Source organism: Phyllobates terribilis, unplaced genomic scaffold (genome assembly GCF_046119375.1).
Source record: "Phyllobates terribilis strain yellow unplaced genomic scaffold, ASM4611937v1 Scaffold_5__5_contigs__length_657084704, whole genome shotgun sequence".
NCBI classification, from domain to species: domain Eukaryota; kingdom Metazoa; phylum Chordata; class Amphibia; order Anura; family Dendrobatidae; genus Phyllobates; species Phyllobates terribilis.
In genome coordinates this window covers 248139124-248211212 of record NW_027362765.1, presented here as the reverse complement: position 1 = coordinate 248211212, position 72089 = coordinate 248139124, and the positions used below count along the sequence as shown (strand labels likewise).

At 43.2% G+C, this 72089-nt stretch overlaps 1 protein-coding gene across 1 annotated transcript; it reads left to right on the top strand.

Moving 5' to 3' along the window:
- Positions 1 to 14411: 14411 nt before the first annotated feature.
- LOC141271095 (uncharacterized) lies at positions 14412 to 45629 on the top strand. Its single transcript, XM_073681198.1, has 4 exons — positions 14412 to 14573; positions 35057 to 35392; positions 41200 to 41354; positions 43268 to 45629. Exons 1-4 carry the CDS (start codon positions 14486 to 14488, stop codon positions 43370 to 43372), a joined length of 684 nt encoding a protein of 227 aa, XP_073537299.1. The 5' UTR covers positions 14412 to 14485; the 3' UTR covers positions 43373 to 45629.
- Positions 45630 to 72089: the final 26460 nt, after the last annotated feature.

Sequence of the window (72089 nt, the reverse complement as noted above, 5' to 3'; positions counted from 1 at the left end):
GTCAGTCATAAAAACCAGATATAAATCTGGTATCTCTGTAATCACACCGACCGAAAGAATAAAGTAATCTCATCACTTATACCGCACGAGGAGCGGCGTAAAAAATAAATAAAACCAATTCTTCACCTGCTACTGATTTGTTTATTATGTCTCCGAAAGATTGCAGTAAGGCTCTGCTCACATTTATCCTGCGCTCTGCGCTGAGCACTTACACCAGAGTTTCCGTGTAAATCTCTGAAATACGTGATTCAGCCAGAACCCATGACAGAAGATTCCCTGTAATGAGGCAGATATAGGCCACTGTGGATGCCGTCTAGCCTGGGATTCCACTGTGTCATTTGTTTTAGGCGTGCATAAAAGTGCGGTTGGCCACAGTTTTGTGCACTTCTGAAAAAAAGGACACCGCTAAACAGAGGCCAGACAGAGTCCAGAGTAACTCTGCTGCCTCATTACAGTGAATGGATCCCGCAGGGGTTTCATCTGAATTATATCACTTGGAAATTTAGATAAAAACCCCGATGTAAGTGCTCAGCCTAGAGCGCCGGATAAATGTTACATAAAATGTTCCCAATAAAAGCTTCAACTCAGTCCTCAAAAAAAGCTAGTCCCCACTCAAGTCCGTCATCTGTTAAAAATATAAGGGACTTCCAGGTTACTGGTAGCAGAAAGGCTCTGGAAAAGCGAAATGGCCCTTGCCCACCAAAAGAAATTCAGAAAATGTTGTGCTCCCAAATCCAAATGCCTATTCTACAATAATTTGTTCTCCAATTGTCAAATAGCACTCCGTCCCCCCCAGATCTCGCCATATGGCTGAGCGGTACGATACAGCCACATATGCGGTATTGACACTTTTAGAAGAAATTGTGTGACACATTTCGGCACCATTTTTACCCATTGCCCTGTGTGAAAATGTAAAATCTGAGGGTAAAACATTTTTTTGTGGTAAAAATATAATTATGCTTTTTTCACTGTCCAATGGTATAAATTTAAAAATTAAAAAATACTCACTACTTCCCTAGATGAATTCCTTGAGAGGTGTAGTTTACAAAATGGGGTCACTTGTGGGGGTTTCTGCTGTTTCGGCATGTCAGCGACTCTTCAAATGTGACATGGTGTCTGCCACCGATCCCAGCCAACATAGCGCTCCTTTCTCTTCCGAACCCTGCCGTACACCAAAGCAGTGGTTTTCCCCCACATATGGGGTATCGGCGTACTCAGGAGACATTGCACAACAAATTTCATGGTGCAATTTATCCTATTACCCTTATGATAATGCAAAATTAAGGGATGAAAAACGGTTTTGTGGGAAAAATGTGAAAATTTTATTTTTACAGCTCAATATTATAATCTTCTGTGAAGCACCTTGGGGTTCAAAGTGCTCACCACACATCTAGATAAGTTCTCTAAGGGGTCTAGTTTCCAAAATGTTGTCACTTGTGGGGGGTTTCCACTGTTTAGGCACATCAGGGGCTCCCCAAATGCAACATGGCGTCCGCTAATTATTCAAACAAATTTTACATTCAAAAAGTCAAATGGCGCTCCTTCCCTTTGAAACCCTGCCGTGCGCCCAAACAGTGGTTTGCCTCCACATATGGGGTATCAGCATGTTCAGGAGAAATTGCACAGCAAATTTCATGGTGCAATTTTTCCTATTACCCTTATGATAATGCAAAATTTAGGGATGAAAAACGTTTTTGTGGGAAAAATGTGAAAATTTTATTTTTACAGCTCAATATTATAAACTTCTGTGAAGCACCTGGGGGTTCAAGGTGCTCACCACACATCTAGATAAGTTCCCTAAGGGGTCTAGTTTCCAAAATGGTGTCACTTGTGGGGGGTTTCCACTGTTTAGGCACTTCAGGAGCTCTCCAAACGCAACATGGCGTCCGCTAATTATTCAGACAAATTTTACATTCAAAAAGTCAAATGGCGCTCCTTCCCTTTCAAACCCTGCCGTGCGCCCAAACAGTGGTTTGCCTCCACATATGGGGTATCAGCGTGTTCAGGAGAAATTGCACAACAAACTTCATGGTGCAATTTTTCCTATTACCCTTATGATAATGCAAAATTAAGGAATGAAAAACGTTTTTGTAGGAAAAATGTGAAAATTTTATTTTTACAGCTCAATATTATAAACTTCTGTGAAGCACCTGGGGGTTCAAGGTGCTCACCACACATCTATATAAGTTCCCTAAGGGGTCTAGTTTCCAAAATGGTGTCACTTGTGGGGAGTTTCCACTGTTTAGGCACTTCAGGAGCTCTCCAAACGCAACATGGCATCCGCTAATTATTCAGACAAATTTTACATTCAAAAAGTCAAATGGCGCTCCTTCCCTTTCAAACCCTGCCGTGCGCCCAAACAGTGGTTTGCCTCCACATATGGGGTATCAGCGTGTTCAGGAGAAATTGCACAACAAATTTCATGGTGCAATTTTTCCTATTACCCTTATGATAATGCAATATTAAAGGATAATAAACGTTTTTGTGGGAAAAATGTGAAAATTTTATTTTTACAGCTCAATATTATAAACTTCTGTGAAGCACCTGGGAGTTCAAGGTGCTCACCACACATCTAGATAAGTTCCCTAAGGGGTCTAGTTTCCAAAATGGTGTCACTTGTGGGGGGTTTCCACTGTTTAGGCACTTCAGAAGTTCTCCAAACGCAACATGGCGTCCGCTAATTATTCAGACAAATTTTACATTCAAAAAGTCAAATGGCGCTCCTTCCCTTTCAAACCCTGCCGTGCGCCCAAACAGTGGTTTGCCTCCACATATGGGGTATCAGCGTGTTCAGGAGAAATTGCACAACAAATTTCATGGTGCAATTTTTCCTATTACCCTTATGATAATGCAAAATTAAGGAATGAAAAACGTTTTTGTAGGAAAAATGTGAAAATTTTATTTTTACAGCTCAATATTATAAACTTCTGTGAAGCACCTGGGGGTTCAAGGTGCTCACCACACATCTATATAAGTTCCCTAAGGGGTCTAGTTTCCAAAATGGTGTCACTTGTGGGGGGTTTCCACTGTTTAGGCACTTCAGGAGCTCTCCAAACGCAACATGGCATCCGCTAATTATTCAGACAAATTTTACATTCAAAAAGTCAAATGGCGCTCCTTCCCTTTCAAACCCTGCCGTGCGCCCAAACAGTGGTTTGCCTCCACATATGGGGTATCAGCGTGTTCAGGAGAAATTGCACAACAAATTTCATGGTGCAATTTTTCCTATTACCCTTATGATAATGCAATATTAAAGGATAATAAACGTTTTTGTGGGAAAAATGTGAAAATTTTATTTTTACAGCTCAATATTATAAACTTCTGTGAAGCACCTGGGGGTTCAAGGTGCTCACCACACATCTAGATAAGTTCCCTAAGGGGTCTAGTTTCCAAAATGGTGTCACTTGTGGGGGGTTTCCACTGTTTAGGCACTTCAGGAGCTCTCCAAACGCAACATGGCGTCCGCTAATTATTCAGACAAATTTTACATTCAAAAAGTCAAATGGCGCTCCTTCCCTTTCAAACCCTGCCGTGCACCCAAACAGTGGTTTGCCTCCACATATGGGGTATCAGCGTGTTCAGGAGAAATTGCACAACAAACTTCATGGTGCAATTTTTCCTATTACCCTTATGATAATGAAAAATTAAGGGATGAAAAACGTTTTTGTGGGAAAAATGTGAAAATTTTATTTTTACAGCTCAATATTATAAACTTCTGTGAAGCACTTGGGGGTTCAAGGTGCTCACCACACATCTACATAAGTTCCCTAAGGGGTCTAGTTTCCAAAATGGTGTCACTTGTGGGGGGTTTCCACTGTTTAGGCACATCAGGAGCTCTCCAAACGCAACATGGCGTCTGCTAATTATTCAGACAAATTTTATATTCAAAAAGTCTAATGGCGCTCCTTCCCTTCCGAACCCTGCAGTGCGCCCAAACAGTGGTTTTCCCTCACATATGGGGTATCAGCACGCTCAAGAGAAATTGCACAAAAAAATTTGGGGTCCATTTTTTCCTGTTACCCCTGTGAAAATAGAAAAAATTGGGTCTAAAGTAACATTTTTGTGAAAAAAGTTAAATGTTAATTTTTTTCTTCCTCATTCCAAAAATTCCTGTGAAGCACCTGAAGGGTTAATAAAGTTCTTGAATGTGGTTTTGAGCACCTTGAGGGGTGCAGTTTTTAGAATGGTGTCACTTTTTGGTATTTTCTGTCATAAAGACCCCTCAAAGTGACTTCAAATATGATGTGGTCCCTAAAAAAATGTTTTGTAAATTTTGTTGGAAAAATGAGAAATCGCTGGTCAACTTTTAACCCTTATAGCTCTCTAACAAAAAAAAATTTTGGTTCCAAAATTGTGCTGATGTAAAGTAGACATGTGGGAAATGTTATTTATTAACTATTTTGTGTGACATATCTCTCTGATTTAAGGGCATGAAAATTCAAAGTTAGAAAATTGCAAAATTTTCAAAATTTTCGCCAAATTTCTGATTTTTTCACAAATAAACGCAAGTTATATCGAAGAAATTTTACCACTATCATGAAGTGAGATGCTCGGCTGAGCTCATGCTCGCTCATCACTAATTTTGACCAATGCTTGGATGTGTCTTTGTCAGTGGTACAGGTGCATGTCAGAAGCCTGGCTAGCTCAGTCGTTGGAGAATGAGACTGTTAATCTCTGGGCTGTGGGTTTGAATCCCACATTTGGTGGTTTTCTTCTTCTACTGATTGGGCTAACCTCGGTCAAACCAGACAACTCTTTGTGAAATGCCAACTTCCTCTCCAAAACACGAGAAACTGCACAACCCCGGAGGTTAGAGGGCAGGGAAGGGCCAAAAGGATGGAGAGCGAAAGAAAAGCAGCAAGAGCCCAAAGTTTTAGCAAGTGCCTACAAAGTCAATAAGGAAAGGAGATGCACTGCAATGGTCAGCAATAAAGAACTACACTGCATTGGCCAGTAGTCAAACCCAGGTCAACCTCGTGACAGGCAAGTATTCTACCACAGAACCACCAATGCTAAAAGACGGTTGGATGTGTCCTTGCTGTCAATGGTGCCTGCCAGACCCAGGATTTGACGTGCACCTTTGCCCGATCTAACCACGCGCAGTTCTGCATTGCAGGTGCATATCTGAAGCCCGGCTAGTTCGGTTAGTAGAGCATGAAAATGTTAATCTCGGGGTTGTGGGTTTGAGCCCCATGTTGGGCAGCTGCTTGTTGCCTCCTTTTGCTGCTTGTGCTAACCCCCGTCAACCCAGACAACCTATTGTAAAATACCCCCTTCTGCTCCAAAACACGAGAAACTGCATAGCCCTGGAGGATGAAGGGCAGGGAAGGCTCAAAAGGATGGGGAACAAAAGAAAAGCAGCAAGAGCTCAAAGTTTTAGCAAGTGTCTCTAAAGTCAATGAGGAAAGGAGACACACTGCAATGGTTAGCAACCAAGGAAAATAGCTTTACTGCATTAGCGGGAATCAAACCCAGGCCTTACGCATGGCAGGCAAGAATTCAACCACTGAAACACCAATGTCTGGATGTGTACTTTCTGTTGGTGGTGCCTGATGGACCCAGGATGTGACAGGCACCTTTGCGCAATCTGACCACTAGCAGCTCCACAGGGGGTTGGTCGGAATCCTGGCTGGCTCAGTCAGTAGAGAATGAGACTCTTGATCTCAGGGTTGTAGGTTTGAGCTTCACATTGGGTGACTGCTTATTCTCCCCTTTTATTGCTTGGGCTAACACCTGTCAACCCAGGCAATCCTTTGTGAAATGCACGAGAAACTGCGTAGGATAAAGGGCAGGGAAGGACCAAAAGAAAAGCAGCAAGAGACCAACATTTTAGCAAGGTCAATGAGGAAAGGAGATGCACTGCAATGGTCAGCAAACAAGGAAAAGAGTTGTGCAGCATTGGCCAGGTATTGAACACGGGCCACCTGCGTCATAGGCAAGATTTCTACCACTGAATCATTATTGCTATGACCTGTTTTTCTCATCTGTTTATCCTGCTGGACTCGAGACCTGATGTGCACCTTACCCCTTTCTGAATGCACACCGCTGTCAATTAAAAACTGCAGCATTTATATACAGGTGCATCTCACTAAATTAGAATATCATCTAAAGGTTAATTTATTTCAGTTTTTATTGATTTTTTGTGGGATCTTGTGGGTCGATCTGATTAATTGAAATCGGGAGAGTCCTTTCTGATATATGTTATGTAATAAGTTTCATGTTGACTTTTGATACCGTTGTTGTAGTGGAAGTGATCTATTTTAATATCTCAATAATTAAAAGTTATATTTTAAGAGTTCCCTAAAGCTTTTTGTATCATACTTCTAAGGTTATACTGTACAGTGGTGGCCAAAAGTATTGGCACCCCTGCAATTCTGTCAGATAATACTCAGTTTCTTCCTGAAAATGATTGCAATCACACATCTTTGGTATTATTATCTTCATTTAATTTGCTCGCAAGAAAAAAACACAAAAGAGAATGAAGCAAAAATCAAATCATTGATCATTTCACACAAAACTCCAAAAATGGGCTGGACAAAAGTATTGGCACCCTCAGCCTAATACTTGGTTGCACAACCTTTAGCCAAAATAACTGTGAACAACCGCTTCCGGTAACCATCAATGAGTTTCTTACAATGCTCTGCTGGAATTGTAGACCATTCTTCTTTGGCAAACTGATCCAGGTCCCTGATATTTGAAGGGTGCCTTCTCAAAACTGCCATTTTGAGATCTCTCCACAGGTGTTCTATGGGATTCAGGTCTGGACTCATTGCTGGCCACCTTAGAAGTCTCCAGTGCTTTCTCTCAAACCATTTTATAGTGCTTTTGGAAGTGTGTTTTGGGTCATTGTCCTGCTGGAAGACCCATGACCTCTGAGGGAGACCCAGCTTTCTCACACTGGGCCCTACATTATGCTGCAAAATTTGTTGGTAGTCTTCAGACTTCATAATGCCATGCACACGGTCAAGCAGTCCAGTGCAAGAGGCAGCAAAGCAACCCCAAAACATCAGGGAACCTCCGCCATGTTTGACTGTAGGGACCGTGTTCTTTTCTTTGAATGCCTCTTTTTTTTTCCTGTACACTCTATGTTGATGCTTTTTCCCAAAAAGCTCTACTTTTGTCTCATCTGACCAGAGAACATTCTTCCAAAACGTTTTAGGCTTTCTCAGGTAAGTTTTGGCAAACTCCAGCCTGGCTTTTTTATGTCTCGAGGTAAGAAGTGGGGTCTTCCTGGTTATCCTACCATACAGTCCCTTTTCATTCAGACGCCGACGGATAGTGCAGGTTGACACTGTTGTACCCTCGGACTGCAGGGCAGCTTGAACTTGTTTGGATGTTAGTCGAGGTTCTTTATCCACCATCCGCACAATCTTGCGTTGAAATCTCTCGTCAATTTTTCTTTTCCGTCCACATCTAGGGAGGTTAGCCACAGTGCCATGGGCTTTAAACTTCTTGATGACACTGAGCACGGAAGACACAGGAACATTCAGGTCTTTGGAGATGGACTTGTAGCCTTGAGATTGCTCATGCTTCCTCACAATTTGGTTTCTCAAGTCCTCAGACAGTTCTTTGGTCTTCTTTCTTTTCTCCATGCTCAATGTGGTACACACAAGGACACAGGACAGAGGTTGAGTCAACTTTAATCCATGTTAACTGGCTGCAAGTGTGATTTAGTTATTGCCAACACCTGTTAGGTGCCACAGGTAAGTTACAGGTGCTGTTAATTACACGAATTAGAGAAGCATCACATGATTTTTCAAACAGTGCCAATACTTTTGTCCACCCCCTTTTTTAGGTTTGGTGTGGAATTGTATCCAATTTGGCTTTAGGACAATTCTTGTTGTGTTTTTTCATTGAAGACAAATTAAATGAAGATAATAATACCAAAGAATTTGTGATTGCAATCATTTTCAGGAAGAAACTGAGTATTATCTGACAGAATTGCAGAGGTGCCAATACTTTTGGCCACCACTGTATATCCGATATTTATACGAACTGTGGTGATTTTCAGTATGTTAAAAAGTGGTAGATGGTTGCAAAAATGTTAAAGATAGAAACATCTATTTCATATATTTTACACAATCATATGCATTTAGAATTTAGCAAATGTGAATTTTAAGTGCCTACTTTTCATTTTGAGCAGAACTGTAATTGTGTTACCATAAAGGCGTACAAGCCCTCAACTGTATTTTTATATGCCGGCAATTTTATATGGAGTGATCCTGAAGTTGTTTCTGTTGGATGCCATTCATGTCATGTTTCTAGATATTCTTCCTATGAAGATTGCTACTATGGGAGAATATACAGGTGCATCTCACTAAATTAGAATATCATCAAAAAGTTAATTTATTTCAGTTCTTCAATACAAGAAGTGAAACTAATATATTATATAGAGTCATTACAGAGTGATCTATTTCAATTGTTTATTTCTGTTAATGTTGATGATTATGGCTTACAGCTAGTGATGAGCGAGTGTATTCGTTACTATTCGCTATTCGCACGGATAGTACGGTATTCGGGTTTCTCGTTATATTGCGAGTATTTGTGTACTCTCCTCGCTATATTTGGATGTCCCGCCCTGCAGTTTTGGCGCCTTCTTTGCAGCCACTAAACATGCTGGGCTTCTAAACCAATCACAGTAATGCCGCAGACATCTTGGTTGTGGCATTACTGTGATTGGCTGCCCGCCCAGCGTCATAGGGTCTATTTAAGCCCTGCCACCGCCATTTTGTGCACATTGCGTCTGGAGCCTGCATTCTATCAGCATAGGGAGAGATCGCTGAGCTGCTAGGTAGAGTGTTTAGGCCTCTTGATAAAACAAAAGCCCTTTTAGGGGCTACCTGCAGTGTATACTAGTTCAGTGCTTAAAGCAGCCGCTCATTAGCTCCATAATACCACCAAAAAATAGCTCTTTTCAGAGCTGAAGGCACACAACAAAGTCAGGGTACAGGGAGGGACAGATTGTGTATTAGGTAGGGAGAGGCTCCAGCGTCCATCTTAAGACAGCTCTTGTCAGAGGCAAAGCAATATTTTTCCAGCACACACAGAAGTAGCATTTTGTGCTGCCTTTTTTTTTAGCACCGGTCTATTTTCCCCGCTGTTTTAGGGGTCAGAGCCTGGCTTCTGCTGTCCACATTAGTCCACTTAAAAAGGCGTTTGGTGCCCTACGCAAAGCAGTAGTCCAAACATTTCCTACTGCCCGCTACCAAGCATGCACCAGCCCATTTTAACCACTATTTTGGGGTGTCAGCCTGCCTTCTGTCCATATTAGTCCACTTAAAAAAATCATTGAGTGCCCTGCACAAAGCAGTAGTACACACATTTCCTACTGCCTGTTACAAAGCACCTATCAGGCCATTTTAACCACTATTTTGGGGTGTCAGCCTGCCTTCTGTCCATATTAGTCCACTTAAAACATCATTGAGTGCCCTACACAAAGCAGTAGTCCACATATTTCCTACTGCCTGCTACAAAGCACGCCCCAGGCCATTTTAACCAATATTTTGGAAGCCACCATCCCAAGGGCCACCACTCACAAATAGTAGTTAGGCTGGAGTAGAAATACTGTCTTGGTTTGTCCACTGCACAATCTGCATAGGGTTTGTAAAAATTAGCCCTATGGGCTGAGTCATGGTTGACGCAGGAAGCCACCATCCCAATGGCCTCCAATCACAAATAGTAGTTAGGCTGGAGTAGGAATACTGTCCTGGTTTGTTCACTGCACAATCTGCATAGGGTTTGTAAAAATTAGCCCTGTGGGCTGAGTCATGGTTGACGAAGGAAGGAAACGAGTTCTTATGGGAAGGGGGTGACATTAACAGCAGTAGCATGAATCTGCATTTTTGGTCAATTTAGGTTGGCTTGCTGTCATCTGGAGGGATTACAAACTGTGGAGATATCCAGTCCTTGTTGAATTTAATCAGAGTAAATCTGTCTGCATTTTCCGTGGAGAAGCGTGTGCGCCTATCAGTGATGATTGTCCCAGTGGAACTGAAAACATGCTCTGACACCACACCAGCAGCCAGGCAGCTCAGCACCTCCAAGGCATATAAGGAGAGGTCGGGCCAAGTGTTCAGCTTAGACACCCAATACTTAAAGGGTACTGAAGCGTCAGAAAGGACGCATGTATGGTCACTTAAGTACCCCTAGACCATGTTCTGCAAGTTATCCCTCCTTGGCATTGTTACAGGCACAGATAGCCTTTACTGTTGTGCTGGTTTATTGAAAATTGCCCAATTTGTGCACATTTTCCCCACACCTCTGTTGGAGCTGGTGTTCTTGTCTCTCCCCATAATCAGTTGGTGTTGAAAACAGCCAGTACCTCTTCCACCAGCATTGTCTGAGGGTGATGTTTTCAGCAACTGATCTACAATGGCCCTCTTGAACAATTCAATTGTAAAACTCTTTGTTGACTCCAAAAGGGGAGAAGGAAATTTCTCCTTGTACCGTGGATCGAGAAAGTTGGCCAACCAGTATAGGTCGGTCTTGTCATCTGCACCTTAAAAACATCTCCAGAATCTGACCTTTTCTCACCTTTGAAACTGCTAAAACTCTTACTCTCGGTCTTATTCACTCTCGTCTGGCTTACTGCAACTCTCTTATAATTGGCCTCCCTCTTACCAAACTTTCTTCACTTCAATCCATCCTGAATGCGGCAACCAGGGTCGTATTTCTGTCCAGCCGCTTCACCGTTGCCTCCATCTTGTGCCAGTCATTACACTGATTACCCATTTGCTACAATATAAACTCATCACTCTCACTCACAAAGCTCTCCACAGTTCTGCACCGCCTTATATCTCCTCTCTCATCTCTGTCTATCGCCCTACACGTACCCTCCGTTCTACAAATGACCTAAAACTAACATCCCCCATAATCGAACCTTGCACCTCCGTCTCCCAGACTTCTCTCATGCTGCACCAGTTCTCTGGAATGCTTCAACCCAGACGATCCGACTAATGCCTAGTTCCCACATCTTCAAGCGCGCTTTAAAAACCCATCTCTTTAAACAAGCCTACCATCTCAACTACTCAGTAAACTAACTTTCCCCTGTTCCCGCCTTCCAAATATTATTCTGAATCTGCACCCTACTATTCATCTGTCTCCACACCCTCCATGCACACGATAACTACACTCGGCACTTGATTATTGCACTTAAACATACTGGCTGATGACCGGATCATGCAGTCTTATATGAAAATCTCTACTTATTATAATTGTCTGACCTGAAATAACAAGCACTTTTCACCTATTGTGTCTACCCATTTCCTTATTGAATGTAAGCTTGCGAGCAGGGACCTCACTCTTAATGTAACTGTTTAAACTGTCTTACCTTGTATTGAATTTATTGTATGTACATGTCTCCGCTTAATTGTAAAGTGCTGCGGAATATGTTACCACTATATAAATAAAAATTATTATTATTATTACTGTTGGATAAAATGTGCATCACGCGAGGGTCTTGCCACAGACACTTATACATGAATGGTGCCATGTGGGCCAAGCTACAAAAAGGCAAATGTTCTGTGTCCACAACAGTAGAAACAGTACCCATCCTTTCCTCACGCTGACTCGCCTCCTCCTCTTCCACCTCCTCTTCTCCAGCCCATCCAGTCTGGATAGACATGAAGCTTGGGTTGGGTGCCCCCTCTGTAGCATTACGAGTCCCCTCGGTAGCACAGAAAAACAAATCCTCTCCCTCCTCATCTTCCTCCTCATCACCCAATGTTGCCTCAGAATATTGGCTTTGCTGGGTAGTATTGGGAAATCTGGCTCCATACCGACATGCTGGGCACCTAAAGCTTCCTCTTTGAGATTATGCAGTTATTGTTTCAAGAGACACAGCAGCGGGATGGTTACGCTGATAATAGCCTGCTCCTACCAAACTAATATTTGTCATTGGAGGCCTTTGTCACAGGTTGTGCCACATTGTGACTGAGATAGGGGATACATATTTAATAGAAATTTACACTGACTGTTGATGACCGACTGATGGCCCTCTGAAAACTTGAATTGAGGGCCACAACTACTACAGTACTCCATCGTAGATAATGTTTGTGAAGGGAGGCCCTTGTCATGGAATCTTCCTGCACCTATGACACAGCCCCCAGCTGTGTCTTCTCTTGATATAATCTGGGGAATATTGACAATCAAAATCTCTAAGCCATTTGGAAAAGCTTCTTCAACCCATCCTGGAGGGGGGGGGGCACCATATATCCTTTGTCCATTGACTTGCACAAGTGATATATTTGAGCTCATCATCCAGTTGACTAGTGCAGCTTTATTTTTCCGGTTCACAGAGTTCAGCCATACCTGAGGATCGTAGGCCGCACTCACTGCTACCTTCTAGTACTCCATATCTCTTGGCCATTTTCTATGTGGTCTCTGCCCTTAAATTAGTTAAATAATACTGAGGGCCCTGCAATATGAATAAGTGAAGGCACTCTCAAATGTACACATGAGGGACCTCCAAAAATTCTAGAGTAGGGCACTTCAAAATGTATGTTACAGGGCCACACGAGAGCTCTCACAAAACTCAGCTTTCCTGCCTACTACAGGCCCTCTGAACATTTGAATTTAGGGCCGCAGTATCACATGGTGGTGGAGGAGGAGGAGGAGGGGGTCAAGCCCAACGTTACAATGGGCACATTGTAACTGCTATGGAATATGTATTCCACTGAGTGTCAATGATGGAGGGACCACCCAAATGTCTAAGTAACAGCTGTCCCTCCAAAACACATGTTACAGAGCCACCTGAGGCCTCTCAGGTCAAAGATCAACATACCTACTAGTACGTTCTAGCTGTGCTTGTAAAGTGCTAGGGAATAGCGAACGAAAAATGATGTATGACAGAGGGGCCACCCAATTGTAAAAGGCGAAAAAAAGGCACAACAGTATGTGTGAACAAATGCTAAAAGGGATATTTTTTGGTTTCTCTGGTTTATTTAGCCTTATAAACAAGTGATTATGCAGGAAAAACTGTTTCTTAACCTTTTTGGCCTGTTAAATGCAATTTAGGTTAGGTTTGGTAGTTGTTCTTGTGTGTCTGTAAAAGTGGTGAAATACTGCGACAAGCTTATTCCCAGAAACCATATGTGAGTCAGAAATGCATGCAGGCACATTCTCCAGGCTCTTCCCATTCTGTTTCATCACTTTCCCATCCATTTCAGCCTTTTCCTCAGGCCCCCAGACTGCTTATAGGGTCCAGCAGAAAAGTACTCGCATTTCCCATTGACTTATATTGTACTCGCTATTCGGAATGAATACGTGATTATTACAAAGTACTCGTTACAAATATAGCGATTACGAATATTACGGTAATCGCTCATCACTACTTACAGCCAATGAAAACAAAAAAGTTATTATCTCAGTAAATTAGAATACTTTATAACAACAGCTTGAAAAATGATTTAAAATCCGAAATGTTGGCCTACTGAAATGTATGTCCAGCGAATGAACTCAATACTTGGTCGGGGCTCCTTTTGCACCAATTACTGCATCAGTGGGGCGTGGCATGGAGGCAATTAGCCTGTGGCGCTGCTGAGGTGTTATGGAAGTCCAGGTTGCTTTGATAGCAGCCTTCAGCTCGTTTGCATTGTTGGGTCTGGTGTCTCTCATCTTCCTCTTGACAATACTCCATAGCTTCTCTATGGGGTTAAGGTCAGGCAAGTTTGCTGACCAATCAAGCACAGTGATACTGTTGTTTTTAAACCAGGTATTGGTTCTTTTGGCAGTGTGGACAGGTGCCAAGTCCAGCTAGAGAATTAAATTTCCATCTCTGAAAAGCTTGTCGGCAGAGGGAAACATGAAATGCTCTAAAATTTCCTGGTGGACGGCTGCGCTGACTTTGGTCTTTATAAAACACAGTCGACCTACATCAGCAGAGGACTTCCCAAACCATCACTGATTATGGAAACTTCACACTAGACCTTAAGCAGCTTGGATTGTGTGCCTCTTCCTCCAGACTCTGGGACCTTGATTTCCAAATGAAATGCAAAATTTACTTTGCATTTACTTAATGTGTGTCCTTCTGGACATCTGTCAAGTCAGAAACAGACTAAGGGACCTTTTTAAAGCTTAGGAAGCCTTTGCAGGTGTTTTTTGTTAATTGTTCTAATTTACTACGATAATGATGTTTGTGTTTTCATTGGCTGTAAGCCATAATCATCAACATTAACAGAAATAAACACTTGAAATAGATCACTCTGTTTGTAATGACTCTATATAATATATGAGTTTCACTTTTTGTATTAAAGAACTGAAATAAATTAACTTTTTGATGATATTCTAATTTAGTGAGATGCACCTGAATATATAAAAGCATTCCAAAATAAATTGAGACATGTTAGGTTTGAAAAAGGGGGCTTGGTCACAAACACCAAAAGTCTCTGCATCATTAAAGGGTTAGATGAGGAGGAGCATGAGACTTATTTGTTAAGGTTGCTCGCTTTGAGTTTACCACACAAAATTGAGAAACACACACAGCAATATGAGAGCTGCACACTTTGAAGCCATTAGGCTGATAATCTTTCTTTCTCTCCTGTGTCGTGGTTTCGCTTTTGACAAATGCACTATAGGTACAGTATCATTTATTACATTTTCTAATACTTTCAAGCTTATTTTATTTTAATCCTTTCATTTATCAGTATCAGAGCAGTTCTTGTTTGTTGGAGAATATGTTGAGATGTTAAGGTAAGACCTTAAGCTACCTACAGATATGCATTTATATTAAAGTAGCTAAATGTTCCCATAATGTTCTTAGTATCAAGCATCTTATGTTTTGTCTGTGGAGAAAAAAAACACAATTTAAATTGGTAAGAAGTAGCATCAAACTGCAAACTGATCATAGATACTAAAGACTCTCTCCCAATAGGAAGTGCATTTTATTCTTTTTGGCACTAAGGAATTTATAAAAACCACTTAGTGAGTATACATAGTACCCACAATATGTACATTTCCCATGTCTTTCGTCATCTTTAGTGTTATAGATGTAATAATTATTTTTGAAGACCATGCAATAGATTATTATTAATCATCTGTATGTTCATAGCCAACTGAAATAGTTTAACTGATAAGCAGATTTGGACTGCATGGAACCAATGACACTGTGCTCTGCAATATGTATTCTGCATGATCTGCTGCCCAGCACCTGAAACAAATCCCCTCTGCAAAGAGAGCCTGGGAGCAGTTTTGACGGTAGATAGTAGAGAAGCGACATTTGAGTTGTAATATTCCATTCTACAGGTTGAAAGAACGGAAAAAAGTGACATTTGATATGTGGTATCATGCGTGATGTGATGTTTATCATCCTCGTAGTAAGGAACATCCTACATAACATGCTTTCTCCATGCTTGCTAGCTCCACAACCCACAAGACATTACGCTTCACGTGCCTCTTCTCTGCATGCTATCTTCCTGAAGTATGTAACATCATGCATCGCATGCCACTTTTCTGCTTGCTATCCTCACTGGTGGTGCCTGGTTGCACATTGGGTAGTCAGCCAAAATAGCTGTTGACCGCCAGCTGTCTAAGGTGTGTGGGTGCTTTAGAGAGGCATTTCAGCCACAGACAGTGCATCAGCTGAAATTTAAATGATTTGCATACAACTTTTAAAGATTCAAAAAGCCATTTAAAGCTGTATCATGCTATAACAAATCACTAGTGATGAGCGAGTGTGCTTGTCACTGCACGGTACTCGCCCGAGCATCTCACTGCCTGAGATGCTCGGCGAGTATTTCGGGGATGCTTGGGTGGGAGCTCGAGTCCCTGCCCTGCATGTTTAGCGCTCTTTAGAGAGCCAATGAACAGGCAGTGATTGCCTGTCACTCACAGTAATGCTGTAGTCATCTTGGTTGTGGCATTACAGTGATTGGCTGGCCGAATAGCATCATCGGGTCTATATAAGACCTGGTCACCCTGTGCTCGTCATTGTCTATCCTGGAAACAGACAGAGTAGGGAGAGCTGCTGCTGTGTGAGGAACAGAATTGGGGGTGTAATACGTAGATATAGGTATTTCACAGCAAGATACATATCCATCTGAACTAACAGTCCTTCTAAGGACTAAACCAGCTGCATGTAACATCCCTGGCGGCGTGCTTGCATAGTGCACCACTATGCAAGACCGCAATCTTACCTGTCAGTCCAGCCTGCAAATCTTGCTCCAGTTCATGCTGTGTGCATGTCTCTTGACCGACTGCATAGGGCGGCGGCCCGGTTACTTCCTGATTCTTATAGCTGCTGTGGGCGCACCCCTAATGCGTCTCCAGCCTATTGCTGTGAGTCACTGGATATTTAAACCCCCTCCACCCAGAAGGAGGTGCCTGAGCAACACCTTCACTCAGTTTGTCTTTGCAACTGAATTGCCAGGTCCTGTCCTGTATCTTGTCTGTTTCCGCCACTCTGGGGGCTGCATACCCAGACATGTTATCTCTGACTTCTAGTCTGTCTCCACCTCTCTGGGGGCTGTATACCCAGGCTCGTTCTTGTATCTCGTTGCAGTAGCAGTTCCTGTCTGAACTGTATCCTAGCCTGTTACCTGTTTGTCTCTATGTCCGTACCTTCCCTTTTCCTGCAGTATCTGAACCTGCACCTAACTCCAACTCATTGTCTCTGTACTTCTGTTTGTGAGTTTTGTGTCCACTCGCTACTTCATAGTAAGTACCTTGTGTGTATCTGGTTCTGCTTGTCCCTTTTCCCTTCCTCCATATCTACCTCCTGTGTTCTAGCCATCTTCCTGCATTTTCTAGTCTGTTCCATGTGAACAGAGCCCTGTCCTCTCAGCCTGCACCTTCAGCCCTGTTCTGCTCTGCCTTGTCCACCGCACCTGCGGTTTCGCTCCGCTCTGCTTGCTCACCGCGTCAGCGGTTTCCCTCTGCTCTGTCTTGCCCACCACTCCGGCGGTTCCTCTCTGCTCTGCCTTGTCCACTGCACCTGCGGTTTCGCTCCGCTCTGCTTGCTCACCACATCAGTGGTTTCCCTCTGCTCTGTCTTGCCCACCGCTCCGGCGGTTCCTCTCTGCTCTGCCTTGTCCACCACACCTGCGGTTTCACTCCGCTCTGCTTGCTCACCGCGTCAGCGGTTTCCCTCTGCTCTGTCTTGCTCACTGCACCAGCAGTTCCTCTCGGCTCTACCTTGTTCACCGCTCCGGCGGTTTCGCTCTGCTCTGCCTTGTCCGCCGCACCTGTGGTTTTGCTCTGCTCTGCTTGCTCACCGCTCCGGCGGTTCTGCTCTGCTCTGCCTTGTCCTCTGCTCCGGCGGTTTCGCTTTACTCTGCTTGTCTACCACATCTGCAGCTTTGTTCCTGTCTCCCAGTCTGTACTGGACCCTATCCAGCCTACGCTCCAACCTGCTAGTACCTCCCTGTCTGCTCCCCAGCCGTGCTTGCCAGTATCTCCCTGTCTGCACTCCAGCCATGCTTGCCAGTACCCACCTGTCTGCATACCAGCCGTGCTCGCCAGTGCCCACCTGTCTGCATACCAGCCGTGTTTGCCAGTGCCCACCTGTCTACATACCAGCCGTGCTTGCCAGTACCCACCTGTCTACATACCAGCCGTGCTTACCAGTATCCACCTGTCTGCATACCAGCCGTGCCTGCTGTAACGGGTCCGGGAGGCGGAACCTCTGAGCTACTATACAAGGGGGCGGCCCTTGTAAGGGAGCGGGTGGCAGTCTCTGGGTGAACGGACAGGGAGTTACGGCAAGTGATCAGGGCAGTCTCAGGGTAAGGGGTAGGTACGACCTGTGATGGCAGAGCCTCCGGGTAGGCTAGCAGGCAGATGGTAGATGTGTGCTCCCAGGTGAGCAAGCGAGAGTCTCTGGAATAGCAGGTGGTCACGGCACGTGACGGCGGAACCTCCGGGCTGGCAGGCAGGTAGGTAACGGAGAAGCGCTCCCAGGTGAGCGGGCAAGAGTCTCTGGAATAGCTGGTGGTCACCGCACGTGACAACGGGACCTCCGGGCTGGCAAGCAGGCAGGTAACGGAGATGCGCTCCCAGGTGAGCGGGCAAGAGTCTCTGAGATAGCTGGTGGTCACAGCACGTGACAACGGAGCCTCCGGGCTGGCAAGCAGGCAGATAACGGAGAAGCGCTCCCAGGTGAGCGGGCAAGCTGGTCCATAGACAGACTGACCGGAGTAGTAAGGCAGACCGTCGGACCTCAGGCAAGCAGGCAGGTAGCTGATATGCGCTCCCAGGTGAGCGGGCAGGCTGGTCCTTTAGACAGACTGACAGGAGTAGTAAGGCAGACCGTCGGACCTCAGGCTGGCAGACAGGTAACAAGTATTCAGGCAGGAATCAGGCAGGTAACTAGCAGGAAACTGGCAGGAAACTGGCAGGTAACTGGCAGGTAACTGGCAACGGGACCTGAGGGCTGAAGCACAGGTGAGACACAGGTGCAAACAACATTGCTCGGGCACCTCCATTTTGGAGGAGGTGCCTTATATATGATGAAGTCCTCCGGCCATTGGCCGGGGACTCCTTAGGACGGCGCGCGCGGCCCCTTTAAGAGGAGGGGAGCGCGCGCGCGCCCTAAGCACAGGGGCCGGGAAGGAGCGCGCGCTGAGAGCAGAGCGGGAGGAGGACGCCGGGAAGGAGCGCGCGCTGACAGCAGAGCGGGGAGAGGACGCCGGGCACGGAGCAGAGCGGTGAGGGGAGCAGCGTCCCTGCCTAGCAGAGGGCAGGGACGCCAGCGCTACAGTACCCCCCCCTTTAGGCCCCCCCTTTTTTAGGCCAGACAGAAATTTAGCTAGGATGAGAGGGGCATGGATGTTCTCCCGGGGCTCCCACGTTCTCTCCTCAGGACCAAACCCCTTCCAATCTACCAGAAAAAAGGTCTTTCCTCTTACCCTTTTGGTGGCAAGAATGTTCTCTACCTCAAACTCGTCCTCAGCAGAAACCGGAGCAGGAGGCGTACCTGTAGACTTGGAAAAAGAGTTAAGCACCACAGGTTTGAGGAGAGACACATGGAAGGAGTTAGGGATCCGTAAGTTGGCCGGGAGTTTCAATTTATAGGCCACCGGGTTGATCTGACTGATGACCTCCAGTGGGCCGATGAACCGAGGCCCTAACTTATAGGAAGGGATCTTGAGCCGGACATATTTGGACGAGAGCCAGACTTTATCCCCAGGGCGGAATTGAGGAGGGTCCAGACGTTTTTTGTCAGCGTGTCTTTTCATACGCTCGGATGACAGAAGGAGTGCGGACCGGGTACTCTCCCATATGGAGGAAAATTTGTTAACAAGAGATTCCGCAGCCGGATTGTCCGCCGAGGTGGAGACGGGAAACGGGATCCGAGGATGCTGACCGTAGACTACAAAAAACGGGGATTTGGAGGAAGACTCGCTCTCGTGATTGTTGTACGAGAATTCGGCCCATGGCAGGAGATCCACCCAGTCAGAATGGTGGACATTAACGAAGTGCCGAAGGTAACTGGTCAGGTTCTGATTGATCCGCTCCACTTGACCATTAGACTGTGGGTGGTAAGCGGAGGAGAAGTCCAGGGTGACGTCCAGCAATTTACAAGTGGCTCTCCAGAAACGGGAAGTGAACTGTACCCCACGATCCGACACGATGTGACGGGGCAGGCCATGAAGACGGAAGATGTGGCGGATAAAGTCTTCAGCCAGCTCGGGTGCAGACGGAAGACCTGGCAGTGGAATGAAGTGAGCCATCTTGGAGAAGCGGTCAGCGACCACCCAAATGACCGTACAACCGGCAGAGACGGGTAGATCAGTAATGAAGTCCATCGCTATATGCTGCCAGGGGGCAGCAGGTACTGGCAGAGGTAGGAGGCGGCCGGCCGGCAGGTGTCTCGGAACTTTGTTGCGGGCGCAGGACACACAGGCAGAAACAAAGTCTATTACATCCTTGTGCAGGTTAGGCCACCAGTAGTGCCGGGTAATAAGCTGGAGGGTCTTTTTCTGACCGGCGTGGCCAGCTAGTTTAGAAGAATGACCCCAGTGTAGGATCTTCTCCCGATCAGGTACTGGTACGAACGTCTTACCAGGAGGAAGACGATTTAGACTCACGGGAGCCACCTGCATTACTCTGGCGGGATCAATGATATGTTTCGGATCCTCCTCGAGATCAGACACCAGAAAGGACCGAGACAAGGCGTCCGCCTTGACGTTTTTGTCAGCCGGGCGAAAATGAAGGACAAAATCAAAACGAGCAAAAAACAAGGACCACCGGGCTTGGCGCGGGTTAAGTCTCTGGGCATGCTGGAGGTAAGCCAAGTTCTTGTGGTCAGTGTAAATTATTACCGGGTGAAGAGCCCCCTCGAGCAGGTAACGCCACTCCTCCAATGCCAGTTTGATGGCCAATAACTCTCGGTCTCCTATGGAATAGTTGCGCTCAGAGGAGGAGAAGAGTTTAGAGAAGAAGCCACAAGTTACCATCCTCCCGGAAGATGATTTTTGAGTAAGTACCGCTCCGGCTCCAGAGGAGGAGGCGTCAACTTCCAGGAAGAACTGTTTGTTGCCATCTGGGCGATGCAGCACCGGGGCGGAAGAGAAGGCCTGTTTAAGGGAAAGAAAGGCCTCCTCTGCTTTGGGTGGCCACTCTTTGGGATTAGTACCTTTACGGGTGAGCGCAGAAATTGGGGCCGTCCGGGAAGAGAAGTGTGGTATGAAGAGGCGGTAGTAGTTGGCGAAGCCCAGGAATCGCTGGATGGCCTTCAACCCCTCCGGTCGGGGCCATTTCTCGATGGCAGACAGTTTCTCAGGATCCATTTGTAGGCCGGTCTGAGAGATAATGTAGCCCAGAAACGGAAGCGAGGTCTGCTCAAAGAGGCACTTCTCAAATTTAGCGTAGAGATGGTTCTGCCTTAGCCTGAGCAGGACCTGACGAACGTCCCTCCGGTGAGTCTAGAGATCCGGAGAGAAGACCAAGATGTCGTCCAGGTACACCACTACGCAGGAGTAGAGAAGGTCCCGGAAGATGTCATTGACCAACTCTTGAAAGACGGCAGGAGCGTTACAGAGACCAAAGGGCATTACCAGGTATTCATAGTGGCCGTCCCGGGTGTTGAATGCCGTCTTCCATTCATCCCCCTGACGAATACGAACCAGGTTGTACGCCCCACGAAGGTCCAGTTTGGTGAAGATCCTAGCCCCCCTCAGGCGATCAAATAATTCTGGAATGAGCGGAAGGGGGTACTTATTCTTCACCGTGATCAGGTTTAGGCCTCTATAGTCTATACAGGGACGGAGAGAGCCGTCCTTCTTTTTGACGAAAAAGAAGCCTGCTCCCGCCGGGGAGGTAGATTTCCGGATGAATCCTCTGGCCAGATTCTCCTCAATATATTCGGACATTGACCGGGTCTCAGCAGCGGATAAAGGATAGATACGCCCACGGGGAGGAGTAGTACCGGGTAGCAGATCGATGGGACAGTCGTATGGTCTATGTGGTGGTAATGTCTCTGCCTCCTTTTTATTAAAGACATCTGCATAAGACCAATAAGGAATCGGAAGTCCAGGTAAATTAGCTGGGGTAGGAGAGGGACGGACGGGATGGACGGGAACCAGGCAGGTTTTATGACAGTCTTGTCCCCAGCGAAGGACCTCTCCGGTTTGCCAGTCTAGCACGGGTGCATGTCTCTGGAGCCAGGGCAGACCTAGCAAGAGGGCGTGAGAGAGTCCAGGCAGAACATGAAAGGAGATACTTTCAGAATGCAGCATTCCCACCTGCAGGGTAATGGATTCGGTGATGAGTTGAATGGGGCGAGGTAAGAGGCCCCCATCCACGGCAGCGACAGACAAGGGTACAGCCAGAGGTTTGGTGGGGATGCGGTATTTCTCAACCAGGGACTGTGAAATAAGGTTCCCGGCTGCTCCAGAGTCAAGTTGGGCTAGTTCGAAATAACGGTTCTCCCCGTAGATGATCGAAACTGACAACAGCAGGGATGGAGAGGATTTATTCTTGTCTAGGTGGACCTCTCTGAGCGAACCTAGACACAGGCGTTTCCCGACCTCTCCGGGCAGGCACGGATCCGGTGCTCCTTACTGCCACAGTAGAAGCAGCTCCCCTCGGCACGGCGTGAGTCCTGACGGGTTTTGACCATCTTGGTCTGGTCGACCTGCATAGGCTCAGGAGAGTGTACCTGGGGAGAGATGGAGGGAATGACGGGTTTCTGGAAAGTAGGAGCTAAACGTGGAATCCTTCTCTCACGGGTGACCTCTTTGGCACGCTCCTGGAACCGTAGGTCAATCCGGGTGGCAAGGGTTATTAGATCATCGAGAGAGGTAGGAATGTCCCGACCAGCAAGTTCATCTTTAATACGACCGGACAGACCCTCCCAGAAGACGGATACCAGAGCGTCGTTATCCCAGGCCAGCTCCGAGGCAAGGGTGCGGAACCGTATGGCATATTGGCCCACGGTGAGACCCTCCTGACGGAGGCGTAGCAGAGAGGATGCGGATGAGGTCTTCCGTCCGGGTTCGTCGAAGACTTTCCGGAAAGCCGAGAGAAAAGCAGGCAAGTTGGACACCAGGGGGTCTCCTCTCTCCCATAGAGGATTTAGCCAGGCCAGGGCCTCCCCGGTGAGATGGGACATAATAAAGGCAATTTTGGCCTGGTCGGAATTAAACTGATGGGACAAAAGTTCAAAGTGCAGGGTGCACTGATTTATGAAGCCCCGAGCCTGGACGGGGTCGCCTCCGAAGCGAGGAGGTGCAGAAAGCCGGGGTCCGGGGTAGGATACCATAGTATTAGTGGGCAGCGGAGCTGCCGGATTGCAAGATATGGCACTGGCGGAGGTTGTTGGTGGATCAGACAGAGTGTTCAGGCGAGTATTAACATTCCGCAGGTGACCCAGGATGGCCTCCTGTTGGGACCTCTGACGGGACAGTTCAAGACAGAGGTCCGAGAGCGAGGGAGCTTGGGTGCCACCGGGTTCCATGGCCCGAGCAAACTGTAACGGGTCCGGGAGGCGGAACCTCTGAGCTACTATACAAGGGGGCGGCCCTTGTAAGGGAGCGGGTGGCAGTCTCTGGGTGAACGGACAGGGAGTTACGGCAAGTGATCAGGGCAGTCTCAGGGTAAGGGGTAGGTACGACCTGTGATGGCAGAGCCTCCGGGTAGGCTAGCAGGCAGATGGTAGATGTGTGCTCCCAGGTGAGCAAGCGAGAGTCTCTGGAATAGCAGGTGGTCACGGCACGTGACGGCGGAACCTCCGGGCTGGCAGGCAGGTAGGTAACGGAGAAGCGCTCCCAGGTGAGCGGGCAAGAGTCTCTGGAATAGCTGGTGGTCACCGCACGTGACAACGGGACCTCCGGGCTGGCAAGCAGGCAGGTAACGGAGATGCGCTCCCAGGTGAGCGGGCAAGAGTCTCTGAGATAGCTGGTGGTCACAGCACGTGACAACGGAGCCTCCGGGCTGGCAAGCAGGCAGATAACGGAGAAGCGCTCCCAGGTGAGCGGGCAAGCTGGTCCATAGACAGACTGACCGGAGTAGTAAGGCAGACCGTCGGACCTCAGGCAAGCAGGCAGGTAGCTGATATGCGCTCCCAGGTGAGCGGGCAGGCTGGTCCTTTAGACAGACTGACAGGAGTAGTAAGGCAGACCGTCGGACCTCAGGCTGGCAGACAGGTAACAAGTATTCAGGCAGGAATCAGGCAGGTAACTAGCAGGAAACTGGCAGGAAACTGGCAGGTAACTGGCAGGTAACTGGCAACGGGACCTGAGGGCTGAAGCACAGGTGAGACACAGGTGCAAACAACATTGCTCGGGCACCTCCATTTTGGAGGAGGTGCCTTATATATGATGAAGTCCTCCGGCCATTGGCCGGGGACTCCTTAGGACGGCGCGCGCGGCCCCTTTAAGAGGAGGGGAGCGCGCGCGCGCGCGCCCTAAGCACAGGGGCCGGGAAGGAGCGCGCGCTGAGAGCAGAGCGGGAGGAGGACGCCGGGAAGGAGCGCGCGCTGACAGCAGAGCAGGGAGAGGACGCCGGGCACGGAGCAGAGCGGTGAGGGGAGCAGCGTCCCTGCCTAGCAGAGGGCAGGGACGCCAGCGCTACACCTGCCAATACCCATCTGTCTGTATGCCAGTCTAACCTGCCTGTTCCTGCATTCCCCGGTGTGGGTGAACAGCTGTGACCGGGGTCTGACCTGGAGTAGCACCTGGTCCCTCTGCTCGGTTCCACCTTGGCTCACGGAGTCGACTTAGCCACCGTGCGACCTTGGTCGGATCGGGTTGATACTTAGTTACGCCCCTCCAGGCACTCCTCGGTTCATGGCACAGTGGGATCACTAATCACGCTCACGCCAGTCAGTCCCGGTGCAAGCGTAACACTGCACATATTCAGTGGTGATAGCAGGAGTTAGGAAGGGTTTGTGGCAGTGTATACAGCACAATAGGGTCTATTGAACGTTCTGTCTGGTGCTGCTGCTGCCTGTTACAGATAGCTATTGGACTAGATATCATGGCTTTTTTTTTTTTTTTTTGCTCTTAATCCTGATTATTTTCTTAAAAAGCAATAGACTCCAACATTTTACTGCTCCACTTGCTTGTTAGCACTGCAGAATACAGCCAGATCTTTTCCATCATCAGACGTGATCCTATACTACTGCTGTAAAAAACAGCAGTTTGTAGGGACCATGCAAAATATTATCCTCCATTTACAGTTTGGAAGCAGTGTGTCAGTGAAGCTATTCACACGTGGTCACTGCTAATAATAGTAAACTACATGGCCGGTATTTAAAACCGCAGGCATCCGTCCGACGTATCTCATATTACTGAGGTACAAATCCAGCGATTTGTAGGGATCCTGCAAAATATTCTCCTCCATTTACAGTTTGGCAGCAGTGTAGCAGTAAAGCTATTCATATTCACAAGTGGTTGCTGCCAATAATAGTAAACTACACGGCCGGTATTTAAAACCGTGGGCATCCGTCAGACGTATCACATATAACTGCGGTACAAATCCAGCCATTTGTAGAGACCATTCAAAATTTTATCCTCCATTTAAAATGGGCAAGGCATGTGGCAAGGGATGGGGAAGTGGACATGATGGCAATGGTGCATGCAGAGGCCAAGGTCGTGGGCAAGCTGAAATTGTGCCATAACAAGCACCCACATCTTGTCGCCCTACCCTCCTGTCCCAATTACAAGGGGACCCCAGCACACCTCTATTAAACCCAGAGCAGTGTCAAAAGGTTGTTTGTCGGATAGCAGATAATGCTTCCAGTCACTTTGCCACCACCACCACGACCCTTTCTTCTACATGGTCTAGTCTCACTAGCTGTGAGTCTGGACCGCATATTCCTCACCCTGATCCTTCTTCCTCCGAGTGCCCAGAGACAACTGATCCCACAATTGGACACTCCGAAGAGCTGTTTACTTTTCCATTTATAGATTCTGGCCAGCTTCAAGTGGGGCAAGAGGAGATCACACATAGAGATGCCCAAATATTTCAGCAGCCACGGTCACACAAAGGCGACGGTGGTAAAGTGCAACTACTGTCGCAAGAGGTGGATGATGATGATGAGACACAATTGCCAGAAAGTAAGGAGGAGCAGCAGGGTGCGGAAGTGGAAGACGAGGTGGTGGACTATGAGGTCACTGACCGAACCTGGCAAGGGGACATGCAGCGCAAGGACAGCAGCACACAGGGGGAGAGAGGCATAGCACCATAACAGGCAGGAACAAGCAGTGTGGTGGCCACAGACACATGGTGAGCAACTGTTCCCCGGAACACCAACACAACGGAAGTTGCCAGTACAACAGTTAGATCTTCCCAAGTCTGGTTCTTTTTTAAAGACTGTCCAGATAACCCCAAAAAGGCCATTTGCAACATCTGCCAGTCCAGCATCAGCAGGGACAGCAAAACTAACAGCCTGATCACCACCAGCATGCTCAAGCACATGACAGCAAAGCACCTGACTAGGTGGGCTGAATGCCAGGCTCCAGAAACAGTGTCTGTGGGTGACACCACTGCTTGTTCCGCTGTTGTGCGTGCATGCCAATCCCCTGTCTATGGTGCATGCGGAGATGCCTCCTGCCCTCGCAACTACCACCATCAGCAACCACGTCCACATTCTTGTCTCAGCGCAGCGTTCAGCTGTCCCTTTCCCAGTCATTGGGACACAAGTGCAAATACGCAGACAACGCCCCACAGGCCACATTACTAAGCTCACATATTTCTTGAATGCTTGAGCTCTAAATGTTGACTTTTATGCTCGTGGAGACAGAAGCTTTCTGCAACCTGATGGCGGCTGCCGTCCCTCGGTACTTGGTCCCCAGCCACCATTATTTCTCCAGTGTGCCATCCCCGCATTACAGAAGCATGTGTCTCAGAACATTAGCCGTGCCCTCAACAACACAATTACTGGGAAAGTCCATCTAACCACGAACACGTGGACAAGTGCTTATGGGCAGGGATGGTACATCTTGCTGACGGCACACTGGGTTAATATAGTGGAAGCCGGGACCCAGTCGGACCTTGGAACAGAACACGTCCTCCTGACGCCGAGGATAGCGGGCCCTGGGTCAATCAGGGTTGCCCCCACATTCTACAGTTCCTGCACCTCCTCCTCTTCAGCCTCCATCTTTGAAATGACCACATCAGTCGGAAGCTGGAAACAATGGAGCACTGCCTCGACTAAGCGGCAACAGGCTGTGCTCAAGCTAATATGCTTAGGTGACAAACCGCACACCGCTGAAGAGTTGTTGACAGCTCTAAAAGAGCAGGTAGATCTGTGGCTTTCACTGCTGAACCTACAACCAGTCATGGTCCTGTGTGACAATGGCCGGAACCTGGTGGTGGCTCTGAGGTAAGGCGAACTCACGCACATACCATGTCTGGCCCATGCGCTTAACCTCGCGGTTCAGCGGTTTCTCAAAATTTACCCGGAGCTGCCTGATTTGCTTGTCAAAGTACACCGCGAGTGTGCCCATTTTAGAAAATCAGCTACAGCTTCCGCTGCTTTTGCCATGCTTCAGCAGCATTTGCAGCTTCCAGCTCACCGACTGGTGTGCGATGTCCCCACACATTGGAACTCAATGTTGCATATGTTGGGAAGGATTTGTGAGCAGCACAGGGCAGTTGTTGAGTATCAGCTTCAAAACATCTGGCGGTATTCAGGTAAGTCTCAGCACAAAAGCGCTCAGGAGTGGGCATAGAAGTCAGACATCTGTGCCATTCATCAAAACTTTGAGGACTTCACCAAGATAGTGAGCGGCAATGATGCCATAATTAGCATCACCATCCCGCTTCTCTGTCTTCTGAAACGATCGCTGCTCACAATTAAAGAGGAGGCATTGCAGGCAGAGCATGAGGAGATGGAGCAAGGAAACATACAGGGTAAATACCACACAGCCCAGTCTCATCTCATCCCAATGTGGATTGGGTGACAATGAGGAAGAGAAGGAGGAAGAACAGGAGCTACTTTCCTGCCCTATAGACGGTACTGCCCACACAACTGTCATACCGTCTGTTCAGCATGGTTGGCCTAAGGAGAGGGAGGAGGATGAGGAGGATGAAGAGGAGTGCATGGTCAGTCAGTGAGGACACGGAAGTCTTGCCTGTTAGCAGTCTGGCACACATGGCTGAGTTTATGTTACGCTGCCTTTCCCGTGACCATCGCATTCTCCAAATTTTGGGTGACAGTCATTACTGGTTGGTGACGCTTCTAGACCCACGCTACAAGGAGAACTTTCTATCTCTCATTCCCGTGGCAGACAGGTCTACTAAAATGGTGCAGTACCAGAAGGCCCTTGTTGCGGAATTATTAAAAAAACTCCCATCTGAAAACGCTGGCGATAGAGGTCACAGTTCATTGGACAACCAAGGAGTACCAGCGAGAGAGACACAAATACGATCCAGCAGAGGCAGGGGAACACTGTCAAAGGTCTGGGAGGGTTTTCTCAGACCCTACCATCGCACACGCCCTGATGCATGGGGTACTCTCACAAGGAATGATACATTTTCAAAGATGCTGAAGGAGTACGTTGCCGACCGTACCAACATCCTCCATGATTCCTCTGTGCCTTATAATTATTGGGCATCCAAGCTGGACACGTTGCATGAACTGGCTCTCTACGCCTAGGAGGTCCTGGCCTGCCCTGCCGCTAGCGTTATGTCAGAACCGGGTTTTAGTGCCGCCGGCTGCATTATAACTGATAGGTGCATCTGCCTGTCAACTGAAAATGCTGACAGGCTGAGTCTTATAAAAATGAACAAGGGATGGATTTTGCCAAACTTCTCAACACCACCGAATGATAGCAGCGTAACATAAACTCAAATCCAGTGTATTTTTTTTGGGAGGTCTACTCCAATGCAGCTCTCCACACCCGGACATGGGTATATGCTTCCTGATTTTGTCTATTTTCTGTTGTCCTCCTCCTTCTCCTTCTCCTCATTCTCCACCACCATATTACCCACATAATTTTTTTAAGGGTGTTTATGATGCCCGTAGGGAATTTTTTTTAGAGGCCTACCTCTAACATTCTGTATGATATACAGTATGCTCATGTCTACCCCCCAGGTTTAAATGTTTTTCAGCCTATGCACTTAGTGCATGGGCATTACCAATATAAGAGAGCCACTCCTTAACAATGGTAACAATTTTCTGAATGAGGACCTCCTCTACATCTCTTGAAAGGGGTATTGAAGTGAGTCCAATTTTTTGGAAGCCCTTGCATTCACTGCATGGGCATTACCACTATAGGAGACCCACTCCTTTATAATGAAAACACTTTTTTATTGAGGGCCTCCTTTATGACTCCTCAAAGGGGTATTGAAGTGTGTCCTAATTTTTGGCAGCCCTTGCAGTCACTGCATACGCAATACCAGTATTGGAGACCCACTCCTTTGTAATGGTGACATTTTTTTACTGAGGCCCTCCTCTATGACTCTTCAAAGGGGTATTGGAGTGCATCCTTTTTTTGACCAGGCAGCATTCTGTACGGTCTATGCTCACCATGTGGCTGCCACTGCAGCACTTGGAATCTGTTGTTTGCGTGTATTTGGGAGTGTCCTAGCAACTATCATTATTTCTGCCCCACTCAGGGATGGACAGTTGTCCTTCTCTGTTTAATACAAGTTTACTACCCGATGAGGCCTCGTTATTGAGGCAGAAATGCATTGGGAGGGCTATTTTCCTTAAGGGGTTAATCTAATTATAACAGGCTACACTTGGGTTCTGCTCTTTTGAGAGCGGGAGAATTACTGGGCACGACAGGGTATATAGGGAATATTGTTTTTGATTCCAGCATTCTGGACAATCTACCTGGTACTTTGAACTCATCTGATGTATCAAGCCCTGGGTGAGATCTTGATTTTATAATGAGCAATGGCACCATGAGCACTTTATCATATGATGTAATTTTTATCATATTTAATTAAAAGTTATGTTTTATTATTATTATACTCTGGCTGTTTACAAAATAGTTAATTGGGGAGTATACAGGTGTTATTTGTTGATATATCTGTTTATAGCCCTTGCAGTCACTGCATACGCAATACCAGAATAGGAGACCCACTCCTTTATAATAGGAACTTTTTTTTACTAAGGCTCTCCTCTATGACTCTTCAAAGGGGTATTGGAGTGTGTCCTAATTTTTGGCAGCCCTTGCAGTCACTGCATGCGCAATAACAGTATAGGAAATCCACTCCTTTATAATGGGAACATTTTTTTACTGAGGCCCTCCTCTATGTCTATTCAAAGGGGTATTGGAGAGCGTCCTAATTTTTGGCAGCCCTTGCAGTCACTGCATACGCAAAACCAGTATAGGAGACCCGCTCTTTTATAATGGGAACATTTTTTAACTAAGGCCCTCCTCTATGTGCCTTTAAATTGGTATTGGGGTTTTTCCAAAATTTAAGCAGCTGTTGTAATCACTGCATATGCAATAACTGTATAGCAGAACCACTCCTTTATAATGGGAACATTTTGTTGCTGAGGCCCTCCTCTATGTATCTTTAAATTGGTATTGGGGTTTTTCCAAAATTTAGGCAGCTGTTGCAGTCACTACATACGCAATTACTGTATAGCAGAACAGCTCCTTTATAATGGGAACATTTTGTTACTGAGGCTCTCCTCTGTGTGTCTTCAAAGGGGTACTGGGATGCGTCCAAAATTTAGGCAGCTGTTGCAGTCACTACATACGCAATTACTGTATAGCAGAACCGCTCATTTATAATGGAAACATTTTGTTACTAAGGCCCGCCTCTATGTCTCTTCAAAGGGGTATTTGAGTGCATTTTAATTTTTGGCAGCCCTTGAAGTCACTGCATACGCAATAACAGTATAGGAGACCCACTCCTTAATAATGTTAACAACAAAGTATAGCCAGCTGATGACCCTCTAACAATAGTGAGGGCCGACTGCTGGCCCTTTGACAATAGTAAGGGCCACCTGATGGCCCTATAAAAATAGGCTTTGTGACTTTCAGAGTCCCTCCTTCATAAATGAAACAGGATGAGTCGGATAATGTCTCACACACCATATGGCCAGATAAGCTAGTAAAATGTTAAAATTACATTTACTGGTAAATGTATTTTTCACAGTTGAAAGCAATGCAAAAGTGCAAAAACACATCAAAAACGATACGTGGAAACATAGCCCAAGGTGTGGAGGAGCATTTTGTTTTTGGTTGTTTATTTTGCCTTATATACAAGTCATTACCCTGGAAATGATGTTTCATTGATCTTTTTCCCAGGAAAATCCATTTTGGCTTCGTTTTTGTATGATTTATTGTGAGCCCGTAAAAGTGGCGTAATACTCTGACAACATTGTTTACAGCAGTGACCTGGGAGTCAGAGATACTTCCTCATGCTGTTCACATGTCATTTGAGCACTGTTCCCATCGATTCAGGGGGGCCCCTGGAAAAATGCTCGAGTTTCCCATAGACTTACATTGCTCATTGCTAGGGTCAAGTACCCAAGTTTTCCAATTTGCTTAACCCGAGCAACGAGTACCCGAGCATTTTAGTGCTCGCTCATCACTACAAGTCACCTATCCAGTAAATAAGTGATAAATTTTTATAGCAGATTACTAAATTAATGTTAATTGTTATGCCTGCGTTCATAATCAGTTGTATTAGATGAGGGCATGCTGCGCTGCTGGTCGGTAGGAAATAAGTAATATCCAGAGAGTCCAAGGTATTGTGAAATAATAGTGGTTTTATTCTCAACGCGTCATCATGAGAAGTCACAGATTTATGTTAATGATAATTGTTATATCTGCTTTTAGCATTAGTCATATAATGGCTTGTATTGGTCATATAATGGCTTGTATTGTGGCAATATTGATATTTATCCAAAAATCAAGGATAGTCTGTAATAGTAGGCACTTTTGTGTGAATGTACATTATGTCAGTACAAGCTATTGTGGTAAAAAAATATCAAAATTGTACAAGTCACAATAAATGCTGCTGGAGTGGTCATATTCGTTTCTAAGCTATGGACTTTAATTTATTATATTCTTTAACATTCATTTTTGTGTTTTCAGTATACTTATATAAATTTGATCACAGGCTAATTCAGATTACCTTTTTTTTCAGTCCATGTACTGTTTGTGGGCGAACACAACCCTATAATAGTAAACTTATAAAAATGACTTCCACAATTACCAAAACCTGCCACCGTTTTATTTACAGATTAATTACATGATTAAAAAGTCAATAAAATCATAATGAAGACAATTAGGCTAGTACATGATAAAATCAAGGCTCAGTATCAAAGGTATTAGTTGCACAAGGTAAGTATAATAAACAAATACACCTGATATAATCAATTTAAAGGGGTTTTTCCCACAAAACAAAGGATATTTTAATCAATAGATCTTGGAATAAAAATAAGTTCCACGATTGGATGTGTTAAAAAAATGTTCCTCAGCTGATAAATGTACCCCTACTGTGTATTGTATAATGGCTGTGTCTGACTGTGCAGGAACATGGTTTGATCATATCACATCTCCTGGTCAGGGGAGGAAGCAAAAGAGTATACAGACATTACAGCAGAAGATCGCAGAGGATTCTCTTTGTGAGGCAAAATATTTCACTGCCTATTTATAAGCAATGTTTTACCTCGAAAAAAGAATCAGCTGTGATCCTCTGCTGTCCTGTCTGTATCCTCTCTTTTGCTTCCTCCCCTGCTCAGTAGCTGTGGTATTATCAGACCATGTTCCTGCACGGTGATACACAGCCATTACACAGTACACAGCAGAGGCACATTTACAGTGGGTATGGAAAGTATTCAGACCTCTTTTAATTTGTCACTCTTTGTTTCATTGAAGCCATTTGGTAAATTCTTAAAAGTTCATTTTTTTTCTCATTAAAGTACACTCTGCACCCCATATTGACTGAAAAAAAACAGAAATGTAGAAAGTTTTGCAAATTTATTAAAAAAGAAAAACTGAAATATCACATGGTCATAAGTATTCAGACCCTTTGCTCAGTATTGAGTAGAAGCACCCTTTTGAGCTAGTACAGTCATGAGTCTTCTTGGGAATGATACAACAAGTTTTTCACACCTGGATTTGGGGATCCTCTGCCATTCTTCCTTGCAGATCCTCTCCAGTTCCGTCAGGTTGGATTGTGAACATTGGTGGACAGCCATTTTCAGGTCTCTACAGAGATGCTCAGTTGGGTTTAGGTCAGGGCTCTGGCCGGGCCAGTCAAGAATGGTCACAGAGTTGTTCTGAAGCCGCTCCTTTGTTATTTTAGTTGTGTGCTTAGGGTCATTGTCTTGTTGGAAGGTGAACCTTCGGCCAAGTCTGAGGTCCAGAGCACTCTGAAAGAGGTTTTCATCCAGGATATCTCTGTACTTGGCCGCATTCATGTTTCCTTCAATTGCAACCAGTCGTCCTGTTCCTGCAGCTGAAAAACATCCCCATAGCATGATGCTGCCACCACCATGTTTCACTGTTGGGATTGTATTGGGCAGGTGATGAGCAGTGCCTCGTTTTCTTCACACATACTGCTTAGAATTATCACCAAAAAGTTCTATCTTCGTCTCATCAGACCAAAGAATCTTATTTCTCATAGTCTGGGAGTTCTTCATTTGTTTTTAAGAAAACTCTATGCAGGCTTTCATATGTCTTGCACTGAGGAGAGGCTTCCGGCGGGCCACTCTGCCATAAAGGCCCGACTGGTGGAGGGCTGCAGTGATAGTTGACTTTGTGGAACTTTCTCCCATCTCCCTACTGCATCTCTGGAGCTTACCCACACTGATCTTGGGGTTCTTCTTTACCTCTCTCACCAAGGCTCTTCTTCCACGATTGCTCAGTTTGGCTGGACGGCCAAGTCTAGGAAGACTTCTGGTGGTCCCAAACTTCTTCCATTTAAGGATTATGGAGGCCACTGTGCTCTTAGGAACCTTGAGTAATGCAGAAATTCTTTTGTAACCTTGCCACAATTTTGTCTCTGAGCTCCTTGCGCAGTTCCTTTGAGCTCATGATTCTCATTTGGTCTGACATGCACTGTGAGCTGTGAGGTCTTATATAGACAGGTGTGTGCCTTTCCAAATCAAGTCCTATCAGTTTAATTAAACACAGCTGGACTCCAATGAAGGAGTATAACCATCTCAAGGAGGATCACAAGTAAATGGACAGCATGTGACTTAAAGATAAGTGTCTGAGCAAAGGGTCTGAATACTTATGACCATGTGATATTTCAGTTTTTCTTTTTTAATAAATTTGCAAAAAAATTCTACATTTCTGTTTTTTTCAGTCAAGATGGGGTGCAGAGTGTACTTTTAATGAGAAAAAAATTAACTTTTTAGAATTTACCAAATGGCTTCAATGAAACAAAGAGTGAAAAATTTAAAGGGGTCTGAATACTTTCCGTACCCACTGTACAAGATTATCTCAGCACAGGGACTTTTAATTTAAACACATCTAATTGTGGAACTCATTATTATTCAAAGATCTATTGATTAAAATGTTGATTGTAATTAACTTTTTTAGTGGGAAAACCCCTTTAATGAATATTAAATAAATCCCATGTACAGAGTATGTAAAAATGTGCATTTAATAAGTAGTAATAATGAGGCACTCTGTAATAAGAGTTACTATACAGAAAATGTGCAATCAATCATATATTTAATAGTAAGTAAACCAAAAGTAAATCTATAGGTCCATCTACCACTCTTACAGAGCTGAGTCGAGTGCTCTTGTGTGTAGATGAATCAATTGAGATACCTCTTGGTCCAAGCATCAGCTGAACCATCGTTTGAATAACAGCTATCCATAAAGTATGGAGAACTTTGCCTTTTAATACATTTTGAAGGCAATCTATCAGTGGGATTAACCTTCCTAAGTCATCTATATGGGCATGTAGGTCATAGGAAGCTGAATAAAATTATACCTTGATATATGAGATCTGATGTCTAGTTCCAGAGAAATCCATGTTTTTCATATATGCAAATAAGGTGTTCCAGGCTATGGGTTGGACACTGATCTGCATCAGACTCTGCCTTCAGAGCTTATTTTAAATAGAAGAGGGCGTTACCAGTGTGATGTGTAATGGCCGCTCTCTGCTTTCTTGATCTCACAGCAGAGCTGTGTGTGATTATACCTGACACATCTGCAGCTTCCTCTCAGTGCTTCAGCTTCCAGCTCACAGGCAAACAGTGTTGCAATAGTCTTGCAATACAGCATAGCTGTGAGAGCTGCAGCAAATGTGTTTGTAAGAAGACAAAGTTCAGTTCTACTGTCCTGTGTGAGTTATATGTCTCACACTGGTAATTTCTCCTTTCATTTAAAAAAAATGTGAAGGCGGATTCTCGTGCAGATCAGTGTCCCGCCCATAGCCTGGAACAGCTCTTTACATATATGAAAAACGTAGATTTCTCTGGAATAAGACATTGGATCGCAGATATCAAGATATAATTTTATTCAGCTTCCTATGATTTACATGCCCATATAGACAGCATAGGAAAGTTGATCCTACTGACAGATTCCCTTTAACAAAAATGTTATCTTGCCTTTAATCCTGATAATTTTTTCCTTTGCAATTTGTAAATTATTATTCTTTCCAATATGTCATACCACTGAAACTGATGCATTCTGAGCTTGTTCTGAGACAAGTTATTCCAGAGTTATTCTTTATTTTGTTTTCCTAGTGAATAATGTACTACAGGAACCCAAACTATTGGAAGTTAATTCTGGAGAAGATGCGATCATCAATTGCACTGTTACAGGGTGGGAAACTTTAGGAGTCAATGTGAGGAAACGTTTCAAGAAAATATTGTTCATAAAGAATATATGCAATGGTCAAATGACTATGGATGAAAATTATAGGGGTCGCTTGTCATGTTCTGGAGATCGTTCCCACTTCAGTGTGACATTAAAGAATGTAACAGTAAATGACACAGACATTTATCATTGCGATGCACTAACAGTGAAATACACAGAAATCTGTGGAAGTGGAACTTTACTCATTGTGCGCCCACCAGTCGGTAAGTGTTTTTATACATTGTTTTATGATCTTGATATCAATGTAAAAGTCATTTCATTTAGTTCCAAAGACATGATGAGGTCTTTGTCTTATTTGTTCCAAATGATCCGAAATATTAGCTGTCCAGTTCTATACACAGCAATGTCAGATATGTGATCATTGTCAAATGTTTGACATTGCTATGGAATTGAGAATAAAAATTAAGGCCCTAACTCAACAAAACTGGGCTTGGAGGCACATGATTCTTAATGGATCAGAAGCATCTGACAAATGACGTGCTCCTCTGAGCACCTCGAAAACAAATCTTACTCAGTAACATTTCTGGGATAAGAAAAACCACAGGTTGTCATGAATTATACAAACTATGGTGACATACCCATGGCCCGCTATCGCTCCCAGTACATCAAAACTCCAAAAGTCGCAAAATGTTTCAGCAACTCCCCATTACGGAAAAATTTTGCAACTTTACATAGTAATTTATGCAAGAATTCTGGTGTAATCACTTTGGTGAATTGGGACTTAAATGTATCTTTGCTCACTGGAAAAAATCATACAGGTTTAGGTAGGGTTGAAAAATGGAAAATAAAATAGAAAAAGGAGTCATCATTGCTGCACAATTATGAAATTCCAATGCAAAATATGTCAAACAATGATGTTTATGGGTTGTGATTTAGAGATATGTGAATTTATATTTAGAAGTATTTGGTTACTGTGAATGAACACAGGCACATAATGTATTATTATGCATGACTGTTTATAATGAGCACTCTAAAATAATTCCATAGTTGTAGGGCTAGAAATATCACAGTTTCTCCCATAAGTATAAACACTTTATAATTAAGATATGTTCCTGGCTGGGAAAAATCAGTTGTGCTATGTCTATTTAGTAGTAGTAATAATTGATTGTGTATTTTTCACCGCAAATAACTCGAAGCACATGGATTTTCTAGCCAGCAAACAGTTGTGGCTTTTGCAGCTTAATGAGGTCTTTAAAGGGAATCCGTCACCAGGTTTTTCCCATATAAAGTAGGACCAGCACTTCTACGCTCTTATATACAGAATTCTATAATTCTGTATATAAGTCCCAAATGCGCTGTGCATAACACAAAAAAAAACTTTTATTACACTCACCTGCGGTGGTCCGCTCCGATGTGCTTCGCTGGTCTTGATCCAGCGCCTCCTCTCTTCTTGCGATTGCCATCCTCCTTCTTGCTTCCTACGTCATCCACACAGTGTCCTTCATTGATTGTGCTCATAGGCAGGCGTACTTCTCCCTGCCCTACTGAGAACAGAGCAAAGTACTGTAAAGGGCAGGACAGTGAGAATTACGTCTGCGCAGGAGTGCGATGGAGGACACTGTGTGGATAATGTAGTCTGGATTATCCATATGAAGGAAGGAGGAGGATGGCGATCGCAAGAAGAGAGGAGGCGCCGAATCAAGACCAGCAACAACCACAGGACCGCGCCGTGTGTGAGTATAATAAAAAGTCTTTTGTGTGTTATACGCAGCCTATTGGAGACTTATATACAGCATTTCTATAATGCTGTATATGATGGCGTACAGGTGCTGGCCCTAATTTATATGGGGAAAAACCTGGTGACTGGTTCCCTTTAAGAAGGATTCAAGTTTTGATGGAATAAGACCTTTTTGAAGAAATAGCTCATCAATGGAGTAGTAACAAGAGGTTTGAGTATACAAATTCCTCCATCTTTTTACATTGAAGAAGAGAAATTTAGATCAATTTAAGAAAGTATTGCCACTAGTGATGAGCGAGTATCTTCTGTTAACCCTTTCGCCGAGTATGCTCGGGCCGAGCTCCGAGTATTTATAGCTGCTCGGTGATATGTTTGAATCACTCCCGTGTGCATGATTTGCGACGGTTTGACAGCTTTATTAAATGTGAGGAATGAGTAAGAAATAGACATTCCTCACATGTATTAAAGCTGTCAAAAAGTCGCAAATCATGCACACGGGAGCGATTCAATCATATCACCGAGCAGCTATAAATACTCGGAGCTTGGCCCAAGCGTACTCGGCGAAAGGGTTAACAAAACACACTCGATCATCACTAATTGCCACTAAAAGTTCTAGAGGTTTCATGGAACTTTTAAATCAATTAAATAACACACTGAAGGAAATAGAAAAATCAATAGAAGATAGACAGGGTAGATTAAAAGGAGATTTGTCCATTGAAGTCCTGGACAAAGTAACATAAATGCGGATCTTGCTTCTCCATATGGGAGAAATAAATCTGTATGGCTAAATCTCAAAAGTTCCAGAGGACTATACTGTATCTGATCTCCAAAACAACAAAATGTACAGATGGAGAACTAATGGAAACAGGGATAGATCTAATTCTCGTAAACGATCTGGTTTCATGTCATCATATACTTCTTTGGATGAGTCTCACCATACTTTTATTGATGTTTTAATTATATTCCAATAAAATTATATTACTATATTAATTGGTGGGTGATCTTTGTTATGCCATTTGTTTTTTTGCAGGCATTAATATATCACAGACAGAGTCACATTGAGCGACTGTACAAGTACAGCACCTCTCTTTATCACTTGAATCTTTCTATTATTGTTCACAGACTGAGATTATCACTCTCATATTCAATGTGCTGCAGCACTACAGTAGTACACTACAATCAGATGAAGTATTTTTATATCCCCATGTGGAATGAGCTGTGCACTCTGACCTTCTATCCCTGTACTGTAAAATCCTAAAATGGTGCTCCTTGGCCTGATTCAACAAAACTGGGCTTGGAGGCACATGGCTCTTAATGAATCAGTAGCATCTGACAAATGTCGTGCACCTCTGAGCACTTCGAAAACAAATCTTACTCAGTAAAATTTTTGGGATAAGAAACACCACAGGTTGTCATGAATTATACAAACTATGGTGACATACCCATGGCCCGCTATCGCTCCCAGTTCATCAAAACTCCAAAAGTCGCAAAATTTTTCAGTAACTCCCCATTACGCAAACATTTTGCAACTTTACATAGCAATTTACGCAAGAATTCTGGTGTAATCGCTTTGGTGAATTGGGACTTACAGTGGGGGGAAATAAGTATTTGATCCCTTGCTGTTTTTGTAAGTTTGCCCACTGACAAAGACATGAACAGTCTATAATTTTATGGGTAGAGAGATAGAATAACCCCCAAAAAAATCAAGAAAATCACATTGTATAAATTAGATAATTTTTTTTGCATTTTGCAATGAGAAATAAGTATTTGATCCCTCTGGCAATCAACACTTAATACTTGGTGGCAAAACCCTTATTGGCAAGCACAGCAGTCAGACGTTTTTTGTAGTTGAGGATGAGGTTTGCGGACATGTCAGGAGGAATTTTGGTCCACTTCTCTTTGCAGATCATCTCTAAATCATTGAGATTTTGAGGTTGTGGCTTGGCAACTCAGAGCTTCAACTCCCTCCATAAGTTTTCTATGGGATTAAGGTCTGGAGACTGGCTAGGCCACTCCATGACCTTACTGTGCTTCTTTTTGAGCCACTCCTTTGTTGCCTTGGTTGTATCTTTTGGGTCATTGTCTTGCTGGAAGACCCAGCCACAACCCATCTTCAATGCTCTTACTGAGGGAAGGAGGTTGTTAGCCAAAATTTCTCGATACATGACCCCATCCATCTTCCCTTCAGTACGGTGCAGTCGTCATGTCCCCTTTGCAGAAAAGCACCGCCAAAGTATAATGCCTCCCCCACCATGCTTCACGGTTGGGACGATGTTCTTAGGGTTGTACTCATCCTTCTTCTTCCTCCAAACACGGCGAGTTGAGTTATTGCCAAAGAGCTCAATTTTTGTCTCATCTGACCACAGCACAGAACTCACAGGATCATCCAGGTGTTGATTGGCAAACTTCAGACATGCCTGCACATGTGCCTTCTTGAGCAGGGGGACCTTGCGGGCACTGCAGGATTTTAAACTTTTAAGACGTAATGTGTTACCAATGGTTTTCTTGGTGACTGTGGTCCCAGCTGCCTTGAGATCATTAACAAGTTCCCTCCCGTGTAGTTTTAGGCTGATCTCTCACCTTCCTCATGGTCAAGGATACCCACAAGGTGAGAATTTGCATGGTGCCCCAGATCGATGTCGATTGACAGTCATTTTGTATTTCTTCCATTTTCTTACTATTGCACCAACAGTTGTCTCCTTCTCACCCAGCGTCTTACTTATGGTTTTGTAGCCCATTTCAGCTTTGTGCAGATCTATGATCTTGTCCCTGACATCTTTAGAAAGCTCTTTGGTCTTGCCCATGTTGTAGAGGTTAGAGTCTGACTGATTAATTGAGTGTGTGGACAGGAGTCTTTTATACAGGTGACTATGTAAGACAGCTGTCTTTAATGCAGGTAACGAGTTGATTAGGAGTGTCTAACTGGTCTGTATACTGACTGAATACTGAACAAATACTGATAGTGGGGCTGTAGCCTTAGCCAAATTCCCTGAAATTTGCAGGTGCAGCAAATTCAAACAGTTTGATTTGACAAAACTGCCCAATAAATACTGGAGATTGAATAATCCAGAGAATGCTCACAATACATAATGTGCAACTGGGCATGCTTCCCATAATGTCTTGCAACTATCATATCACATAGGAGAGCACAATCATTACATAGTGTAACACTTCACATAGTATAACACAGCCTATCATAGTTTAATAGTTTTTAAGGTTGAAAGTAGACATAAGTTTATCAAGTTCAACCTCTAGTCTAATATGTTGATCCATAGGAAGGAAAAAAAACCCTTAAGGCAGATGCCAATTGCCTTAGGGAAAAAATTCCTTCATGACTACATGCAATCAGGCTAGTTTCCTGGATTAACATCCATTAACAGAATCTATTACCCATAAACTGTATTACTATATATCTCAAGAAAACATCCACACCCTTCTTGAACATTTTTAGTGAATCAACTATTACAACATAATGTGGTAGAAAGTTCCATTATAGCCTGTATAAAAGCCAAGGCAGTAAATGCAGCATAGCAACAATTTTGGGGAGAATCTGTTTAGTGATAGAATGTCACAGCGCACAGCTTAGTAATAAAATAGGGAGAAAAAAAACAAAAACTATGAACTATGAGAACAGATACTGTGTGTGACAAAACAGCAGTGAAGAATGGTTACCATTTGTTTAATCACAGCTATAAGTTTTGATACAGTCCAAGGAGACTTCCGGGTGATATACCTTCATTTGTTTTGGAAAAATTTGCCAAAATTGGCAAATTTGAATTTTAAAAGATTTGATCATCTCTAGCTTATAAACCTTTTCAGATTGATGGGCAGCAACAATTGCTTCTTTTAGATCATTGACATAGTCTTTCTTCTTTGTTATTATGTTAACAAATGACTCCAGATGAGCAAATTGCAAAAACTTCAGATTTTATAGAGGTGGTCACACTTGCTGATAAAAAATTAAGCTATTTAAATGGGCATTTAATTAGTACCATCTTTTATCTACTTATCTCCTTACTTGCTATGAAAGCAGAAAGGGTGGGTTTTTTGCGCACTGTTCATGGATTTTGGCCTAGTTTTTGTTAACTAAAGAATGACATGGTGTAATTTGTCATGTGTTGTTTTTCGTCTGAGACTGAACTTACCTAATTTTAAGCCCTTCTAAGGATCAGATTTTTTTTATTATGTCCTAATAAATAAAATTATAGAATTTAAAGAGGATGTAGTTTTTCTCATGACTATATAGTATGGAGTCAGCATAAGGGAGCAATGCAAAGTATCTGACCAGATGCCTCTTACCATCTACTAATTTATCATCCTCTCTCTTTTTAGCAAAAGTTCTATATGAAAATAAAGACACAGCCACAGAGAAAAACGAACAAGCCTGCCAAAAAAATACATTTGATCCAATTCCGTATATCATTACAATATTGGTTATGCTTGTACTATGTGTGGCCTTTTCCATTTATATGAAACTGAAAAAAACAGTAAGTAATTTAGAATTTCAACCCTGTAAATTACTGATAATGGGTTACATTATTTTTTTATTTTTTGAACAATACTTATTATACCACAAGAAAATATAATTTTCTTTCGTGATGTCGGTAAAAAACAAACAAGTCTTTGCTCTATGATTTTTGTACGGACACATGGGAAGAAAAAACACAGAAATGTAAACAGCCACACAGACTATAATGGGTAAAGACGTAACTATAATGGGTGCAGAGGTTGCAGACACACCCTTGAGAAGGCCCAAAAGGTCCTTGTCCCATATGAGAAGATCACTACTACTAAAAGTCCATGATAGTTGGAGGCCATATTGGACATTTTGCATTGGGGCTCACAAACTTCAAGTTACCCACTGACAATTGGTACATGTTCTAACTGAGAATATCACAAATACTGTACGTACTTGAAACACGAACATTGGATTGAGGCCATAACAGAAGTGTGACTACAGGGAAAATATGAACTGATATCCCCCCTGTTGCTGAAGGCTTTCAGTCATAGGGGCTCATACAAAGCAGTTACAGGCTGCTGCAATCACTCCTTGGCACTTTGTTTGAGAGTCTGCTCTGCTCACACAGGCAGGACACACACTACAGAGCAGGCCTGTCCAAAGTGCCGGAGAGTGATTACAGCAACTGCTTACTATATAGTGACCAGTGACTGTAACTGCTCCATGGCCGCCCCTATGACTGAAAGCTATCATTTACAGGTAGGATATAAGTTAATTTTCTCCCTGAAGCTGCATTACCAATAAGGCAGAAAGGCATGATTTTATTGCTATTTACCTGCAGATTAACCCTATTTCTGCAGATAAATAGAATTTCCTGACATGATAGGCTCCCTTTAACTATGGAAATTTCCCTGTTAAAAAGTAATAAAATGAGGCTCAGAAACATATTATGCTGGTATTCAATCTAAAGATAGAGAAAAGATTTTTCATAGTTCATTTTGGTTTTCTTTTTAAAGTATGCTCAGCTAGTGCTGGTCTGGTCCTCACCTTCTTCTGACTCAATAGCTTCAATTCCGATTTATTGGATCACACAGATTTTCATGTGTGAACCAGAAGTTGCTTTTACAATTTTTAGTCTATGTAGCCTCATTCTGAGTTTGCATTAAAGTCAAGTGAGTCAGAAGAGGAACGGAACAATGTTGGAAACCAGATAATATGGCGATTGCTAAGTATTTTAATGCACCCACACTATAATACACACAGGTTTCAGAAATTAAGGTTTTATTGGGAGTAATTCTTTAAGGATAGCTTATCAAAATTAAAGTAGTGGATAATGATTTAAAGGTGTTGTCTTCTTTCAGAAAATCCCTTTACCCAGGATCAATATGTTATAAAAAAAGATGCTTTACTCATCATCCCCAGGTACACCGTTGAGTCTCTGCAGCTGGTATAGGTATCAGTTATTGGCTGCAGTATTGACATAAAGTCAACAGGGCAGCTGTTGTGGAGGCATTGAGTCTAGAAGGGCAGAGCCTCTGAGCTCAGTGATTGGCTGCATTGATATCATCTATATGTCGGTGCTGCATCAAATAACTGACATCAAGAGCAGAAGCAGTACAGACACAGCAATGAACCTGAGGAGGGTGAGAAAAGACCAGTTTGATTATTAGTGCACCCAAGGACCTAGATTTTCTATGCTTGTTTTTGATGACAATAAACTCTTGGGAATATCGTTGACTTACTCCCTCCTAGAAAGTCTGCAATCTGTAATACTGTTCTGCAGAAGTTCCACTGAACTCTATTTAGAAGACATTGTCCTAAGTAATATGCAAATAAGCATTGGCTTTTAAAAAGGCTGTGAAAATTCTTGAAATGGGAAAATGAAAAACTTTATCAGTTTGTTGTCACTAAATTGATATCTTTTTGTTTTTTTTTGGGCAGAAGGAAAAACAAAACGCAAATCACAATACATATGTGGATATGACCCAAACTCTCCGTCGAAACACAATGGGAAATTCTTTCATCTATAACCGAACTCCAAATTAAGAAATTCTTACCTAAGTTTACTTATGATTTCAGATGTTGTAACACTGCCGCGGACCTTAATGTAGCTCAACTGTAGACACATGAGGAATATTGCTGCCTGTGGTCCATAGAGTTATATTGTTGGAGCCACCAGATGCAATTTTACATATCTAATTTGCTGAATAGCTATGCCTAAGTAGAACTGTGTTGTTCTTTGCCTGTTTTGTGGCAATAAATAATAAATTTCACCCCACCAAAAACTTCAAAAAGCAAACACCCATTCCACGTACCCCTCATCTTGCCCTGCTCTGTACACCAATGTATAAAAATAACAATTTAAAGCATTGTCTACACAAGTACATTCCTGTATGTTCACTACCTAGACAAAAATATGTCACAAATTCTCTTTAAAAGCAAAATATAAGAGCAATAATATCCCAATAATAAATTCATATAAACTTAATACAGCTGTGCCCCTAGCTTTAGTGCTTCCATTGTACATTACAAGCCATTTGTGGTTTTTGTCCTACATGAGACATTGAAGGATAGGTAGAGTGTACTATAAGGTCCCAAGCGCATTGCATCTCTTCTGTTTGCTAATAAAGGTAATAAAATGCTTTGATAAATGCTTCAACATAGCAGTAAAGTTGTACATTTTTATATAAATAAACTGAGCTTTGAATTTGCTTTGTTTTACATTATATTACTACCTTAAAATTGTATTCCTTTGAAATGTAATCGGACTTTTGGCAAACTGCCTGGCTGATGGTGTCTTGTTTGACCCCAAAAGGGTTTTTACCAAGTTTTCAAGTTATTCCCAATCAATAAGATAGGATATAACATATTAATCTGAAAACATAGTTCGAGTATGAGAATCTCCGTTCCATTAATACTGTACAGAACTGCCAAAGATACTGTACATAGTCCGATAGAAAATGAATGGAACGGAGGTTCGCATGCTTGATATCCGCTCCATTCAGATAGGACTCTGCAAAGTTTTATAGCTTTATCAACATACAAGTATACAATTAGTAATCTCTTGCTCCAAACACTGGTGTGATGAGATAACAATAGAACTTAAAAAAACAGCTAAGCATGACATACTCTTGACATACCTTCCCACTACCTAGACTTGGCTTAGCTCGAAAGGATAGGTGATAACATACTAATCTCAGGGGACCCAGCCTTCAGAACCCCAATGAATGCTAAGAAATCCTCTATCCTGCTGATAGTGGATAACTTGAAACTTGGCACAACCCAGTTAATGCTTACTTTCCTACATTAGGCTGGTGGGAAGAAAAGCCACCTTGCCAAGAGTAAGCCCTTCTGGGTTGGGTTTTTGTTTCTTTTAGTCTTCTTGTTTTGTTAGCTCATTACACTTATGTTTGAAGTGTGGGATTGTTCATTTTTGCATACTGACAAAGCTATAAACTTTTGTATGGAACACCCCTGTAAGGCTATGTTTAAAAGTGGCAGATTGGTTGCAAAAAAAAATGGATGGAATAATCTATTTCATGTATTTTACACAATCATATGCATTTAGAATTTAGCAAATATGAAATCTCAGTACCAACTTCTCATTTCGTTCAGAACTGTAATTGTGCTACCATAGAGGCGTACAAGTCCTCAACTGTATTTTTATATGCCGGCAATTTTATATGGAGTGATACTGAAGTTGTTTCTGTTGAATTCCATTCATGTCATGTTTCTAGATATTCTTCCTTTGAAGATTGCTACTACGGGAGAATATATATGCATACACAGTCTGACAAAGCCTGTGTGGAAGTGAACAGAGGCTGTATGGTGCCTCTCCATTCTCAAATGATTCCAGAAGTAAAAGTTAAATTCTAACAGGAAGCCATAAGAGAAGTTCTCATATTTGGGAAATATTCATTCTTAATTAACAAAAAAAATAGAATTCTCATTACTGATTTTGTTCTGACATTTTAGAGACATATACACATATATTGTGTAGCATGGTGGCTCAGTGGTTAGCACTGCAGCTCTGGGGTCCTGGGTTCAAATCCCACCAAGGACAATATCTGTAAGGAGTTTGTGTGTTCTCCCCGTGTGTGTGTTGATTTCCTCCGGGTTCTCCAGTTTCCTCCCACCCTCAAAAGACATACTGATAGGAAATGTAGATTGTGAGCCCCAATGGGGACAGTGCCAATATTGTCTGTAAAGTGCTGTGGAATTAATGACGCTATATAAGCGAGTAAAATAAAAATAAATAAATATTCAATTTTCTATAAGAACTAGTGTGCTCTTTAAAATGTTTGGATGGGTTAAAAAGAGGAAAAATATGGTTTTATGAGGAGTTATTTAAATGCATTAATTAGAATGATATTGCTGTTGATATTCTGTTAAAATTTTTAAAAAGCTGTAATTAATTATATCTCTTATTGTCCTTTTTACTGGATATATTGAAGCATTATAAATTAGTAGCTGTAATGAAAAGATTGTTTATAAAATGTAGAGTTTTTATTAATTTCTACAAATAACAATTGACCTTGACATGATTATAAATGTTGTCTAATAATTCGAAGCCTGGATAAAACTGTACAAATTACATTGACAAATTGTTTCCAAGGCACCAGAGAGTTAATTTCATTACTTTATTTATCCAAAATGCTTCATCAAGGCAATGTTGTGGCCAGCAAGCAAGTTAGTTTTATGTCCATCCCCAAAAAATACCATTTGATATGCTCCCGTGCTGTATATAAATAAGGGTGGTCCGGTCCGAGGGACGTCCTCTCTGCGGTGGTTGTCCCTCCTCTCTGCTCCTAATCGTGTCCTCCTGCTTTGATTGATGTGGACGCACCATCCACTTTGCGAACCAAGATATCCCATCTGCGCAGTAGGGCTCACAAGACGGCGCACTCTGCTCTGCCATACTGTGAGCAGAGCATAAAACAGTACTGCACAAGTGCCTAGCTTTGATTGATGTGAATGACACCGATGACGGCGCTATGGAGCAGAGAGGAGGGACAGACGCTGCAGCGAGGACGCCCCTCGAACCGGACCACCTTTATTTACATACAGCATGGGAGCATATCAAATGGTATACAGGGGCAGTTGGGGTTGGGAGCCAATAGACACGTTTATGCTTTTTTTGCAGTTTCAACCCTCTTTGATAAAGTGAATGGTGTCATTCAAAAATTTGGCCCACAAAAAACAAGCTCTCATACAGCTATGAGGATGAAAAAATAAAAAGGTTATGGCTCTTGGGTGACAGCTGATTGATATTTATAGGATGTGAAGGGACCAATATGCATGGACCTTCACATCCTGACAGTCCTCAGTGGTTGATACCTTTTAATGGCTAACTGAAAAGATGGTAACAAATTGCAAGCTTTCGAGACTACTCAGGTCTCTCAAATCTAAATATTTTTATATCTACTGGCTAACTTGGTACAAAGATATATATTTTTCCTGCATACTGATAGTGTCAATTTGCTGCTGTCATTTTTACCTGTTTTGGTTATGTAGAATGAGAATGATATTATTTTTGTTTTCTAAATATTCATATATGCATAATCAAGAAATCTGTATCCATAATACTGGGGCCATTTATTTCTATTTCTTTTGAATAGAAGCAGGTAATTTTTGCTTTGTTACGTTTTCAAGCTAACACAGGATAATATTTTGACATGTGAAACAACCTAATTTACTTATTTACTCATTTTTTATGTGAGTCTGCACATTTTAATAACCATACATATAGTTCTCAACTGGTGCATATTAAGTTAAATTCAGAATAAAGTAACTCACACCTTAGGATATCAGTATGGGTAAATCGCCAAACATAGGAAAGACATGGAAGCAAAAAACACGATCAGGAAAACCCAAGAAAATGTTAATTTGGTATAAAGATTAACTTTTATTAGATATAATAAAATAAAAGATCAGGAATAAATATCTGACACAAATGGTGCAAACACATACATTGTAAAAAATCCATCATTGTATAGGACCAACGGGGTTCATACTGTGAAAAACAGTATAGCACAATGGCCAGTAAATTGACATTATATACAACACAATTGGCCACGCCTTGGTCAAGCAATAACTCATGCGTCCAAATTGTCCATGATATTTAGTTATAAATCTTACTTCGTCATCTATTTTGAGGTGCTTCTCCTTGTGTAACAATTCCTGTCGATTGGAGTATTTCGCACGGTAGTATGCCCTTTTTACCATTCGCCTACTGTAACCCCTCTCATAAAATCTTTCCTTCAAATCTTCAGACTGTCTCATAAAATCTCTATCATTAGAGCAAAGTCTGCGCAAGCGCAGAAATTGGCCCATTGGTACAGACTGAATCATGTAGGAAGGATGAGAGGATTTAGCGTGGAGTAACATATTTGTAGAAGTATCTTTCCTATAAATACTGGTCTGTAAGATATTGTCTCGATCCCTAGCCAGAGTCACGTCTAGAAAATTCACAGCATCCCTGTCCCACATATATGTGATATGGATATTCATCTCATTTTTGTTAAGGGAATCCATGAATTCAAATAAGTCCTCAACAAGACCCTGCCAGATCAGCAGGATATCATCAATGTACCACGTCCAAAAAGGCAGGGTGAGGTCCCTCTCCCACAGCCCCAGGAAGAGGTTAGCGTAAGCTGGTGCAAAAGCTGCGCCCATAGCAGTACCCTGGAGCTGTAGGTAGAAGGACCCCTTAAACGTAAAAAAATTATGGGTGAGGGCAAACTCTAAGAGTTCCATCACCAACTCGATCATATCACTAGAGAGGTTCTATGTATGTAAGAAGAAAGCAGATGCCCTAAGGCCATCTGCATGCTTAATACTCGTGTAGAGGGACTCTACATCTTCTGTCACTAAGATCGTTTCAGAGTCCAAGCACAGCCCGTCAACTCTTCTTAACAAGTCTCCGGTATCCAAAGGAATGAGGGGAGACATTCTACTAACGGCTGAAGTTTGCTATCAATCCACCGGCTAACATTTTCAAGATAGTTCCCTGCCCCTGAAATAATCGGACGCCCAGGTGGTGTAGAAATGTCACTTAAGGTCCTCTCATCATCACTCATTGGCTGGGATAACATTTAAAACAGCTCACCTCCGGAGTTGATTCACGCCCCTTGAAGAAGGCCATTCCGAAACGCGCGTTGGAGTGGACGCGCGGTCCATCTGTGAGCCCCCACACTGTCCTGTCCTGTGTCCAGGTATATCTTTTATTTTATATATTCTATCTCTGATTCACTTGCCTTTTGGCCTTTTCTTGTGGCCGGCTGGATGCTTATTGGGCGGAAATTGGTTAATTTACTGTTAGCCACAGCATATAATTAACTCTCTGGACATCTATAACATAACTCTACCTTTGTGGGACTTTGTTGTGACAATGTGGGGTATATAATGTCAATTTACTGGCCATTGTGCTATACTGTTTTTCACAGTATGAACCCCGTTGGTCCTATACAATGATGGATTTTTTACAATGTATGTGTTTGCACCATTTGTGTCAGATATTTATTCCTGATCTTTTATTTTATTATATTTAATAAAAGTTAATTTTTATACCAAATTAACATTTTCTTGGGTTTTCCTGATCACATTTTAATAACCAGTCAATACAAAACCAACACCAGAAAACTGATCCTCTCAGGATGGGAAGGTCCTTAGATGCTGGTTTCTTCCTAATCTAAAAATAAGACCTTGCAGCCGCCTCAGGCACAAACTATCATAATGGATGGTCTGTTTCTGGGGGTAACCAACTCCTTCCTAATACCCTATAACATTGGGCAGTGAATTAATAGTGACGGGGTGTCAATTTTTGTGGCAACAAAAAAATACTGGCTGATACTAAGCCCCAGTGATAATTTAACCTCTTAATGACTGAGCCAATTATGTCCTTAATGACCAAGCCAAATTTTACAATTCTGACCAGTTTCACTTTATGAGGTAATAAGAGGTAATAACTATGGAAGGCATCAACGGATCCCACTGATTCTGAGATTGTTTTTTCAAGACATATTGTACTTCATGATAGTAGTAAAATTTCTTCGAAATGACTTGCGTTTATTTGTGAAAAAAACAAACATTTGGAGAAAATTTTTAAAATTTTGCAATTTTCAAAGTTTTAATTCTTATGCCCTTAAATCAGAAAGTTATGTCACAAAAATAGTTAACAAATAACATTTCCCACTTGTCTACTGTACATCAACACAAATTTTGAAAGGAAGTTTGTTAGGAAGTTATAAGGGTTAAAAGTTGACCAGCGATTTCTCATTTTTACAACACAATTTACAAAACCATTTTTTTTTTAAGGGCCGCATCACATTTGAAGTGACTTTTGGGGGCCAATATGACAGAAAATAGTCAAAAGTGACACCATTCTAAAAACTGTGCCCCTCAAAGTCCTCAAAACCACATTTAAGAAGTATATTAACCCTTCAGGTACTTCACAGAAACTAATGCAATGTGGAAGTAAAAAATTAACATTTTACTTTTTTTTCACAAAAATGTTACTTTAGCGACAAAATTTTAATTTTCACAAGAGTAACAGGAGAAAATAGACCACGAAATTTGTGCAGTTTCTCCTGAGTACATCGATACCCCATTTGTGAGGTAAAACTACTGTTTGGATGCACAGCAGGGTTCGGAATGGAAGGAGCACCATTTGAATGCAAAAATGGTTGGAATCAACAGCCTAAACAGTTTAAAACCAATAAGTGACCCCATTTTGGAAACTAGACCCCTCAATGAATGTATCTGGATAATAACAAAGACAGAAACATAATATGCAAATACCCTGCAATAAATAAATAAACAGCAATAGTGCATGAAAATAATATAGGGTACTTAGTTAACATAATTTTGATCAAAATAATGCAAAAGCCACCCCACCTCTTTACGGTGACCATATTTGGGACAGTCCTCCTAACGCAAATATTTAAAATCTTACCGTTTGTCAATTGACATGCATGTGGATAAGGGCTGACATGGGGAACAAGATGAATAGACTTTACAGCTCAAGGAAAAGGCAGGCCACACCTTTATATGCACTTGTGCACACTGAAAAAACTAGTATCTAGATGTGTGGTGAGCACCTTGAACCCCCAGGTGCTTCACAGAAGTTTATAACGTAGAGCCATGGACCCCCTATATTTCCAGTGACAGATGACGGACCTGAGTGCGGGCTGATTTTGTGTGAGATAAATTAGGGTTTCATTGGTAACATTTTGAGGTACATAATAGTTTTCGATTGCTTCCATGATATGGATGGGATCACAATCGGGGTTTCCGTGTAAATCCCACAAAAATGTGATCCCAGTGGAACCAACACCATAATGAGGCAGATGGAGACACTTTGAGTCCGTTTCGGTGGTATCCATCTTTTTAGGCGAGCACAGATCTGTGGTCTCCCACACCTGTGCACTAAAAAGACGACTAAAATGATGGGACACTGCCGGAACAGAGACCAGTCCAAAGTGACTTCATCTGCCTCATAAGTGAGTTGCTCCATCTGGGGTGTTGTCTGAATCGTGGTTTTGGGGAATTTACACGGAAATCCCGAAGTAAGCGCTCAGCAGAGAATGCAGGATAAATATGAGCTGAGCCTTATTCCGATTTTTGGGAGGCAGAATGAACAAATAGACAGCGCGGTTCACTGTGCGGTCAGAGGTAGATTTATTCTTCGGGTCGGTGCGATTACAGCGATCCCAGATTTATATAGTTTTTTTTTAGGTTTTGCTGCTATCACACAGTAAAAATACTTTTTTATTAAAAAGTGTTTTTTTGTCACCATATTCTGAGAACTGTAACTTTTTTATTTTTTGGAGAAAAGAGCTGTATGAGGGCTTATTGTTTGCGGGACGAGTTGCAGATTTTTTTGGTAATATTTTGGGGCACTTTGTCATTCTTGATCGCTTTTTATTCAGATTTTTCAGACTCAGAATGAATAAAAACCAGCAATTCAGATATCGTTTTTATTTTTTGCGCTGTTCACCGTGCGGTGAAAATAATAAGACCAATTTGTTCATCCGGTTGGTATGATTACAGCAATTCCAGATTTATATATATTTTTTTATGTTTTGCAGTCTAAAAACAAATTTTACAAAAATGAATTTTTTTTTGCATCGTCATATTCTGAGTGCTGTAACTTTTTTATCCGAATGAGCCATATTATAGCTCGCTTTTTGTGAGACGGGTTGGCATTTTCATTTCAACAATTTTTTTTACATACAACTTTTGATCGCTTTTTATTCACTTTTTGTGAGTCAGTATGATGAAAAAGCGTTATTTTTGGCGTACAGACCACCGTACCCTGGGATAATCACATGACCTCAGGGTACCATGGTAACCATCGGGACCCACGATTCTCATCATGGGGGTCCGAGGGTTACTAAGGGGGTCTTGCGACCCCCTTGTAAAAACTTAAATACCTCTGTCACAATTGACAGAGTTATTTGAGGGGTTATCAGGCCCCGATCTGCATTAAAACCGGCCGGGGCTGATACTGCAGGGTGTCAGCTGTCACATACAGCTGTCACCCGCGGGAATTGCCATCACCAGGCAGTGCTGTTCACTTATTCCTCAGCGGCGTGAAAGAGCGGCGCTGAGGAATAAGTACCCTTAACGAACGCCGTGAAAAGGAGTATCGGTGGTCGTTAACGGGTTAAAAGTATCTGTCAGATACCTCCATTACTAATGCTGTAATAAAGTGTTGCAAAAAAACAAAAAAACTTTGTTAAAAAAACAAACAAACAAAACCTCTAACCTATGCCATCCCCCTTTGAACATTTTATTAACGGACTAGATCCCATGTTGGTCCAACGTAGTCCATCAAATCCAATATAGTCCATATAGTGATAAGAAAAATGATAGAAATCTCAGATATTTAGTTTCACACAGTTTATCTTAATGTAAACAGCGCTGTCCTCCTTTTTGTTGCAGACTTTAACCTTTCTTATTTCTATGGTAAATGGATGTTGGACTCCTAGAATGATGTTGCCTGGCGGGCTCTGTGTTCTCCAGTCCAACACTGTAGGTCAATATTCACTCCTAAGAGGTGTGAAGATGGCATGCCTAAACCCAACAGAGCAATGTGAGAGCATAAGTGTATTAAGCAAGTGAATAAATAAAAAGAGGACTTAATCTCATTACCCATGCAGCAACACCTGAGCACCCTTTACATGCGTTTCGCATTGTAGCTTCTTCAGAAGGGGCTGTGTTTCTTTTTACTTAACCCCTTAAGCCCCGCGGGTGGTTTGCACGTTAATGACCGGGCCAATTTTTACAATTCTGACCACTGTCACTTTATGAGGTAATTACTCTGGAACGCTTCAACAGATCCCCCTGATTCTGAGATTGTTTTTTCGTGACATATTGTACTTCATGATTGTGGAAAAATTTCTTCGATATCACTTGCGTTTATTTGTGAAAAAAACAGAAATTTGGCGAAAATTTTGAAAATTTTGCAATTTTCAAAATTTGAATTTTTAAGCCCTGAAATCAGAGCGATATGTCACACAAAAGAGTTAATAAATAACATTTCCCACATGTCTACTTTACATCAGCACAATTTTGGAACCAAAATTTTTTTTTGTTAGGGAGCTATAAGGGTTAAAAGTTGACCAGCGATTTCTCATTTTTCCAACAAAATTTACAAAACCATTTTTTTAGGGACCACATCACATTTGAAGTCACTTTGAGAGGTCTTTATGACAGAAAATACCCAAAAGTGACACCATTCTAAAAACTGCACCCCTCAAGGTGCTCAAAACCACATTCAAGAACTTTATTAACCCTTCAGGTGCTTCATAGGAATTTTTTGAATGTGGAAGAAAAAAATGAACATTTAACTTTTTTCACAAAAATGTTACTTTAGACCCAATTTTTTTTATTTTCACAGGGGTAACAAGAAAAAATGGACCGCAAAATTTGTTGAGCAATTTCCCCTGGGCACGCAGATACCCAATATTTGGGGAAAAAACACTGTTTGGGCGCACTGTAGGGCTCGGAAGGGAAGGAGCGCCATTTGACTTTTTGATTGTAAAATTTGCTTGAATAATTAGCGGACACCATGTTGCGTTTAGAGAGCCCCTGTGTGCCCAAACATTGGAGCTCCCCCACAAGTGACCCCATTTTGGAAACTAGACCCCCCAAGGCACCTATCTAGATGCATAGTGAGCAGTTGCAACCCCCAGGTGCTTCACAAATTGATTCGTAAAAATGAAAAAGTGAAAAAAAAAACACTTTTTCATTGTTACGAATCAATTTGTGAAGCACCTGGGGGTTCCAAGTGCTCACTATGCATCTAGATAGGTGCCTTGGGGGGTCTAGTTTCCAAAATGGGGTCACTTGTGGGGGAGCTCCAATGTTTGGGCACACAGGGACTCTCTAAATGCAACATGGTATCCGCTAACAAATTGAATGGAAAATCGGCTCAAATTGTTAGCGGACACCACATTGCGTTTGGAGAGCCCCTCTGTGCCCAAACTTTGGAGCTCCCCCACAAGTGACCGCATTTTGGAAACTAGACCCCCCAAGGCACCTTTCTAGATGCATAGTGAGCACTTGGAACCCCCAGGTGCTTCACAAATTGATTCGTAATAATGAAAAAGTGAAGAAAAAAACACTTTTTCATTTTTACGAATCAATTTGTGAAGCACCTAGGGGTTCCAAGTGCTCACTATGCATCTAGATAGGTGCCTTGGGGGGTCTAGTTTCCAAAATGGGGTCACTTGTGGGGGAGCTCCAATGTTTGGGCACACAGGGACTGTCTAAATGCAACATGGTATCCGCTAACAAATTGAATGGAAAATCGGCTCAAATTGTTAGCGGACACCACATTGCGTTTGGAGAGCCCCTCTGTGCCCAAACTTTGGAGCTCCCCCACAAGTAACCGCATTTTGGAAACTAGACCCCCCAAGGCACCTTTCTAGATGCATAGTGAGCACTTGGAACCCCCAGGTGCTTCACAAATTGATTCGTAATAATGAAAAAGTGAAAAAAAAACACTTTTTGATTTTTACGAATCAATTTGTGAAGCACCTAGGGGTTCCAAGTGCTCACTATGCATCTAGATAGGTGGCTTGGGGGGTCTAGTTTCCAAAATGGGGTCACTTGTGGGGGAGCTCCAATGTTTGGGCACACAGGGACTCTCTAAATGCAACATGGTATCCGCTAACAAATTGAATGGAAAATCGGCTCAAATTGTTAGCGGACACCACATTGCGTTTGGAGAGCCCCTCTGTGCCCAAACTTTGGAGCTCCCCCACAAGTGACCCCATTTTGGAAACTAGACCCCCCAAGGCACCTTTCTAGATGCATAGTGAGCACTTGGAACCCCCAGGTGCTTCACAAATTGATTCGTAATAATGAAAAAGTGAAAAAAAAAACACTTTTTCATTTTTATGAATCAATTTGTGAAGCACCTGGGGTTCCAAGTGCTCACTATGCATCTAGATAGGTGCCTTGGGGGGTCTAGTTTCCAAAATGGGGTCACTTGTGGGGTAGCTCCAATGTTTGGGCACACAGGGACTCTCCAAATGCAACATGATATCCGCTAACAATTTGAGCCGACAATTTGTTAGCTTATATCATGTTGCATTTGGAGAGTCCCTGTGTGCCCAAACATTGGAGCTCCCCCACAAGTGACCCCATTTTGGAAACTAGACCCCCCAAGGCACCTATCTAGATTCATAGTGAGCACTTGGAACCCCAGGTGCTTCACAAATTGATTCATAAAAATGAAAAAGTGTTTTTTTTTTCACTTTTTCATTATTACGAATCAATTTGTGAAGCACCTGGGGGTTCCAAGTGCTCACTATGCATCTAGAAAGGTGCCTTGGGGGGTCTAGTTTCCAAAATGGGGTCACTTGTGGGGGAGCTCCAAAGTTTGGGGACAGAGGGGCTCTCCAAACGCAATGTGGTGTCCGCTAACAATTTGAGCCGATTTTCCATTCAATTTGTTAGCGGATACCATGTTGCATTTAGAGAGTCCCTGCGTGCCCAAACATTGGAGCTCCCCCACAAGTGACCCCATTTTGGAAACTAGACCCCCCCAAGGCACCTATCTAGATTCATAGTGAGCACTTGGAACCCCAGGTGCTTCACAAATTGATTCATAAAAATGAAAAAGTGTTTTTTTTTTCACTTTTTCATTTTTACGAATCAATTTGTGAAGCACCTGGGGATTCCAAGTGCTCACTATGCAATTTGAGCCGATTTTCCATTCAATTTGTTAGCGGACACCATGTCGCGTTTGGAGAGCCTGTGATGTGCCTAAACAGTGGAGCTCCCCCACAAGTGTCCCCATTTTGGAAACTATACCCCTCAAGGATTTTATTAAGGTGTATAGTGAACATTTTGAACCCAGAGGTACGGCACAGAATTTGTTTACATTAGGTCATCATATTGAATAAGTTGTCATTATTCTTGAGCGCAAGTGCTCGCTACTTGAGTTTGCATTGGGTACTCAGGTATGCACCATGTACAGCGTGTACTCGAGTGACATGCTCGAGTCCCTGCTCCGCATGTTTCACGGTTATTAGACACCCAAAAAAAAACATGCGGGGATCGCTTGTGCATGGCAGGCAATCCCCGTAAAGTTTTTTGGCCGCGAAGCATATGGGGCAGAGACTCGAGCATGTCACTCAAATACCCACAATACTCAATGCATACCAGAGCACCCGATACAAACTCAAGTAGCGAGCACTTGCTCTCAACACTAGTCGCCATATCGTCATCTTTTTTTCTTACTTTTGAAAAAAATCCCAACCCCAGCCCTAACCCTAGCACAACCCTAGCCCCAGCACAACCCTAGCCCCAGCACAACCCTAGCCCCAAACCCAGCCCTAACCCTAGCCCAATCCTAACCCAAGAGTTTATTTTTGACGCCGTTCCTTGTGCGGTATAAGTGATTAGACGACTTTATTCTTCGGGTCGGTGCGACTACAGCAATGCCAGAATCATATGGGGTTTTTATGACTGACAGCTGTCACACACTAAAAGACGCATTTTTTGTAAAATCTAGTTTTTGCATCGCCATATTTTGAGAGCTATAATTTTTCCAGATTTTGGCAGACAGTCATGTGACTGCTCGTTTTTTGCGGGATGACTTGACGTTGTTATTGATGCCATTTTCAGGCACGTGACATTTTTTGATCGCTTTCTATTCCGATTTTTGGGAGGCAGAATAAACAAAAACCAACAATTCAGGAATTGTTTTTTTTTTTTTTTTTATTCTGTTCCGCGTGTGGTAACATTGATGAGGTAGCTTTATTCTTCGGGTCAGTACATTTACAGCGGTACCACATTTGTATCATTTTTCTATGTTTTGGCGCTTATACACAATAAAAGCTATTTTATAGAAAAAAATATTTTTTAGTATCGCTTTATTCTGAGAGCTATAACTTTTTTATTTTTCGGCTGATGGAGCTGTATGGCGGCTTGTTTTTTGCGGGACGAGATGACGTTTTCAGCGGTATCATTTTTATTTATATGCGTCTTTTTGATCGCGTGTTATTCCACTTTTTGTTTGGCGGTATGGTGATAAAGCATTGTTTTTTGCTTCGTTTTTTTTTTTTTTTTTTACCGTGTTCACTGAAGGGGTTAACTAGTGGGACAGTTTTATAGGTCAGGTTTTTCCGGACGCGGCGATACCAAATATGTGTACTTTTATTGTTTTTTTTTATTTTTTTTATAATAATATTTATTGATGGGTACATTATATTTTTATTTTTGGTGTATTATTTTTTTTATTTTTTTATAATATTTTTGCACATTTTTTTTTCTTTTTTTCCACTTTCACACAGTTTATACACTTTATTACTTTGTCCCACTCTGGGACTTTCACTTTTTTTTTTCTGATCGCCTGCATGGCACAGGAATGAAGCACCATCCCTATGCCATGCAAGCTGTCAGAAATGCAACAGTGTGAAGATTGCTTGGAGATGCACTGCGCATGTCCAAGCAATCTTCCTGCTCTCTGGTGACCCGGATGTTGTCATGACGACATCGGGTCGTCATGGTAACACCCGGGAAGCCTTTGCAGACTGCGCTGGAAGCCGGAAGAGGAGGTGAGTATCGCCGATCACCTCCCCTTGCCCCCGCAATGCCGCGATCGACTTCGATCGACTTCGATTGCAGCATCGCGGGGGTTAATGTGCTGGGAGCGGTGCAGGACTGCTCCCTGCACATAGTACCGGGTGTCAGCTGTGACAATCAGCTGACACCCGGCGGCGATCGCGCCCGCACAGCCTGTGTGCGCGCGCGATCGCGATGACGTACTAATACGGGTCTGGCTCTTAAGTCCCAGGGCACAGACGCGTATTAGTACGTCAGATGTTATTAAGGGGTTAAACACTGGAACATTTAGTTTTACAGAAACATGTTAAGGATGCACATTACATGACCTTCATGGCAATGGCAGCAGTTTAGTAGTACAAAATGATGTAACAGGTTCCTTTTAAGAATCACAAAAATAAATTCAAATACAGCTGAACAGATGCCAGTTACACCAAATCACTGAGCAGTCACACTGGCACTGCTACTGCCACCTCTCTCCCCCTATCAATTGAATCTTTACATTATTCCCAAACTACTACAGTCACATTCTTCCCTGGTCCAGGTATTCAACATATTACTGTCACTCTCTGGAGTATTCTGCCAATGTTTTAGGACTTGTTCTTCCTGTCTGTATTGATGAGTCGTGAGTTTTGACAAGCTCTCACAATTGTAAAATCACCCTAAAATGGCTGCTGCATTTCTCACTTAGACTTTTATACTGGCTAATATAGTCCCTTACGTTTGACTTTGCTATACCATGTGATGTGATAGCTGCAAGGCAGTATGGGGAAGCCTGCCCCGCATGGTTGCACCTGAGGTCATGTCAGACTTTTATGACTTATGCAATCTTCTATAATGTGTCAAAAGGCAGCGAGCATTTTATTTTTTTGGTCATTTGCAACAACTGAATGACAAATTGTTCTAATTCTCCAGGGCCCGAGAATTTTTAAAAAGTGACCCTAATTCAATTTGCATTAAATGGGTTTGATCATCTCTAATAGACATGTCTCTATTGAAATTGCTAATTTTACTAGAGGGAAGAATGTGAACGATAGTCATCTAGGTGCAGTGCAGCAAAAGTGACTAGTTAGTGTCCTCAACCTTAGTCCATTCTGCCTTGATTGACTTCTTGCTCGGTATAGCTGGCACAGACTTCACACGGCAAACAGGATATATCTGTAACTGAATATTTTTAGCATATGAGCAAGTATTTTATCATAACTTCACACAGACGTGTGACAACCATTACTGATATTACCCTGAGAACAAATTAATTGCTGAATATAAAGTTTTATTCAAACATGTATATTAATAAATGTAATTGTGAATGTAGATACTACATAAAAACAAAGATTATGGGGATTTCCACCATAAGTGACATTTTTGAAATAATAGTTTCTAAATATATTGCCTTATACTTATGTCTTTTTCTGTATTCTACAGACACACGGTAGGTATGTCTTATAGAAAAGCTCCAATATGAGGCAATTTTAATTTGTAATTGCTGAAAGCACACACAAAGATTATTTAATTATGCCTACTTATATAGCATTATCATATTTCACAGTGCTTTAAATACATTATCATCACTGTCCGCATTGGGGCTCACAATTTAAATTCCCTATTAACATGGTTTTGGAGTGCAGGAGGAAACTGGAGTACCCAGAGGAAACCCACACAAACACAGAGAGAACATACAAACTCCTTGAAGATGCTGTTCTTCCTGGGATTTGAACCCAGGACCTCAGTGCCACAAAACAACAGTGCTAACTACTGAGCTACCGTGCTGCCCGATTAGTACGATTCAATATAGAAAAAAGGCAAAAAATTACTGCAGTCACTATGAACTTATGGTTTATGTGAAGACACGGGGTCTTCCGTGGGCGTAATACTACTCAGACAACACAGGGTGAGGGTAAAACAGCGTGGCAATACTTTATTTAACCATAAAACAGGCAATAAACAGATAGAACAGTCCCAGCAAATACCCAAGATAGTACAACATTACACAGTCTCACCCTTCCGCTGGCCCGCCTGCGATAGAATAACTGTGACTTTGTGACTTCCAGGGCCAACTACCTCAACCAGTGGCCCCCTGCTTCTAGCTGTCCCCCACAGAGAGAAGGTAGCGGCAAGCTTAGGAAGCTAGCAGTCCATCGAGAGGTACAAGGCCCGGAGACCCGAGGGTCCCACCCTGGCCTCTCTGCGTGTTTCCACGGGGCGAGATGACAGACTGGTCCCAATCTGGATTCTCCAAATGTCTCCATGGGTTCCAGGCAACCGGAGGGTCCCACCTGGCAACCCCATACAACATATCCATGGGGCCAGGTGACTTCATCGTCCCAACCTGGTCTCCCCAAATGTATCCATTGGCTCTCTGACGGTCAATGGAGCAGATCCGTATCTTTCCAGTCAGGGCCATATACCCTTAGGCTGGAATAATGTAGAATCCAAATCTGTGTCTCTTTGGTTAAAGCCATATTTCCAAGCTGATGGTCTGATACAGTCTGATCCTTGATTCTCCCTGTAAAGTCTCTTTCAATTCTCTGTTTCAAATCTCTTATTAGCAGGATAGAAAAACCGTTCTTTATATTTACATATGTGGTCATCAGTCACAGGTCAGAGGTAAAGATGCAGGGCTTACTCAGGTCTCATTGTTTGAGCTAATCAATTTACATAGTTGGTATAGCAGAGGCTCTTGTAAATAAACATATAGCTGGATCTTGTACAATATGCAATTAGCATAGTAACAAAAACCCTTGTTTCACAACCAAGAGAAGACAACAATCAAGGTTATACAAATACTGATCTGTCCTTCTTGACTAGCCACAGAAATACACATACATTCACAAGTCAACATAAACACAACACATTCAGATAAAATGTATTGCGGCACAGAGACCCTCCTGCTCCCTGCACTGCAATACATGCTGTTGGCCAATCAGACGCCTGCAAAAGGGTTCAGCTTGCCCGTGATGGGTGGTGATTGGCAGTGTCGTCATGCACTGCCTGTGCTGGCATGCCAAAGTCAGCTGCCAGCTTCTGCGTCGCCTATAGAGCAGAAAGCCACTCGTCATGGGAGTGGATGAAGGTAAAGTTAATCGCTTGTTTCTTTTTAAAATGTGCTGGAGAACAACAGAAGGGGCCCAAGATGGGGGACATTATTACTAGAAGGGCCCAGGATGGGGGACATTATTACTGGCCAGACCAGAATGGAACGTTATTACTGGAAGTTGCCCAGTGTTATGATCTGCTACAAGAACTAAGGAAAGAAAGGGAATCTGTCCCTACAATAAGACTAAGCTGATTCCCTACGTTGCAGCGGGCGACCTGTTCCTTGTGAACAGACCCGCCTTCGTCCTCAGCTAGTCTGAATGCAGACCTATAGAATAAAGGGAGGGGTCCCTAAAACAACTAAGGGCTGGGACAAAATTGGACACCTCCTAGCAGATGTTGTAGCGGAGCAAAAAGACAAACAGACAAAAAGAACTTAGAGGTCCAAAGGATCAAACGAACTAGAGAGATAGGAACAAAAGCACATGGCTAGATAGAGAGTCAAATAACACTGAAGTCCAGCAAAGCCAGAAGGGCGGAGCTGGAATAAATAGGCAGCAGGTCACGTGACCACAAAATAGAAAAAAACTATCAGGAGAGTTCTAACAGTACCCCGTCTTCTATGGGGATCCTCCGGATCCTCCAGGCCCAGGCCTATCAGGAAACCTCCTGTGGAACGCTCTAACAAGTCTAGGGGCAGAGACATCATCCGCCCTTACCCATGAGTTATCCTCGGGACCAAAACCTTTCCAAGCGACGAGATACTGCAATCCCCCTCTATGTCTTCTGGAATTCAGGATACGAGAGATTTCATATTCGCCGTCTTCCACCACCGGAGGAACTGTGACAGTAGCATCCCTATCCGATACATCAGCCTTTTTCAACAAGGAAACATGAAACACAGGATTAATCTTCCAGGATGTGGGGACCTCCAACCTAACAGCAGACTGATTAACCACCTGAAGCACCTTAAATGGCCCCACAAACTTCGGACCCAATTTTTTAGAGGGAATCCTCAACTGCAGATTCTTTAAGGACAACCAAACCATGTCACCCACCGTAAACAAAACGTCTTTACGTTTCCTGTTAAAATACTTCTTGGACTTTTTGTTAGCCTCTTGAAGGTTACCACGTACGTCAGTCCAAACTCTCTCCAAATCACCGGAAAAATTCTCCTCCTCCGGCACAGCCGACACCAATTTGGAGAACGAACCAAACGACGGATGTCTCCCAGTACAACAACAAAAAAGGAGAACACCCAGCAGAAGAGGATGTATGGTTGTTAAGAGCAAATTCAGCGAGTGGCAGAAACTCAGACCACCCCTCTTGATTGTCTGCCACAAAACAACGCAAAAACTGTTCAACATCCTGGTTCTTTCTTTCTGTCTGTCCATTAGACTCAGGATGATACCCAGATGAAAATGACAAATGGACTCCCAACCTGTCACAAAAAGCACGCCAAAAGCGAGCCACAAACTGAGGTCCCCTATCAGAAACAATGTCGGTGGGAACGCCATGAAGTCTGACAATTTCCTTAACAAACGCTTTAGCGAGTGTGTTAGCGCAGGGTAGTTTAATGAAAGGAACCAAATGACACATCTTGCTAAAACGGTCCATGACCACCCAGATGACAGTGAAACCCTCGGAAACATGAAGGTCAGTAATAAAATCCATTGCCAGATGCGTCCAAGGCGCATTAGGAACCTCCAGAGGGCAAAGCAACCCCGCAGCAGGGGTATGCAAAGCCTTTGACCTAGCACACACCGTACATTGACGCACCCACTTGATGACTTCCTTCTGCCACCCAGGCCACCAAAAACTGCGACTTATAAGTCTCTTAGTCTCAGAAATTCCTGGACGAACTGCCAACAGAGACTCATGATATTCCACAAACAAATCTTTCCTAAAGGTTCTAGGCACAAACAACCTCCCATGGGGAGTGTTAGATGGGGCATCCTCCTGGGCTTTCAGAATCCCATCTTCCAAAACGGAGTCCAATGCTGCTACCACAACTCCTTCCTGTAAAATGCTCTCCTTCTCCTCGGTACCAACCATGGGAGAAAAACTGCGAGATAAAGCATCGGCTTTTACATTCTTGGTACCAGGGATGTAAGTAACAGAAAAATTAAACCGAGAAAAAAAAAGTGCCCACCTAGCCTGACGGGCATTCAAGCGCTTGGCAGCATCCAGATAAATCAAATTTTTATGATCAGTGAAAGCCAGAACCAGAAATTTAGCACCTTCCAGGAAATGCCGCCAATGTTCAAACGCGAGTTTAATAGCCAGCAATTCCCGATTACCAACATCGTAATTAAGTTTGGTTTCTGAAAATTTTTTCGAAAAAAAAGCACAGGGATGTACTCCATCCTTGTTCTCCTGAGACAAAACCGCACCGACCCCCACCGAAGAAGCATCAACCTCGACCAAAAAAGGCTTGGTCTCATCAGGCTGCATAAGGATAGGGGCAGAACTGAACCTCTCCTTGAGATACACAAAAGCTTCAATGGCCTCAGTAGTGCACTGGACCGTATTCGCACCTTTCCTGGTGAGATCGGTCAGCGGCTTAACAATTATAGAAAAATTCTTAATGAATTTTCTGTAATAATTGGCGAAACCCCAAAATCTCTGTATCGATTTCAAACCAATAGGCCTAGGCTATTCCTGCACAGCCTGAACCTTCACCGGGTCCATCTCTAAGCCCTCGCTGGAGATAATGTAGCCCAAAAAACTAATTCTCTGAACAGCGAACTCACATTTCTCCAGCTTAGCAAAAAGTGAATTGTCACTTAATAACTGCAATACCTCACGTATGCTCTGCCAATGAGACTCCAGATCTGGCGAATAAATCAAAATGTCATCCAAATACACAACCACATTCTTACCAATCAAAGGTCTCAGGATGTCATTAATAAGGTTCTGAAAAAACGCGGGTGCATTGGTAAGACCAAAAGGCATCACCAGATTCTCAAAATGACCTACCGGAGTGTTAAAAGCAGTTTTCCATTCATCACCCTCCTTTATTCGTAACAAATTGTATGCCCCCCAGAGATCAATTTTAGAGAACCACTTGGCCCCCACTAACTGGGTAAAAAAGTCAGGAATTAACGGCAATGGGTAGGAATTGCGTACGGTAATTTTATTAATTTCGCGAAAGTCCAGACATGGACGTAAACCTCCGTCCTTTTTTTTTACAAAAAAAAATCCAACAGCCACAGGTGACTTAGAAGGTCTAATGTGACCAGCAGCCAAGCTCGTCTGTATGTATTCCTCCAAGGCCTTTCTCTCAGGGATTGTCAGATTAAATAAGCGACTCTTGGGAAGAGTAGCTCCAGGAACAAACTCAATGGTGCAATAATAGTCCCTATGAGGAGATAAAACTTGCGACTCCTCCTCTGAAAAAACCTTCCAAAAATCCTGAATAGGTACAGGTAATTCCCCTTTTTCCATAGCTGCAATGCGACCGTTACAACACTTATCATAGCACTTAGGACTCCATGACTTAATCTCATTAGTAGACCAGTGCAGTAAAGGATTGTGCAGTTTTAACCAAGGCAAACCTAAAACTACTGGAGAAGGTAAATTATTTAATACCACCAAATCCAAATTTTCCTGGTGAATACCATTGATAGTGAGGGGAAATTCAGCAACCTTGTGAGTAATACATTTCAAAGGCGTGTTGTCAATAGCAATCACAGAAATAGGTGATGACAAAGGTTTGGATTCTAATTTAAGTTTTTCCAAAAACCCCTTATCAATCACATTAAGTGTTGAACCACAATCCACAAATACCTAAAATTCAATAAAATCTTCCTGCAATAAGGTACTCCCTGAAAGAAGTACTCCTTTAGAATTCAAACAAGCAATACGGGCGTAACTGACCTTTTTTTTTTCTTTGCTTAAACGAAGCTCACAGTTCTTAATTAAATGGTCAGATTTACCACAGTAAAAACACAATCCCTTGGAAAACCTGCGGTCTCTTTCCTGAGAGCGGAGTGACATCGCCCCAACCTCCATCGGTTCTCCGCCGTCCGAGCAGACCCTCTGAGGACTAGGAGCTGCCATTGCAGGAATTTTCTCATCATTAACCCTGGCACGCAGTCTCCTGTCCACACATACAGCTAATTGCATGGCCTCTTGCAAGGTCACAGGTGCAGGGAATGCAATCAGCAGATCTTTAACCCTTTCACTTAGACCGGCAAGAAATGAACATTTTAACGCCGAATCATTCCATTTCACTTCTGAAGACCACCTTCTGAAGTGTGTACAATAATTTTCAACCTCACCTGACCCCTGCTTCAAACGTCTCAGTTCTGTCTCAGCAGATGAGACTCGATCAGGATCGTCATACAATAACCCCATAGCATAAAAAAAATCCTCCACTGATCTAAAACACGGATCATTAGGTTGGAGAGAAAAGGCCAACCCCTGTGGTTCCTTGCACAAAAGTGACATGATAAACCCAATGCACTGTGATTCATTCCCAGAGGACCTGGGTCTCAAACGAAAATATAATAAACAAGCATTTTTAAAGGAAAAAAAATATCAGGCAGTCCTACCTTTGGTTCCACAAAATGCGCTCCAGGACAGCTACTCACGTGTTGCTGGAGCTCGGCCACCTCTAGAGACAATCCCTGCAGACAAACCTCTAGAGCCAACTCTTGAACAGACACCATACTGATCCCCGGATTTCTTTCCTAAGTTTTAGTTTGGGCTGGACTTAGTGTTATGATCTGCTACAAGAACTAAGGAAAGAAAGGGAATCTGTCTCTACAATAAGACTAAGCTGATTCCCTACGTTGCAGCGGGCGACCTGTTCCTTGTGAACAGACCCGCCTTCGTCCTCAGCTAGTCTGAACGCAGATTTATAGAATAAAGGGAGGGGTCCCTAAAAGAACTAAGGACTGGGACAAAATTGGACACCCCCTAGCAGATGTTGTAGCGGAGCAAAAAGACAAACAGACAAAAAGTACTTAGAGGTCCAAAGGACCAAACGAACTAGAGAGATAGGAACAAAAGCACCTGGCTAGATAGAGAGTCAAATAACACTGAAGTCCAGCAAAACCAGAAGGGCGGAGCTGGAATAAATAGGCAGCAGGTCACGTGACCACAAAATAGAAAAAAACTAACAGGAGAGTTCTAACACCCAGGATTGAGAACATTATAATAGGACATTATTACATGATATAGAACATTATATGAGAAAGGGGCCCAGGATGGAGGACATTGTTATAGCATGGAGCCCAGGATGGGGGACATAATTACTGGAAGCAGTCAAGATAGGGGGCACTATTACTTGAAGAAGCCAGGATGAGGGACATTATTCTTGTAAGGAGCCTAAGAAGGCAAATAATATTCCTGGAAGAGGCCCAGGGTGGAAGGTATTATTACAGGAAGAGGCCAGAATGGGGAAGATAATTACAGTAAGGAGCTAGGATGTAGGACATTATTACATTAGGGGTGTACACGCATGTTTTTATAGGATCTAGAACACTACAAGGACTCATATATCTGACCAACATGTAGGTGGGGGCCCAGGTTTAAATTTTGCACTGGGCCCATCAGACTCTAGTTATGCCACTGGTGGCAAGGTAATTGCTTCACTGGCATATGCATTTTTACAGGGTCCTTTAATATCCACAGGATGGCTATGAATATCATGCTTATAGTATATAAGCATCATACTATAGTCACGGTAGCAAATTAATAGAACTATCAAGTATAACTGATGCATTTTTGACTTGCAGAGTGCAAGATTTTTTTTTAATTCTAGTATTGTGGTTTATGTGGCTAGTCCCAGTAGCATAACACCTGTTTTTAAACTTCTTGGTGGCTTAAGTGCTTATGTTTTCCTGTTACAGTAAAGAAAAACATATCTGCAAACTATAAAAATAATTAATTTTATATAGTTTTTACTTTTCTTTCTTTCCATATTATTGCTCCTTGCTAGTCATCCTTTCCCCATATGAAGTGTGCAGGGTGATCTTTGTTCAATTGATTTATAATAAATGAAATCAGAAATGAATTAGTGTATATACTGTGTAGTGGGTAAACTCTAACTTTTCTTTATATAATTTCTTTATATAATGGAAATCACTTAAAGGGAATGTGTCACCTGAAAAAAATGCTATTAACCTGCAAATATTGGGTTAATATGCACATTAATAGCATTATTAACCTGCTTGGCGCCCCTGCACTGTAACCACGCCCCCAGCCCTGACTGATAGCAGGCTCAGCATTAGGGTTGGCTGTTAGTCAGGGTCAGGGGCGCAGTTACAGACGTCACTCTGAAACCCGAACGATGACAGGAAGAATAAAGTTCATTTTCTCTCCGCAGCCTTTGGCTAAGTGATGCCACCTGGCAGGTTAATAACGCTATTAACCTGTAGATTAACCCCATATCTGCAGGTTAATAGCATCTTTCCTGGTCTCAGGTTCCCTTTAAAGGGGTTGTCCACTACTCAGACAATCCCTTCTCAAACACCATATTCCCCACATAAAATAATAACAGCCTGTACTCATCACCAGTGCCATTCCAGCTATGTTAGCGCCGGGTTCCCTGTGGCTAACATGACTTTGTTATGTCACATAAGTTTTGCAGGCAGCAGTTCACACTTCTTCCAGATGCCAGTTTTGTCAGAAGGAAGTGAGAGTGAAGCGGCCCATTAGCGGCTGCTGGCTGGCTGCAGACCTACTAGTAGCTGCTGACTGGCTGCAGGGCTCCTGTGACATAACACGTCATGAGAGCCCCATAGACCCAGGGTCGACCTTGCTGTAACAGCACACGCACCAGAGGGGAGTAGAGGCTGTTTTTATTTCACTTGTGGAATATGATGATTGAGAAGGTGTTGTCCGAGTAGTTGACAACTCCTTTAATTGGAAGCCGTGTCAATCTGACAGTATGTTGGTGACAAACAATAACTCTTTTGGGCATGCATTAATCACCACAGCAGAGATTACCTCTTATACTCTAAGTAACTTCTGTAGGGAGTCCGGTAGCTGTCCATCAACCTAATCTTACTCTACATCTTCTACTAGGGGTATATGGATTATTTTAGCCAATGGCTGACTTTGAGCAAAGTAGATGACTTGGGCCACTTTAACTGTTACTGTGGGTACTGTTGCTGTAACCAGGGGCACTGTGACTTGGAGGAGGTATTGTGGCTGGCCATAGGAGTACTGGGCCATTGTGACATTAGTGTTCTAATGGACATTGTGACTGTCATTGTTTGGTATGGCTTCTAGAAATGAGAATATATTTGAGTAGAATTAAATTCTACGTATATATTATAAAAATCCATTTTTGCCCAAATGCAGATTTTTGTAATTCACTTCCACACGGAATCAGCAAGATGGCGGCTAGCTGGGTGAACTATAAAGGACTATTAAAAGGTGAATAAAAAAAATACTTATACCCACTTTACCACTGACCCCTCCAACCCCTCTGCTTCACTCCATTCCCTGACTGGTCCTCGACGTATATTCTTATCACCGCTGTCGCGTGCTGCATCCTCGGTTCTCTCACACTAAGCAGTGACTTCCAGCCCTGATGAGGCATGGGATGTTTCTTTGAAGGGCTGATATACAATATGTATGCTATGTCCCAGTAGATTCCTGGCAATTTGCGATCATACATGGGACTGTAGATGGAAGCACTATTATCGCTTCCTGAAATATATACACATCACTCATTCAAAACAGTTGTTATAGCAGAAGATGAGGTCCCTTAAGTTTAAAGGCCCCATCTATGCTATATAAGTCTGACAGTTACTTTAGGTCAAAACAACAGCTAAATGTTCCTTCCTTGTATCAATAGAGACTAACGTGTCCTTGCTAGTTATCAGAATGTATCTGATTAAATGTGTCTAATTAAATGTGTCCGATTGAATGTTTCAACACAAGCATAGACATCACGAGAACAGAAATCAGTCTTTGTGTGCTAAATTGTATAATCGGACCATATATGGTAAATCCGTTTCCTGCCTTCAGGGTGTATATAAACCCTATGCTTTGTAATAAAGTTAGAGCTTGTTTGACACATACATCCTGTCCTGTGTCTCATTCTCTCCGATATCGTAATCCAAGGATAGAAGACCCAGAAAGCAGTGACATCAGCTGGCGCCCGAACAGGGACCTGAGTTAATCTACCCAGGGGTGCTCGACCGGTCCGAGACGTGGGACAAGTGAAGCTCTCTGTTGGTGATATATACAGCGCTGAGGTAAGAATAACTGTTATATTCTACCTAAATTATATCACTACATAGAAGAGACTCCCTCACCCCCGAGCGGTCGGCTCCCAGGTAATTCACAGATTGTTGTCTGGCTCAGGTCCCTTTGAACCAGTAGAATCCCCTCGGATAAATTGTCAGTCCTGCCTTCTATCCTTTGGAAAAACTTAAGAATGACAGTATGGATCCGATGATTGTGTTGTGGGTGTGTCTCGGGATCGGTGTTTTTGGTCTGTTTTTCTGGCTGGCGTATAAGTCCTGGAAGGCTAGTAGTGGTGTGGTTCAGAAACCTTTGTGGCCCATTGTCTAAGTGACTGAGGAGTCTACTCTAAGTGAGGAGAACCGAAAGAATGGGGAACCAAAATGCCAAAGAAGGCATTACTGCCAAAGACTTAGTAGTACGCAGAGAAGGGAAACAGGCACTGATTGGAATTGACAAAATATTGTGTAAAGCGGGAATGAATGAAAATGGAGAGATGAATGGAGAGAAATGGAAATCCTTCTTTAACTCCTATCATGGATGGCTGAAAGATAAGGGTCTGTTGAAGACAGTGGATGTATGGATGAATGCATGCGCTCATTTTGAAGGAAAGATTGAAGAACTAGGAGACGGATGTTACAGACTGACAAAAACCAGAATGACAGATTTTTCTCCCTATCTGCCCCCGACGTCACCCCCACCCCAGTACCAGAATTCCCAGGAACCCAATTGCTGGGTTTGCCCCAGATGTGGACAGCAGAACCTCTTGACAGTAGACATCTGTGTGGCATGTGGAGGACCGAGACCCCACCCAGCTAGTCTATTCCCAATGAGAACGGTAGTTGTGCCAGGAGCACCGGGAGCAGTAGCAGCAGCAGCAGCAGTAGGGGACGCAGTTGTTCCAGGTCAAGAAACCCGTACAATGTTAATGTATAGACCATGGAGTCCCTCAGAACAATTGGCATTGATTTCCCAATTGCCACATCCGTCCCAGTCCCCGATGGGTTTTGCCAGAATGATAAGAACCATACAGGATACGTACAATGCAACTAGGTTGGATTTACAAGGGGTAATTGAGGGAAAATTGGCAGATGAAGCCCGCTATGATAGGTTAATAGATGAGACAAAAAACAGTATGCCAATAGGACCGGACCCGTAGATACAGAATCTAATGATGCAGCAGCCGGAGTCCTATTCGCAGCAGCGTTGCTAAAGGTATGTAAAGACAGACAGGCAGAGAGGCAGGTTACACTAGAAGACCGGGTTCAAGGTAAGGAAGAAGACCCCAAAGATTACTTTTGGGCATTAAGGAGAACTTGTTCAGAAATGGGATTTATTCCTGAAAATAAGACTAGTGAGAGGGTATTAGCAAGTGCTTTCATGAATTTACTAAAGAATGAGATTGCAGAGAAGGTAAAAGCAAGTAGACACCAGACTGGAGATCAGTGAAAGCAGAGGATTTGGCTAGAATAGCCCAGGGAGCACAGCATGACATAGTGCAGTCAAAGAGAGCTGCCAGAGTACACATAGTAGAGACTACCCCTAGAAGCAACAGAGACAAAGGACGGACTGCAGGAGGGGGACAGAGACTATGTAACGGATGTAAAAAGCCAGGACATTTTAGAAAGGACTGTAGGACCAACCTGTATCCAAATGCTCAGAGTACGGGTCCTCCAGCCGACCAAACAACACCCCCATAGGATAAGGGTAGCTTGCACATGAACCCCCTCATCTCCTTACCCCCAACTCCCAGTTGTATAGTGCAGGTGAACCTACCAGGGGGACATGAAATCGATTTCCAAGTAGATACGGGGGCCGACAATTCAGTAATTACGCAAGGTGATTGGCCATACACTGACACTGATTTTTCACATCATGTCATTGCCACCCCCTTCAATTGCCCGTCTGTCCTGCTCCCTGTCACCAAGAGAATTCCCCTGCAAATTCAATGTCACCATGACCCCAGGTTTAAAACCAAGTACCCTTTGCAAAATTATGTCGCTAGATATTGCAGGAATAGAAGAGAAAAATGAGTTTCCCCCGATATTGGAGCATGCTGTGCCACATGACTTTTGGGCCTCAGACAAAACAGATGTCGGTAGGTTAAGAGTTCAACCAGTAATGGTGAAATTAAAACCAGGAGCAATCTTACCTCAACAGAGGCAGTATCCCCTTAGCTCGGCTCAGGAGAATGCCATAGCCCAGCAAGTCCAAAAATTACTACACAGAGGAGTCCTAGTCAAAACCCAGCCCCTTGCAACACTCCCCTGTTCCCAGTAAAGAAAAAGAGCGTGCCAGGACAACCAGACGCATATAGAATGGTCCATGACCTTCGGTTGGTTAACAAAGCCACAGAACTTCTAACACCAGTTGTGCCCAACCCGCATACTCTTCTGTCACAGATACCTTCTAACTCTCTTTGCTTTTCAGTGGTCGATTTGGCAAATGCATTTTTTCAGTGCACCATTACATCCTGACTGCCAGTACCTGTTTGCTTTCATGTTCCAGGGCAGTCAATATACAAGGACAGTGTTGCCACAGGGTGCCCAGAACTCCCCCACCATGTACACTGCAAGTCTGCAGGAAATACTGGAAGGATGGTCTGAACCACATATCGTTGTTTTGCAATATGTCGATGACCTGCTCATTTGTGCCCCTTCTAGGAAACAATGTCATAGTGCAACTATATCGCTTATGTTGTTTCTCTATCACGCTGGCTGCAAGGCAGCGAAAGATAAGCTTCAGTTTTGTAAATCTTCAGTCACCTTTTTGGGACATTGCATTACACCAGGAGCCCGTCATTTAACAAATGCACGCAAACAAGCAGTACAGACATTCACCGTCCCTAACAATGTTGCAGCCCTCAGAACTTTTCTTGGACTTGTTTCCTATTGCAGACAGTGGATTCATGCCATCTCTGTTTTGATGCAGCCCCTTTATGACTGTCTTACCCCAACACCTTTTGTACTAACATCAGAGGCAATAGACTGTTTTTATTCTCTTAAAACCGTATTTTGGCCGCTCCAGCTTTGGGTACCCCTAATTATGAGCTCCCATTTACTCTGTACCTTCATGAACAAGCTGGACATGCAGCAGGAGTTTTAACTCAAACACACGGTGATAAACAGTGACCTGTTGCCTACTTTAGTGGCAGATTAGATGCGGTAGCCAGAGGTGCACCATCCTGCATACGTGCTCTGCATGCTGTTGGACTATTACTCCATAAATCCGCAGACATTGTTCTTGACCACCCGCTCACCGTTCTAACACCTCATGACTGTGTACAAATGATGGCACAAGAAACGGCAGGTTTACCTACTGTATTTGAACATGAATTAGAAAATGCAGATTTTGAATTTTTTGTAGATGGATCCCGTGATCAGGACGATTCGGGTACTTTCCTTACTGGATATGCAGTTGTCTCCCTCAATGCAGTAATCAA

Excerpts from the sequence above, each read along its gene's own strand:
- LOC141271095 (XM_073681198.1), top strand. The coding sequence starts at position 14,486 with ATGAGAGCTGCACACTTTGAAGCCATTAGGCTGATAATCTTTCTTTCT. Across the intron at positions 14,574-35,056 it reads TTTTGACAAATGCACTATAG|TGAATAATGTACTACAGGAA; the intron begins GTACAGTATCAT and ends TTGTTTTCCTAG. Across the intron at positions 35,393-41,199 it reads CATTGTGCGCCCACCAGTCG|CAAAAGTTCTATATGAAAAT; the intron begins GTAAGTGTTTTT and ends CTCTCTTTTTAG.